At 35.9% G+C, this 72,089-nt stretch overlaps 2 protein-coding genes and 3 long non-coding RNA genes across 5 annotated transcripts; 3 read left to right on the top strand and 2 right to left on the bottom strand.

Moving 5' to 3' along the window:
* The first annotated feature begins 15,195 nt into the window (after positions 1–15,195).
* On the top strand, positions 15,196–15,856 carry LOC145813683 (uncharacterized). Its single transcript, XR_014356903.1, has 2 exons — positions 15,196–15,448; positions 15,552–15,856. It is a non-coding gene; the product is annotated as an uncharacterized LOC145813683 (long non-coding RNA).
* An 8,979-nt stretch (positions 15,857–24,835) lies between these two features.
* Positions 24,836–26,623, top strand: LOC145812796 (uncharacterized). The gene is made up of 7 exons (XM_082908021.1): positions 24,836–25,130; positions 25,230–25,259; positions 25,348–25,598; positions 25,679–25,885; positions 25,961–26,050; positions 26,146–26,232; positions 26,328–26,623. Exons 1-7 carry the CDS (start codon positions 24,836–24,838, stop codon positions 26,535–26,537), a joined length of 1,170 nt encoding a protein of 389 aa, XP_082764147.1. The 3' UTR covers positions 26,538–26,623.
* A 157-nt stretch (positions 26,624–26,780) lies between these two features.
* LOC145813464 (uncharacterized) lies at positions 26,781–31,864 on the top strand. Its single transcript, XR_014356552.1, has 2 exons — positions 26,781–26,850; positions 31,583–31,864. It is a non-coding gene; the product is annotated as an uncharacterized LOC145813464 (long non-coding RNA).
* A 16,462-nt stretch (positions 31,865–48,326) lies between these two features.
* Positions 48,327–51,188, bottom strand: LOC114307189 (Subtilase family protein). Its single transcript, XM_028252587.2, has one exon. It carries the CDS (start codon positions 50,828–50,830, stop codon positions 48,509–48,511), a length of 2,322 nt encoding a protein of 773 aa, XP_028108388.1. The 5' UTR covers positions 50,831–51,188; the 3' UTR covers positions 48,327–48,508.
* Positions 51,189–53,793: 2,605 nt separating this feature from the next.
* LOC145813682 (uncharacterized) lies at positions 53,794–55,256 on the bottom strand. The gene is made up of 2 exons (XR_014356902.1): positions 55,212–55,256; positions 53,794–54,489 (listed from the first exon to the last, which is right to left on the bottom strand). It is a non-coding gene; the product is annotated as an uncharacterized LOC145813682 (long non-coding RNA).
* Positions 55,257–72,089: the final 16,833 nt, after the last annotated feature.

The following is a 72,089-nucleotide window of genomic DNA, read 5'->3' as shown; positions in this document are numbered from 1 at the left end:
TTATAGTTGATAGACTGACTAAATCTGCACATTTTTTGCCTGTCAAAACTACATTTACTACTTATAGATTGGCTACTATTTATGTTGATGAAATTGTCCGTTTACACCGAGTTCCGGTATCTATTGTGTCGGATAGAGATCCAAAATTTGTATCTAGATTGTGGAAGAGTTTGCAGGAAGCTATGGGAACAGAACTAAGGTTCAGTACTGCATTCCACCCACAGACAGATGGGCAGTCAGAACGAACGATACAGACATTGGAAGATATGCTTCACATGTGTGCTTTGGATTTTCAGGGGAGTTGGGAAGATTATTTGCCACTTGCAGAATTTGCTTATAATAACAGCTTCCACTCCAGCATCGGTATGGCACCATACGAGGCTTTGTATGGTAGGAGGTGTAGATCACCTATTTGTTGGACAGAGGTCGGGGATAGAGCTTTGCTTGGGCCAGAAATTGTACAAGACACTTCTGAGAAAATCAAGACTATTCGTCAAAGGCTTAAAACAGCTCAAGACCGACAAAAGAATCATGCAGACGTTCGGAGAAGACCTCTTGAGTATGAGGTTGGTGACCATGTGTTCATCCATGTTTCTCCGATGAAAGGCCAAGTCAGATTTGGGAAAAAGGGCAAATTGTCGCCCCGTTACATTGGGCAGTTCCAGATTTGGGAGAGACTCGGTCCAGTTGCTTATAGGGTTGTTTTGCCACCGGGATTCGAGCAAATCCATAATGTGTTTCACGTGTCAATGTTGAGGGGTTACCTCCGAGACCCATTACATGTGATTGATTATCACCGAGTTGCTATTGATGAAAATATGGAATATGTTGAATGGCCGGAAAGAATTGTTGATCGACAAGTGAAAAAATTGAGAAACAAATCCATCCCAATGGTGAAAGTGGAATGGAAGGAACACTATGGGACAGATGCTACATGGAAAAAAGAGGAGGAAATGCGTCTACGCTATCCACATTTGTTTCCCGACGAAGGTAAATTAAGTTTGGAGGACCAAACTTCCTAAAGGGGGGAAGACTGTGATACCCCTGTTTCGTAGTATGCTAATTGGTCCATAATTTGAGTATGATTATGTGTTTAGCATGATTTTATGTGCCATTATATGAATATATGTGATTTTGAAGTTTTATCTATTCACCGTAGGATTATCTGTTTGAATAATCTGCTTTGGAAATTAAATTGAGGGCCTTGTCGGCCACAGAACCCGAAATTGATTACGCCATTGTGATTAGCGTAATTTTTAGAGCCTACGGTGAAATTTAATTGAAAATTTATTTGGGTTAGATTAAACTAATTAAATTGATGAATTAGAACCCAACTACTTTATTACTATTATATTGACCTTAGTGGGTTTTGTTATAAAGGCTTTATATACTCAAACTCCCTCTTAATTCTCACTTTGGCTGAGATACATTCTAAGAAGAGGAGAGGGCCGGCCATTAGAGTGAGAGAAGGGAGAAAAAATCTGTGTTTGATCTTGAAGGCTTGGAATTTGAAGTCCAACTCTAAATTGGACCATAGATTGAAGGAATTGGGCTTCTAGGTAAGCCATTGACTCTTGAATTCATAAATTGAACTTGTAATCTTGTAAGCTCAAAGTTTAATTGTGATTAAGAGCGTGATTTAAATTGGTTTTGGTAAGAGGTGGTCATGCATGCATAGAATTGCTTCTAAATTGCCATAAGTTGCATAATCTAGCATGTATCATGTCAATTAAGCAAGATTTGAAGTTTGATCATGCATGCAAACTTGGTTTTGTTGAGCGTTATGAGAATAGGCACTACTTGCATCTTTTGAAATGGGATTGAAGCTAAAAGATTGAATGCATGTTTGATTAATGAACTTATATGAGATTTGAAAGCTTGAACCATGAGTTTGCAAGAATGTTGATCTATTTTGAAGAAATGTGACCATGATTTTGAGTATTTGGCGTCCTAATACTTGTATACTCATGGTATGTAATATGTTTGCATGTTTGGAAACCAAGATTTTGAGTTTGGAACCTTTGGAGGCCGTTTGGAACTCAAGAGCACGATTTTGGGTTTTCCAGAATTTTCAGGTTCGCTCGAGCGGGATAACCTCCGCTCGAGCGTAATTTTCGTGCTCCCAGCACTTTTTGTAGAGTTGGATTTCCGCTCGAACGGGATATTTCACGCTCGAGCGGGGAGCTTTTGTAGACAGGCCTTCCGCTCGAGCTCCCTAATTCACGTTCGAGCATAATTTTGAGGTAACCAGTACTTTTGCAGGCCTCTTGGGTCCGCTTGAGCGGGGAAGTCCATGCTCAAGCGGGGACCCTGTTTTCTGAAATTTTGTTCATGCATTCTGTGTTCCGTTTTCCGTTCTCTTTCACTCGTAAGCACTCTTAGGCATATGCTAAGTATTGTATGTGAGTTAATGAGATAAGAATAAATCCTAAAGAGGAATATGTGAATTAAGGGACGGATTGAATTATTAATGACCCTTTTGTGTTCATGGAATGTGTAGGGTCAAGCTCCAGGGCGAATCCACAAGTCGATCACTGTGAGTAATTTCAATATTTGAAAGCTTGTCAATGTCCAATTGTTTATTTCCCTTATAAACTTTATGAGTTGCTAATTGGGATTGTGGACAAAAGTTTGACATGATAGAAATGAATGGATCGAAGGTCGTTTTGACATGAATAAGTGGGCCGAAGGTCGTTTTGACATAAGTGAATGGACCTAAGGTCGTTTGGATATGAATGTATGGGCCGAAGGCCGTTCTGACGTAAATGAATGGGCCGAAGGCCGTTCTGATGTAAATGAATGGGCCGAAGGCCGTTCTGACGTAAATGAATGGGCCGAAGGCCGTTCTGATGTAAATGAATGGGCCGAAGGCCATTTTGACAAAAATGAATGGGCCGAAGGCCGTTCTGACATAAATGAATGGGCCGAAGGCCGTTTTGACATGAATGGGAATCTGATTGGACCAAAGGCCAGTATGTTTTGAACTACAGTCATTTGATCTGAATTTTGTATAAGTATATATATGTTAAGCAGAAATATGCATTGGGCCCAAGGCCGTTCGGAGCATGTTGTTCTTCATATTGCTTATGTAACTTATGTATTCGATATTATTCACTAGGCTATTACTCATGCTCATTCATGTGTTTGTAGGTGAGCCGAGAGAAGTCCAAACCCAGCCTCAGTGAAGCCTACCAAGAACAACATGAGTTTTGGAGAGTCAACCTTGTGTCTCACGTACGAGACCCATCCTTGCCATTTTGTTATGTAATTATATTTTGTCTTGTTGGCAAGGACTTTGTGTACATCTGTATATAGTTTTGATATGGGTTGACTAAGTTTGGATGATCCTGTCTGTAAAGGATTTTGTGATACTGTACTTGTTGTGGGTTATTAACGTATATGTGCATGGTTTGTTTTGAGTGCATATAAGTACGGCTCTATGGACAAAGTTTTAAATTTTTGCTTCCGTTTGGCCCCTTTACTCTGATGAGTTATGTCTGTTAAGGTTTGAGGCCGTAGGTAATCTCAGGATTACTGGTCGGTTATGTCCTTAACCCATAGGGGCGGGTTCGGGTCCTGACACTTGTCTTCTCAGACCTAATCATCTAGGCTGAGATCTTGTCTTCTAGGATCTGGGATCCGGGATTTGCTCGCTTCGGCTGAGCTCTTGTCTTCTCGGACCTAATCATCTAGGACGAGATCTTGTCTTCTAGGCTCTAGGATCCGAGATCTGGAATCCGAGATCTGCTCACTTAGGCTGAGCTCTTGTCTTCTCGGACCTAATCATTTAGGTCGAGATCTTGCCTTCTAGGATGTAGGATCCAGGACCCAAGATCTACTTACTTAGGCTGAGCTCTTGTCTTCTCGGACCAAATCATCTAAGCCGAGATCTTGTCTTCTAGGCTCTGGGATCCGAGATCTGGAATCCAAGATCTGCTCACTTAGGCTGAGCTCTTGTCTTCTTGGACCTGACATCTAGGCCGAGATCTTGTCTTCTAGTCTCTGGGATCCCGGATCTAGAATCTAGGATCTGCTCACTTAGGCTGAGCTCTTCTCTTCTCGAACCTAATCATCTAGGCCAAGATCTTGTCTTCTAGGATCTGGGATCTGGGATCTGCTCACTTAGGCTGAGCTCTTGTCTTCTCAGACCCAATCATTTAGGCCGAGTTCTTGTCTTTTAGGATCTGAGATCCGAGACCCAGGATTTGCTCACTTAGGTTGAGCTCTTGTCTTCTCGGGCCTAATCATCTAGGTCGAGATCTTGTCTTCTAGGCTCTAGGATCCACGATCTGGAATCCAAGATCTACTCACTTAGGCTGAGCACTTGTCTTCTAAGATCTAATCATCTAGGCCGAGATCTTGTCTTCTAGGATCTGGGGTCCGAGATCTGCTCACTTAGGCTGAGCTCTTGTCTCCTCAGACCTAATCATCTAGGCCGAGATCTTGTCTATTTGAAGGTCGTCTTCATCTCCTCGGGAGCGCTCATGCCCCCTTATCTTTGCATTCATCTCTTTTGGAAGGGCCTTCATTCCGTCAATATTGACGCGTTCTCCATCTTCGTTGAACTTGTTGTTGTCGAAACGTTGATCTTGCACGATGATGGCCATCTATTCTAACTAAGTTCCCACAGACGGCGCCAAATTGTAAGTGTTTATTTTTGACCACATAACCAAACAGGGAACTCAGTTAGAGAGTACTGGCAGAATAGATTAAACCCAACACCTGCCAACAAGAAGATGAGAATACCGCAGTGGTTCGTCCACCCGGGGGCACTCTGACGATCAAGTCAGTAATCTCTCAAAGATATCAAATCAAGTATTCAACTCACAAGTCAAAGCATAAAAAGCATACCTTAAAACCACCAGGGGTGCCTTACTTTTATAATGATCAGTGTCCAATTTTCCCTAGAAGTCTTATTTCATGGGACTCTATCCTTTACAAGGATAACATCTATCACAACTCACACTATTCACATTAAGATAAACCTCCTCAAGAGTCTCATCTCTATCCAAATAGGTAGTTCAATGTCATGTAGGACTCTAGTCCTCTATCCAAATATCTCGAATTCCGGTATTATCGCACCATATGTCAACACCATTGTCCGCCTACGTGACACCTCAATTAACAACCTTAGCCACGTGGACTACCCAAAAATATGTCCCCACTGTGCCCAAAGGTCTTAATGTATATAATTCTTAGGTTCCTTTGTTGGGATATTTATATTCTGATAACTACGTAGGCACCAACCACATAATTGTGGATCTAATTTCGAATAGAAAAATAGTTGAGGGCCACAATTTTTGTGGCTCAAATGGCTCGAAATTGCCAAAACGAAAACGACGTCGTTTTGGCAATTTCGAGCCATTTGAGCCACAAAAATTGTGGCCCTCAACTATTGCTGTTTCGAATATAGGTATTTTAATAGTACATTGTTAATTGAAATGTTGGATTTAAATTGTTTAAATTAAAGGTACAGAAACTAAAGTAGCACTTTGCTTAAACTATGAGAACTATCAGTGTTATTTATCTAATTTTTTATTTAGTGATAAAAATAAAAATAAAAATTGGTTTAGGGGGTTTAGAGTAATGTAGCATGCTTAAACACTTAACAACCTTCTATAAGTTCTGTTACTAGTGATTATAAAAATTTTGTTACAACTGGTTGAAAAGTGGATAGTAAGTTATTTTTTATAAAAAAAAAAAATAAAATAATAATAATAATAATAATAATAATAATTAAAAATTAAAAATTAAAATTAAAATTGGAAGAAGAAGGAAGGAGGTGGACAGTGAGTTAGTTAAGCCGTAAAAGATGGCATCTAAAATAGCATGGTCATATCATCATATTCTTCCAAGTTATACACATGATTTAAAAATGGAATAAAATTCTCAGCACATAAGGTATAATTTTTTGCTCACCTCAAAAAATAAAAGATAAATTACGCTCAAATTCTAAGATTTTTGTTTAATATAGATTCTCCTCTCATATATAAAAAATTATATTTATTATCCATATCATATTAAAATGACATATTTGTCCCTTAGCCTCTATACATATAAAATAATACAAATATTTTGTTCATGCCATTTCAAGGAAAAACAGTAATCTTTTTTGGTTTAACTCACACAAAAAAAATTGAGTTTTTTTATTTTTGTGTTTTTTTTTATTTTTACTAATTTTTTTAATATTTCAAGTACTTTTTTTATTTTTTAGATACACCTAATCTAGATATACTTAAAAGCATAATATTTTGTGATTTTTATTTTTAAATTTACCAAGTACAAAAAAAATATATAAAAATACAAAAATTTAATACATTATCTTGTACAAATTTTATATTTTTTTAAATAAGTCTAGATTAAATGATCTAACATAGATATAATGGTGTAAATAAAAATGAAAATTATATTCATATATCAAAATTTATACAAAAAAATATAATAAAAATATTGTGATAGTGATATTGTTGTAAATATAAATCATGTTTATGAGTTTTTATTTTAAAGTAAAATGTCACCATTAAGTTATATCATTGCATTTGAAAATTCTATATAAAATTTATGTTTGTGTATCATCTCTCAATAAAAATGTCCAGATAGGATTTAATGATGGGAAATTGTAGAATGTAAAAGGTCACCATTAAGTTATATCATTGTATTTAAAAATTCTATATAAAATTTATGTTTGTATATTATCACTCAATAAAAATATGTTCAGGTAAGATTTAATGGTAGAAAGTTGTAGAATATAGTTATGATAATCGGAAGAAGAAATTGTAGAAAAAATGACAAGATGTTCAATAATCTAAAGAGATAATTTGTAATGAGATTATAAATTTTAGAAAGAATATTGTAATTTTTTAAATGTAATAGAAGATTTATATTAAGCAAAAATTTTAAGAGGTGCCCTTGTAATTTACTCAAAAATAAAAATAATCATAACATAACCATCCACAGTTGCAGCTGAGAATTTTCATACGGTGTTCCTTTCATAACTACGCCAAAATAATTTGTCACTTTTACTATAAAAATTCATAATTTTCTTATGATAAGTAATGTGTACAATAACATTTAAGGGTCATTATTTAATGGGGGAATCTATTGATAAGTTTTATACATAAAATTCAAAATTCATTTAATTCCAAAATAAAACACTTGCACTAATTAATCTTATATATTTTTAATTGTTATCAAAAAAATTTATTTAAAAAAAACCAAAATTTAAAGACGCCGTTACATCCCACCACCGCCGAACTTCCGTCACACGGTCATCGGAGAGGAATGTTCACTATCATCAAGAAGTCGTCGGAATATCACCGAAAATTCGCCGAAGTATCACTGAAATATTCTGAACGTCAACGGAAGTTGTCGAAGTGTCTAGAATATTCATTGGACGTTAAAAATATCATCAAAGACTCACCAGAATATTCAGAATATTGCCTGAAAAAAAGAAAAAGAATAAACTGAAAAATTAAAGCAAAAAAATATAGCAAAATGTGCTAAATATTAATAAATTGAAATAAGAAAAAAAAAACCTAAGAACAACAAACAATAACAATGAAAAAAAAAACTTATATTATTTTCAACTTTTATAGGGTTTAAGCAAATAATTTCTAATATTGATCAAACTGAAAAACATGTTTTGAAACTATAAAATATTATAGTTTCAAAGTATGATTCTATTAAGCATTTATCCTTATTAATCAAATTAAAAAACATGTTATGAAACTGCGAAAGTTTATAGTTCTAAAGAAAGTTATGAAATTGTAAAATTTTACAGTTCTAAAGAATGAATCATTTCTGTAACAACCCTAATCTGTAATTAGTCCATGATCCTTGATTAAGACTACTAATACGTAATCAAGATGAAAATTCTACGTTAATTGCATGTTTTATAAGTTGTTTGCATTTATATATGTTTGTCGTAGAAAGATCTGTCAGTGTTTCTGTTTCTTTATGCGAATTGAAAGCCTTATCGACAACCGATCACGAAATTGACTCAATATATGTGTTATTTAGAATTTTTCAAAAATTATGGTAGATTTAATTGAAATTTGATTTAAAACGAATTAATTAGAATAAAATAATGCCAATTGATTAACTTTAACTAAGTTTAATTAAGTCCCTTAATTAGCCTATATAAGGCTTGTATATGCCTTCTACACTTCATTTTCCTCACTCTTGGACGCACACAAACGTGAGAAAGGGAGAGTGAGTAAGAATTGAGATCAAAAGCTTGGAGAAGAAGGAATTGAAAGGAGAGTGGTAGAAGACTTGGAGATTTAAGCTTGAGTCCATTGAGTTCACACCTTAGATATGAACTCCTCCTTTAATTCTTGGAAATAAAGTACATAGGAGGTGAATTTATGAGTCATGTAGGAGTAATTGCATGAAAGTGAAGAGACCAAGTTAGAATCATGACAATTATGGAAGAAATGAGCTAATGACATACATGCATGCATATATCACATCATTTTGAAGTTATTTCCAAGGAATTCTTACATGCATGTTCATGTTTTGGTTCTGTTTGAAGAATTCAACATGTTTTTGTACTAAACATCTCATTTTACCAAGATTTGGAAAGTTTGAACTCAAGAAAATACATGCATGTTATGTTTTCTAAGTTTCAAACTTGAGCTTGTACAATTGGCAAAGCTTTTGGGCTTGATTTTTGCGAAATGGTTTGTAATTCATCATGTGCTATGAGTTTCTCAAAGTTTTACTAAGTTTTGGCTCAAAAGGATGTGTTTTGATGCTTTGAAAATGGATTTTAACTTGTATCAACAATCTGAAAATTTCAGAATTTGCACCCTCCGCTCGAATGGTGGAGTCTGCGCACAAGCGAAGAATGCGAGCTCCCAGTACTTTTGCAGAGTTCGGGGGTTAGCTTGAGCTGCAGAACCTGTGCTCGAGCGACCACCCTTATTTCTGACCCTCCGCTCGAGCGTAGAATGAGAGCTCCCAAAAGTTTTACAGACTTCGCAAACCACTCGAGCGTAAAATGTTGTGCTTGAGAGGAGATCCTATTTACTCAGTCTTTGGCTCAAGCGACCGTCGAGCATCCATCGAGCAGGAAAATCATGCAACTAGTACTTTTGTAGACTTTGCAGACCACTCGAGCGACCGACGTTGCGCTCGAGCGGACTGTCCTGTTTTTGAAAATTTAACTAAGTGTTTCAACCCATATTTTGGCATCCTCATTGTATCTTGGGCATTCCTAAGCCTTAATTAAGACACAATAATGAGGATAAAGATTAGAAACGCATCAAGATAGAAAATAAATGAGTTAAGTATTTTCTGAGCGTGTGTTTCAATGTGTATCTGTTATATGTTTGTATAGGTCACGCGCCATAGATCGTTGATCCAACTGTTTTGACTCTTCTACTATTAGAGCTATTTAGGAGTAACAACTCTGTAAAGTTATGTTTGATTATAAGTATTTTTTGACTGAAATGATATGATCTGTTTTTCTGAAATGCTATTTTGTGAATCATAAATGAATGTCCATTTTTCTGAAGTGTATTTGTGGCATCCTTAGTTCACGTGGTCCTCGCCTGAGGGTAACAATACCATGGCTTATGTTCGTGTGGCCCTTGCCCGGGGGTAACAATACTGAGACCTATGTTCACGTGGCCCTTGTCTGGGGGTAACAATACCATGGCTAATTGTACACAAAGATGTTGACCTTTATGGTCGTTGATACCGACTATGCATGTAGGTCTTATGACCAATCTAATCTGATAGCACTACAAGAAAATGGGGCTTAAAAGACGGAACTATTTGCGACGGTACACTTACCGTCTCAAAAAATCAGAGTATTTGCGACGGTAAAAAATACCGTCTCAAAAAACAGAGTATTTGCGACGAATACTCTGTTTTTTGAGACGGTATTTTTTACCGTCGCAAATACTCTGATTTTTTGAGACGGTATTTTTTACCGTCGCAAAAAGTCACTTTTGTGGTTTTTTTTTTAATTGAATATTTTTAAATTTTTAAATATTTTTTTTAGATGCACTTTACTTAAATGTATCTAAAAAAAAAATTATGAAAAAATATTTTTAAAAATTAATAAATACATACAAATATAAAAAAAAATGTATTGAATTATTGTATTTCTTTTGTATTTTTGGTATTTAGTGAATTTTTAAAAGATTTTTTTACTTTTTAGGTGTATTTATGTTAGGTGTGTCTAAAAATTAAAAAAATTAAATATTAAAAAAATTCAGTAAAAATAATATAACACGGAAAACAAGAAAGTATAATTTTCTCAAACGAGTTTTTGGAAAACTCTAACCTAACATAGTGATTGTGGTTTTGAGACAGCTTCATATATATACAGTCACAAAATAGTTTGAATAAATTCAATGGTATTTTTCTGTCACAAAAAAAATAAAAAAAACGATGTCGTCTTACTCTTTTAATATAACATCTCTTTTCATTCATTTTTTCATCTTCCTGTCTCTCTGTATTTATCTCTCTCTGTTCTCTTTATCTCTTTCACTCATCACTCTTCTTTCTCTGTCTGTCTGTGTATCTCTCTCATTTTCTCTCTGTGTCTCTCGCATATCTTTCTTCTCTCTATCTCTTATGTCTTCTCTCTTTATCTCTCTCGCTCATCTTTCTTCTCTCTATCTCTCTCATTTATTTTTATTTTTTTTCTCTCTCTCTTATTTATATCTCTCTCTATCTCTCTCGCCCATCTCTCTTTTTCTGTGTCTCTCTCTCGCTCATCTCTTTTCGCTCTATTTCTCTCTTTTTGTCTATCTTTCGCTCATCTCTTGTTTCTCTCTCTTTTTCTATCTCTCATTCTCTCTCTCTCTCTCTCTCTGTCTCTTTTTCTGTTTATCTCTCTCTCTCTGTCTCTCTCTCACTCTCACTCTCACTCTCACTCTCTCTCATTCATCACTCATCTCTCTCTCTGTCGCTCATTTCTCTTCTCTCTGTGTCTCTCTCTTTTTCTGTGTCTCTCTCTCTCGCTCATCTCTTTTCGTTCTATTTCTCTCTTTTTTTTGTCTATCTCTCGTTCATCTCTTGTTTCTCTCTTTTTTTCTATCTCTCCCTCTCTCCATCTCTCTCCCTATCTCTTTTTCTGTCTATCTCTATCTTTCACTGTCTCTCTCTCACTCATCACTCTTCTCTTTCTCTCTCTCTCTGTCTACTTGTCTATTTGTCTATCTCTCCCTCACTATGTTCGCCTTACTCACTTTATTACTCTCATCTTCTCTATTTATCGAGCTCCTTCTCGATTTATCGATCCACTACAAACGATGTCGTCTTACTCTTTTGAACATTTCTCTTTTCACCCATTTTTTCATCTTCCTATCTCTCTGTCTCTCTTCTCTTTCTCTCTCTTATTCATCATTATTCTCTGTTTGTCTCTCTCTCCCTTTCTCTATGTGTCTCTGTCTCTTTTCTCTCTCTCTCTCTCATCACTCTTCTCTTTCTGTCCATCTCTCTCTTTCTCTCTGTTTCTGTCTCTCTTCTTTTTCTCACTCTGACTCATCACTATTCTCTATCTGTCTGTCTATCTCTCTCTTTTTCTCTATGTCTCTCGTCTATCTCTCTTCTCTCTATCTCTTTCATATATCTTCTCTCTCTGTCTCTCTTCTCTCTCTCTTATTTTTTTCTCTCTCGCTCTCTCGCTCATCTCTTTCTGTCTCTCTCTCTCTCTTATTTATCTATTTTCGCTCTTTTTTTTCTCTCTCTCTCTGTCTCTCTCTTTGTCTATATCTTTTACCCATTTTTTCATCTTCTTCTCTCTCTTTTCTTTCTCTCTCTTATTCATCACTCTTCTCTCTCTCTCTGTCTATTTGACTCTCTCTCTCTCTGTCTCTCATTCATTTATCTCTTCTCTCATCTATCTTCTCTTTTTTTCATTGACCACAAAAATTAACTTTATTTTAATGGAAAATATTATTCCTATTTTTACCAAATAAAAAAATAATAATTATTTTTTATTCATTAAAATAAATATAAAATAAATATAAAACAAATAAATTTTTAACTTTACTAAATGAAAAAAAAAATTCATCAACTATAAAAATTATTTTAATAATTTTTTATTTTAATAAAAAAATTCATTAACTATAACATTTGTGGGTGTGTGGGTGTGTGTAGGGTTTTGGTTGATAACACACACAACACACAACACACAACACAAACACAAACACAACCCAAACACAACAGAGCCGTCCCTCTCCTCCTGCTCGCTCTCTCTCTCTCTCTCTCTCCATCTAGGGTTTCGCCTTCCTCTCTCTCTCTTTCACACAACGACGGCGCCGATCATCCGTCACCGCCGATCCTCCCTCACTCCCGATACTCCCTCACCGTCGCTCGTACCTCACTGTCGATCCTCTTCCCTTACCGCCGCTGCTGCCTCCCTCACTTTCTCTCTCTCTCTCTCTCTCTCTCTCTACTCTACTCTTTAATTCAATCAGTTATGACCGTTGAGGAAGTCCTCCAAGGCGGCGGCGGCAGCGGCGGTGGCGATATGTGCAAAACCATCAAAGTCGCCGTCGTAGAACCACCACAACTCAACCCTCTCACGAAGCTCTCGCCGCCGAGCCTGGACGACTTCGACCCCACCGACGACGACGGGTTTTATATTCCTCCTCTGAACTTCGCGATGGTCGACAATGGCATTTTCAGGTCCGGTTTCCCTGACACCGCCAACTTCCCCTTCCTCCAATTCCTAGGCCTCTGTTCCATCATGTAAGTAAAAAAAAAAAAAAAAAAAATTCAACCTCATTGATTATATGGCAGTGATGTGTTGGAAAATTATGTGTCAGTGAATGATTTGAATTTGCTGATTATATACAGATTTGATGATTATAGGGCTTTGGTTTTGCAGATGCCTTTGTCCAGAACCGTACCCGGAGGCAAATGCCGAGTTTGTCAAGTCAAATGGGATTCAATTATTTCAATTCAGGATCGAAGGTTGCAAGGTAAGTCTTGTAATTTTTGTTTATTTATTTATTTTTTGTGTTACTTTTTTACTTATTAGCAGTGGGTGCAAACTCGATTTGTTTGTAATTTTACATTTTTGATGATGGAGGGGCCATTTGATGAATAAAGAAATCATTTAGCAGAACAGTAATTGAAATTGACCGATACAGGAAAGGCATTATTGGAAAAATAAAAAGCTAATAGTATAGATACTATAGTATAGATTATCAATTTTATTTTTTTATTTTTTTTGATTTGGTATGGTAATTTGAGTGTGACATGGAATGCTTGTTCTTTGTGATGTGGAGGAACAGGGGATTGTAATAATGCAGTTCATTATGTGAAGTGGATTGAGTTCACTGTTTAAGACTGAACAACCATGTGAAATCTTTGAATTTTAGGTATATGAGTTTATTGTTGAAATGAGATGACAATGTTTGGACTATATGGACATATGGGGTGTTTATCTATTCTTTGTTTGACCTTGCAACAACTTTATCTATTACAAGTTTTAGTATAGTTGTTAATCTTAAAATATTAGTATGTATTCCTATTAAAGAAACCTTATTGTTTATTTATTTTGGTGTTTTGTTGAATTTTATTATTAGGAGGATCATTCTCTATCCAAAAGCATATCTAAGCGGATCCGGTCCATCTGCCATAGTTCACGCAATACAACAGTACATCCCAATATAGAATTAGAGGTTATAGAAGATTGAATTCTTGCATAGTGCTAACATATATTAATGTTTTCCATCTAAAGTAATCATTTTTTTTTTTCTTACTATAAACACTCATTTCTATGGTCAAGTGCTCTTTTCCATAATTATCAAAGCATTGTTCAAATCAATTTATATCAATTTATCTTGAATATCCTTGATCACTGAATTGGATTATGCAAAGAGGAACTCTGAAATGGGTAAATAGGTGGAAATTCTTATAATGACTATCCACTTTTGTGTGTGTGTGTGTGTGTGTGTGTGTGTGTGTGTGTGTGTGTAAGGTTCTTTTCGGTTTACTATTCTTGATCACGCTTGTTGCTTTACTTCCCTATGTTTGGTCAGGACATCAATTTCTTGTCTAACATTTGGGTGATTCCCCATTACCAACTTTTTTCCCCTTGAAAGCATAAAATGTGGTCTTATCCTAGCTTTGCACTCCATCAATTTGTCTAAGAAAGGAGATTCTTATAATGACTATACACTTTGTGATATATATTTAGAGGGAGAAAGGTTCTTTTTGGATTACCATTCTTGATCACGCTTGTTGCTTTACCCCACTATGTATTCCTCATGATTCATGATGTCAATTTCTTGTCTAAAATCTAGGTGATTCCCCACTACCAACTCTTTTCCCTTTGAAAGCATAAACTATGGTTTGAGAAAGGAATTTTTTTCTTAAATTCTAGAAACATAAATTTTCCTACAGTTATCCCTCAACAGGCAGAGAAAATGGGCTTGAGGAAAATTAGTCAAAGAAGTTGGGCCATACCATGCTTCATTTAAAAATGTTGGAGTGGACTAACATACATTTGTCACTTACAGATTCTTTCTTCTAATATGTATAGGTTGGTAAGGTACTATGCATACAAAAAGCTTCAAGGAATGGATCTTCTATATACTTATCTGATAGTGAGCATGGTTATTCAGCTCTAACCATGGATGAGTGTCGTCTATGGAAACAAACTAAAGATCTTGTATCAGCCCCAACAAGGGAAATAGCAAAGCAACTATACGTGAAGCATGTAATCTGCCCACTGTTAGGTCCTGAATATGTTGATGCTGGGGTACGTTGCCATAGCATTGTAGGTTTTACCAAAATTTACTTTATTTGTATTTCTAATTTTGTTGAGTTTTGATGAGAAGTTAAAAAGCACAGACACTTCTAAGAGGGGAGAGTGTTGTGTCCAACACCGTGTCCGATACGACACTCATCGGACACTTCCCAACAATTAGACAAATACGAAACACATTATAAGTTTGAATAAAATAACTTATAATCCAATGATGAAATAAAAACAATGTGAATTATGCATATTCTCCTCCTTTAGAGTTTAAAAATCATTAATTTTGACTTACATATTCATATATATGACATACAATATATAAAATTATATATTTTACACCCTGTTTTTTTTATTTTTTTGTAAAAATTTTTTCGTTACACCTGATTAACTACCATATATGGAGTTAATTGTAATCACATATTACTATTCTTCTCACAATTCTTTATGATGGACGGACCCTCTGCATGTGAGTTCCTACAAAATAAATTTGTGTATTCTACAATCCAAGACAGGTAGGAACCCTTTAAGTCCAACCCTTCCCACTCCCATCAGACATGAAAAAATTTCCCAGATATATTACAATAAGAGTTTTACACTATTTTGGACTACATTGAATTCCATTATTATTATTATTATTATTATTATTATTATTTTTTGTGAGCAGGGAAAGCTTTGGTTTCTCCAATTGAGAGATATGCAGTTGTTCCTGATGACAACGTAAGTGTTCTTTCCACAGTCTTCATTGTCTTCATTACTGGTGTTTAAATAGTTGGTTTCTCCAAAAGATTATAATTTGCAACTGTTATCTATTTATTTGTAGGTCAAAAGGATAAATTTTGCCGAGGGGAAGATCTGATTCTAGAAGTAAGGAATTTGGAGCTTGATTTTTGAAATAGGCTCAAAATTGAGATCTTGTTGGAAATTTTTTAATTTTTGTAAGAGCATTTAAATATCCAATGTGCTGATTGGTGAATTTTAGATTTTATTTTATTATTTTATTTTTTTTTAGGATTTGGGTGAATTTTATAATTTAAATATGCTTTTATGAACATGTACAGTTTAATTGTTCTTTGTAAAATATTGAATTTGATGGTTTGATCAATTTAAATTTTTATTTTTATTTTCTGTTATGATGTTTTTGTGAATAGAATGTAAATAATCAGCTCTTAGAGAGAGAGACGGCACCACCGTCGGAAAAAATATAAAATTTTAATATTTTTATTAATTTTGTTACAGGTTTTACTTTTTGCGACGACATTATACTGTCGCAAAAAATAGAAATTTTATTATTTAAAATAGAAATTTTATTATTTTTTAATATTTTTTGCGACGGCATTACATTGTCGCAAAAAATAGAAAATTTCATATTTTTTATATTTTCTGCGACGGCATCACACCGTCGCAAAAAGTAGTGTTTTTTTTTAAAAAAAGACTATTGGCGACGGTATTTTTTACCGTCTCAAATAACATTTTTAGCGACGGTAAAATAGGGCCGTCACAAAAAAGTCAAGACATTTCAAACGTTATTAGCGACTGCACGGTGCCGTCGCAAAAAGGCAAAAAATGCCGTCACAAAACATTAGCGACGGCACTTACCGTCGCAAAAACTCTTTTGCAACCCCTGCAGTTGCGACCCCCCTCTTGCCGTCGCAAAAAGTCATTTTGTCGTCGCAAAAAGTATTAGCGACGGCATTAGGAGTATTAGCGACGGTATTTTACCGTCGCAAAAAGTCAATTTTTTTGTAGTGTAGCTAACGGATGTATCACATATAACTGCTTATGAAATATGTATAAGTATGTGAATCTGAATTTGTTTCTGATATGAACTCTGATTTCTGAATCTGAATTGGACATCATTCAAAACCCTTTACTCTGTTGTTATTCACTAGGCTCCAGCTCATTGTATTATTTATGTATGTAGGTGATCAGGCACGGGACCAGGCTTAGTGAGGTTCTCCTGGAGATCTGTTTGTGTCAGCCAACCGGTGTGCCTTTCGAGGAGGTTCCGAAATATTTTATGATTGAGTTTGTGAACATGACGCAAGTTTAAGTTATTTTCTTTTGTTTGTTTGGTCAGTTTCTTTGGGTTTATCTATATTTATAGTGATGTAAGACTGGCATTCTGATGACATCACATATGTTTGTAAATATAAGTTTTAAATTTTCTGTCTCATGTATGTCCACACAGCTCTATGGACATTGTATATTTTTATTTGTTTCCGTTAGTCCGCGTATTTTGTTTAATTTGTTCAAAGGCCTTTGGTAATCCTAGGATTACTGTCCGGTTACAACACTAAACCTATAAGGACGGGTTTGGGTCGTAATAATTTTAGCACCAAAAAAAACTAAAACTGTAAAATTTTATAGTTTTCACCACTTGTAATTAAAACTCGAAAACAACTTGTTCAGAACTTGAAAATTTTCTCTATTATAACAGGAAAATAGGAATATGCAGTACAGAAAAAGTATTAAAACTAATAGATCGAAGGAAAGAGACAAATATAGAGAGAGATGTTTGTACTCTGGTAATTATTTTTTTGTTTAGATCTAGCCGAATCTAATAGATCTACTCATCTTGTTCGTCGAAAATTCATCTCTTTCACCGTCGATGAGAGCAAAGTAAGAAGTTGGTACTCGGTGGTTGCCCATGAACCCCAATCAATAGTAGTCACAAGTCGCCGATGACTGGAGATTAAAAAGAGAAAGAAAATAAGGAAAGTGTGGTTGTCGTCAGCATCGCTGATATCAGAGAAAGAGAAATAAAGAGAAGAAGTAAGGTGAAGGAAAAGATGAGAAGATAAATGGGTATCGGACTTTTAGGTCTATTTAAAAAAAAAAAATTGAGATTAAATAGAATATACACTTTTCAAAAAAGGCTTGTGAGTAATTTGTCCTTATTTGAAAGCCCACCACCCACCTAAGCTTGGAGGGCTTTTACTCTGTCTAAGCTTGTAAACCATGCAAACTAGCCTTACTTGGATGAAACTTTAGTTGGATTGAGGCCTAGGTTTGAAGCTCCATTCACGGACTGAACTATCGTCCCATTAGAAGTGGCCTACCGGCCCGGTTGTTGGCCCACCCATGCAACCCAATTAGTTGGCCAATGAGAGGCATACCCTCGGATTCAACACACGAGTCCGACAAAAAATATTAAGGAAAAAAAAAAAAAGGAATCTTTGGGTTACAAATAAGTTCACTTATGTAGATAAGTGCGCTTATTTGGATTACATCACTTATCTATTTTTATATATATTTTTCATAAAAAAATCAAAAATTATATTTATTTAGATCATTCCAAACAATTCTCTCTTTGAATCTCAGCCTATTAAGCTATGGCCGTTGGCCCATGATACGCTATCTGTAAACCTTACCACAAGCCCATTTGAATCAAACCCACTATGTAGACTTTTGGCCTGAAAATGCACACCAATTTTTGTTTGAACTCATATATTTTTAACGATTTTTTAAACATTTTAGCTTTTTTTTAAAAAAAAGACACTTCATGATTTGGTACATCTAAAAAGTACAAAGATTTTTATTAAAATATATAAAAAAAAATTCACTACAAATAAACGAAAATAAAATATAAGATAAAAATGAAAGTAAAAGTGAAAAATACAATTCAGTGTAAAAAAAAAAATAAAAATTAAAAATTACACTTCAATAGTAAAACTTATATACATTAATAATTAAAATTCTAAATTTTTTCATATATTTGTCAATATTTTTTGAAAACTAAACTATAATTCCCCCAAAATGAAACCCTTTGATTTGGATTTTTTCTTTACTAAACCAAAGGACATTTTGTTTCGAATAATTTATGTATATATGTATATATATTGATAAGTTTTTATGAATACAGTCTCAGATATTTATAATTTATTTTACACTTTTTTATAACAATGTTGAAAACGCCGAATGGGTCATATAATATTTTACAAAATGCATAATGAAAAATTGATATTAAACCCACCCATCAAATGGCTCACAGTTGAAAACCTTTGCCCAGCTCGGCCTAACCCATCCAACTTGTGACCCAACCTAGCCTGCCTTAGTGCCCAGTGCATTCCAATCCGCACGGGTGTTTTACAGCTCGGCCAATGGGTCAAAGCCCAAGCTATACGCCGAACCCCATCCCAATGATTAGAGCCTAACAACTCTTTTAAGTACAAAAAAAAAACATGTAATGTAAGCCCAACAACTTTTTGAACCCTTTTTAAAATAAAAAATTTAGCCAAAATCCCCTATACTCAACATATTACTGTGTAAGGACAGTTCAAAATATTTCACTTCCTAAATCCCTTAAGCAACAAGTGTTTAACACCCATTGTTCATCTCAAGGAAATCAAGAACCAAAGAAATCAAAATCTAATTCCAAAAATTTATAAACCAAAACGAAAAAGAAGAAGAAGAGTTCTGAGAGGAAAAGGCTTTTATGTCAATCGTTACAGTGAAGGTAAGCTTGGATTTGGATCTTAGTTGGGTTTTGATGAAAGTCATGGTGGGTGTAGAAACCCAGTGTTATTAAGGAGAGTTTGGTTGAAGGATTGGGCTTATTGAACTAAAATTTGGTAGGTTTGGAAGGAATTTATTGATTAATTTGTTAAGTTTGTTAATTGTTGTTTGTACAATTTTCCTCAGGTATGTTAAATTATTGTTGATTTGCTTGTGAACTCGTAGTGAAAAGAACTTGTAGAGGTTCCTTTCTTACCTTCCATTTTTTTTTTTTTTTTTTGGTTACTGATACTCTATTTAAGAAAATAAAAAAAAACAAAAAATAAAAAAGTGCTACCACTACAAGAAAAGATGGCAAAAAAGACGGAATTATTAGCGACGGCGCGATCCCCGTCGCCAAAAATGGTATTTTGCGACGGCAAAATAAACCGTCGCAAAAAAGTAGTTTTAGCGACGGCGTTTAACCGTCGGTAATAAACTGCACGGGCGAGTATTAAAATCAGGAACTATTAGCGACGGCAAGTGTTGAACCGTCGGGAAAAAAAAAATATTTGAGACGGCAAAAGTTTGCTGTCGCAAATACTCGGCCATTTGCGACGGCAAATGTCCGTCGCAAAAAATGATTATTAAAACGGCGTCGTTTATTAATCGTTTTGTATAATTTGCGACGGTGTAAACCGTACCGTCGCAAAAAGGAAAAAACAATTTTCCCCCCTCTTCCCTCTCATCTTGCCGCTCGGTTCCATCGCAAAATCCCTAAAATTGATTTGAAGCACAAAATCCCTAAAATCCCTAGCGGTGTCCGATAGAAATCCCTCTCATCTTGCCGCTCAATTTTCCCTCAAAATCCCCAAACCAGCGACGGGCGACTGGCGACGAACGGCGAAGGGCTAGCGGTGGTGCGATGGTGCGGCGACGACGAACGGCGAAGGGCTAGCGGCGGTGCTTCGACGACGACAGCAACTCAGGTATGCTCTCTCTCTCTCTCTCTCTATCTCTTTCTCTCTCTCTCTCTGTATATATATATATATATGTATGTATTACCTGTTGCATATATATATATGTATGTATGTATTATAATAAAATAATTTTGTTGTATTTATTTTTTTTGTTGCATATATATGTATTACCTGTTGCATATATATGTATTTTTTTTTTTTTGCATATATATATGTATTTATTTATTTTGTTGCATATATATGTATTACCTGTTGCATATATATATGTATGTATGTATGTATTATATATATATATATATATATGTATGTATGTATTTTTTTTGTTGCATATATATATGTATCTGATAATTATAATAAAATAATTTTGTTGTATTTATTTTTTTAATAATGAACAATTTATTTTCAAAATAATATTCTTTTTTAAAACATAAATACGATGAAATTATATTGTTATAATTATCAAACTAATCTAATTTTTATTATAAATGATCTACACACCTATACCTTCAAAAAGATCGAGTCATTAAAACACATTGGGCCTTATTAATGTAGAAATCAAAATAAATTCATGAGACCAGATTGGACTGATTCATTCTGTACCATGAACCAGACCCCCAACGAATTTACTATGGAGAATTCGTTTGATCCGCCTCATGAGTTGCCTAGTCATGTCTTCTCGTCTAGAACAATTAAAGGCAAATTACAGTGTTTCTTTTAGTTTGAGCAAAATTTCATTTTAATTTTCATAATTTTAATTTGAATAATTTAAACATACTCTATCAATTTTATTGCAATGTGGTCATTATGTTACTTTATTGTTAGAATTTTGAAACAAAAAAAAAGATCACGTGTGAAACTAAAGGAACTAAAAATAAATAAATAAATAAATAAAAACTACAAGGATCACTGCCATAAAAATAAATTACAGTCGGTTTCTATAATTGCTTTTGAATTCTACCTTAATTCCTCTAATTTTGCACTTAATTTTTTTCCATCCAAAATGTTAACCACGCATAACAAACGAACAACATTTATGAGATTCAAATTGTTCAAACTAAGAGGATTAATGGTGTAATTTACCCAATAATTAACATATATAAGCCAACAAATTAACTTATGAGAGAGTTTCATAATGAGAAAGAAATAAACAACACAATAAAAAATGTACAATATTATTATATCACAATATGTAACATTATCATTTAATAATTGACATAATAAATCTCTTGATGTAATGATTTATTATTACAAAGAGATATTAGGCGTCAATTATAATGTTATATCATTCTTTTAAATTTTTATATGATTATAATATACACATTCATGTTAAACATGTAATATGACATACATGATATATGTCCATAATTAAGTTTTGAACAAATAGATAAATAAAATAATGCACCATCAGTAAAGTCCCCTTTCCTCGTTATCCTTTTACTCAATTTACTTTTCTTTTGGAGCTTTGGAATGGATAGCTATATTCATTTCTATGGAATGGAAGTGTACTACTTGTTTTGATAGATGAGGGTGTAATACGTAGGTATTATATTTAGAGTTACTTTGATGAGATATTTTTGTGGATGTGTACAGATGATGGATAAGAGTTGGATTGATTTGCCAAATAGGATGTCGAGCGAATACATTAATGGGATTGATGAATTCCTTGTGTTTGCCTACACCAATAGGGTTGAAGGTTCGATGATCAGTTGTCCGTGTAGGAAGTGTGAGAATCGATACTATTTTGTACGAGAGGGTGTACGGGAGCATTTGATTTTGAATGGTTTTTTTAAAAAATACAAACATTGGATTAATCATGGGGAATCTTACGTATCTGTACATGGAAATCGAGAGAATGAAACATTAGCTAATTTAGACATTGGGGATGATATGATTGGAATGATACAAGGGGCTATGGGAAATCCACATGCCGGTACAAGTGTTGAGGGTGATGACCCACAGGGAAAGATTTTGACCGTCGAAATATTGACTTTAGTAATGATTGCCGAAGTGTAAGGCTTGGCTTAGCATCTGATGGTTTTAACCCATTCAGGACGATGAATATAGTTCATAGCACTTGGCCTGTTGTGCTCATTCCATACAACTTGCCGCCATGGATGTGCATGAAGCAACCATTTCTAATTTTATCCGTGCTTATTGACGGCCCGAAAGGACCTGGTGACAAGATTGATGTGTATATGCAACCGTTGATTGAGGAGTTGAACGAACTATGGAATGAGGGTGTGTCAACATTTGATGCATCAACAAATCAAATGTTTCAAATGCATGCAGCTTTACTGTGGACAATTAGTGATTTTCCTGTATACGCAAACTTGTCAGGATGGAGCACTAAAGGCGAATATGCATGTCCTTGTTGTAATACGGAAACTACATCGTGTTGGTTGAAGCATAGTAGGAAACAATCATACTTGGGTCATCGCAGATTTTTACCTACTGGCCATAAATTCCGGAAGGATAAAGTATCATTTGATGGTAGTCGGGAAGTCAGACTCAAACCAAAATTGTTGTCTGGAACTGAGATGTTGCTACAATTAGAATCTGAGGGTATTTTAACCCAATACAAGAGGGATGACCTTAAGGAGAGGCATAGGAGACAGGTAGAGAAGGAGAAAGTTGGACATCGCACCCATAGTTGGAAGAAAAAGAGTATCTTTTATGAATTGCCATATTGGGAGCACAATCTAATAAGACACAACCTCGATGTGATGCATATAGAGAAGAATGTTTGTGATAATGTGTTGTGGACAATATTAGGGGTTGCAGGAAAATCGAAGGATGGTGTTAATGCTCGGCGTGATTTACAAGATATGAATATTAGAAAACCCCTACATTTGCAGTTAAGAGGGTCGAATAAAGCCTATTTACCACCAGCACAATTCACGATGACCAAGGATGAAAAAGATTTGTTCTTGAAAGTGTTGAAGGAAGTAAGAGTTCCCGACGGGTATTCATCCAATATATCACGTCGTGTGCGCTCACATGATAGAAGTATTGGGGGTCTTAAGAGCCACGATAGTCATATTCTGATGCAACAACTTATTCTATTGGCTATTCGAAGATCGTTACCAAAGAATGTAATTGAACCCTTGATTGAATTGAGCAATTTCTTTAGACAATTGTGTTCGAAAGTGAATCGTGCGACGGATTTGCAATATATTCAAGATCGTATCGCTCTAACACTTTGTCATCTAGAGAAAATATTTCCTCCGAGTTTTTTTTATATAATGGAGCACTTGCCTATACATCTAGCTGATGAAGCCTTATTGGGTGGAGCGATTCAGTTTCGATGGATGTATCCAATTGAGAGGTATCTTCTTACTTTGAAGCAATACGTGCGTAATAGAGCTCATCCTGAAGGATCAATTGCTAAAGGATATCTTATGGAAGAATGCATGAATTTTTGTGCACAATATCTTAATGATGTGGAAACCAAATCTAGTCGACCCGTGAGAAACTATAGTGGTGCTGATAATTTGGGTCATGCTATTAGTGAAAACACAAGCTTTTATCTTGATAATACTTCTTGGGTACAAGCTCATCGGTACATCTTATTCAATACAAGCGCGGTTCAACCATTCATAAAGTAGGTTAAGTCACTCACTCAATATGTTATTATGTTTTATTGAATTTTCAACAAAATTTTTTGTATTGCTAAAATCTCAATCTACACAGCAAACACCTTGAAGTACTTCAGCTCAAAATGACTCGTGTCGACGATCATCAGCTTCGGCGTGAACATTTTGAAACTTTTCACATTTGGTTCAAGGAACATGTATGTATTTAACTCTATAGATTCTAGTTACTTAAGTCGAACTACATTTAAATTTTACATTTTCGTGTTAAATAGGTCCAAACTTTGCGAAGGACTACTGATGTCATATTTTCTGAAGAGATTATTCTATTGGCAAATGGTCCTCATAACCTGGCAAGGAGGTTCAACGGGTATATACTGAATGGGTTTCGGTATCGAGTAAAGGCCATGGATGATCGTCGAGCCACACAAAATTGTGGTGTAGCTTTGAAGGCAGATACCATAAGTTATGCTAGTCGAAAAGACAAGAATCCTCGTGTGGGGTCTGTGTACTATTATGGACAATTGACAGATATTGTTGAGCTTCGATATTCCAATGAGAAGAAACATGTGTTGTTTAAGTGTGATTGGATTGACAATATTCACGGAAAAAAAGAAGATGTCTTCAATTTCACGTTGGTAAACTTCAATCATTTGTTGTACCGAGATGATCGAATTACCAATGAACCTTTCATCTTGGCGTCCCAAGCAAAGCAAGTTTGGTACGTTGCAGACCCGTTACAACCAGACTGGCAAGTCGTGGTGAAGATGTCTCAAAGAGGTTTATTTGACATGAGTTCGACTGATCCACAAATCGAGCCATACATAAGCCAACAATTGGAAGAAAATATAATGCTTCGTGATGAAGAAGTTGGTTGGGTGAGGGAAACCGCAGAAGGGGAAACAGCTGATGTTCAAATAGGCTGATATTTAATCAACATTAGTAATTCAATTAAGGCAAAGGTTGTAGTTAATCATCAATTTCTTAATTTACTTTGTCTTTGTAATTGTATTAGTTCAATTAATGTCATATTATAGTTGATGACAACCCATTGTCTATGTTTCTAATGTCAATTAATGTTATATTGCTTGTAGATTATTATGGGAAGGAAGAGGAAGCCTGATCATCCCCGGCGCATGATGTCTGATGTGCTACATAACAGGACATCAGTAGCACCACCATTAGAGGACGCATCACATCGGCCACCATCGGAGGGGCCATTAGTGCCACCACCATCTGAGGGGCCATTAGTACCACCGCATCGACCACCATCAGTGGCACCACAGCAGCTACCATGTACTCAGCCTCCACGCCTACCATCGGTGCGTCCACCATCAGTGGCACCACAGCAGCTAGCATCCCGACTAGAGTCATCAGCTTATGAGCTATCCGCAGGTATATAAATTTGCCATTTTTTTTGTATGAAAATTATTTAAACATACATTTATTTATGCTCATTATATATAACTTGTTTATTCTCATTGAATTTTGCAGACCCTTCGTCTTCTTCACAGCCTACATCAGGTATAAGAATTCGATTTGTATTCACATAATTTAAATTTGCATTTGTTTATTACCGTTGCATATTGTTTATTGTTTTTGTATCTCGCAGGTCATGTTAGTTCTTCATCAATCTCGACTAGGCGTGGTAGAGGATGTGCCAAGGGCATTAAAGAGTGGGGTACTGGTAAAAAGCTGGACATACAATTTGATGAAAATTACTGCCCAATAGGGGATAACGTCGCTAAGTTAACTACTCAACTTGGCATCATTGTGCGGAATGGTAACATTGTTCCTCTTACTTTTCTTGACTGGAACAATGTGCCTGATGATATTGTTGATGCTATCTGGAAGGATGTGAAGGTAAAAGTATATTTTTGACCACAAATTCGAATTCCAAAATTGTGTTATTATTATTTACACTTTGAAATTGTGTTTTATAGGACAATTTGAATATATGTCCAGAGGAGTACAAGCCAATCTGCATGAAAAACTGCAACAGCATATGGAAGGATCACAAGAACAAGATTAAGGTTAAGTATTTCAAGCCTAGAAGTTCTGATCCTAATCTGAAGGATGATGTTCCTTTGCACATTGTGCCAAGCCAGTGGGAAGAACTTGTGGAGTATTGGCGTACTTCTGATGCTGAGGTATACAAATAAGTTATATTTATGTCATATTTACAAATCATATTTACATACTTACATTTGTTGAACCTATTATAGAAAATTGCAAGTAGGAATGCTAAAAATCGGCGAGCTCACGGCATAGCTCATACCACAGGGCGTACTAGTTTCTCTCAGATACGACATGAGGTTTACATTTTATTGTTTTATTTTTGTATATAAATAAACATTTAATATTTGCAAATTATTTGGATTCTAATTTTCATATTTCTAAAAAAATGTAGATGACCAATAAGGGGGAGTCTACTGATAAGATGAATGTTTGGCTTATGACACGTAGAGCAGATGACCCAGAGGTTATCCAGACCTTGGTAGTTTCCAAACACCTTTGATTGTATTTGAAGTTTATTTTATGTGTGTCAACCATCTTAATTTGGCATATACTTGTATGTCTTATTCAATACAGGATGAGTTTAATCGTCAACTCTCTATGCTACCTGAGGATGGTCAGACTTTGGAGGCTAGGAATGCCATTTTCCATGAGTTGATAGGTCATGAAGGACATGGATATTGTCGCACATACGGGAGAATTGTGCCTCGGAGAGCGGTGTATAAAGATGGTGTTGGGCCATCACAGTCAACACCCCAACCATCGACTATTGAGCAGATCACGTAGCAGGTTCGTGCAGAGCTAAGGGATGAGTTGAAGGAGGAGCTGCGAGCAGAGTTCTCTACACATTTACAGCAGATGAGAGCTGAGATGATGGCGTTTGTGTCACAGGGGGCGAGTGTGGATCCCAACAGACAGGTTCGATATAAATTAAATTGTTTGATAGTTCAATTTTCACACAAGATTATGTATAAAATTCGAATATGATTAACACATTATGCATTGACTATCATAGGTTCCTGATGCATCGAGTGGCCACCGGGAATTTAGGGAATCTGCAGAAGATGAGAATCCATATACACCACCACCAGAAGATCAGGTATAAAATGTATCTTTGCATTCTAAGCTAAAATGTATCTTTGCATTCTTTACATTGTAAGTTAAGAGACTTGTGGGAAAAGATGAGACGGTTTGGCACGAAACTTGGCACACGCGAATCGGGTTCCCGGTTTGGGAGTTAGAGCCGGATTTCACTTTAGGCAAACTAGTTTCTTAAGAAACTTGAACTCGAGGTGTTAACGCCCCAAAATCACCAAACGGCGTCGGTTTGGCACGAAACTTGGCACACACGACCGCCTAGGCACGAGAGACTTGTGGGAGAAGACGGGGCTGGAATCGGGTTCCCGGTTTTGGAGTTAGAGCCGGATTTCACTTTAGGCAAACTAGTTTCTTAAGAAACTTGAACTCGAGGTGTTAACGCCCCAAAATCACCAAACGGCGTCGGTTTGGCACGAAACTTAGCACACACGACCGCCTAGGCACGAGAGACTTGTGGGAGAAGACGGGGCTCGAATCGGGTTCCCGGTTTTTGAGTTAGAGCCGGATTTCACTTTGGGCAAACTAGTTTCTTGAGAAACTTGAACTCGAGGTGTTAACGCCCCAAAATCACCAAACGGCGTCGGTTTGGCACGAAACTTGGCACACACGACCGCCTAGGCACGAGACACTTGTGGGAGAAGACGGGGCTGGAATCGGGTTCCCGGTTTTGGAGTTAGAGCCGGATTTCACTTTAGGCAAACTAGTTTCTTAAGAAACTTGAACTCGACGTGTTAACGCCCCAAAATCACCAAACGACGTCGGTTTGGCACGAAACTTGGCACACACGACCGCCTAGGCACGAGAGACTTGTGGGAGAAGACGGGGCTGGAATCGGGTTCCCGGTTTTGGAGTTAGAGCCGGATTTCACTTTAGGCAAACTAGTTTCTTAAGAAACTTGATCTCGAGGTGTTAACGCCCCAAAATCACCAAACGGCGTCGGTTTGGCACGAAACTTGGCACACACGACCGCCTACGCACGAGAGACTTCTGGGCGAAGACGGGGCTCGAATCGGGTTCCCGATTTTGGAGTTAGAGCCGGATTTCACTTTAGACAAACTAGTTTCTTAAGAAACTTGAACTCGAGGTGTTAACGCCCCAAAATCACCAAACGGCGTCGGTTTGGCATGAAACTTGGCACACACGACCGCCTAGGCACGAGACACTTGTGGGAGAAGACGGGGCTCGAATCGGGTTCCCGGTTTTTGAGTTAGAGCCGGATTTCACTTTAGGCAAACTAGTTTCTTAAGAAACTTGAACTCGAGGTGTTAACGCCCCAAAATCACCAAACGGCGTCGGTTTGGCACGAAACTTGGCACACACGACCGCCTAGGCACGAGAGACTTGTGGGAGAAGACGGGGCTCGAATCGGGTTCCCGGTTTTGGAGTTAGAGCCGGATTTCACTTTAGGCAAACTAGTTTCTTAAGAAACTTGAACTCGAGGTGTTAACGCCCCAAAATCACCAAACGGCGTCGGTTTGGCACGAAACATAGCACACACGACCGCCTAGGCACGAGAGACTTGTGGGAGAAGACGGGGCTCGAATCGGGTTCCCGGTTTTGGAGTTAGAGCCGGATTTCACTTTAGGCAAACTAGTTTCTTGAGAAACTTGAACTCGAGGTGTTAACGCCCCAAAATCACCAAACGGCGTCGGTTTGGCACGAAATTTGGCACACACGACCGCCTAGGCACGAGAGACTTGTGGGAGAAGACGGGGCTGGAATCGGGTTCCCGGTTTTGGAGTTAGAGCCGGATTTCACTTTAGGCAAACTAGTTTCTTAAGAAACTTGAACACGAGGTGTTAACGCCCCAAAATCACCAAACGACGTCGGTTTGGCACGAAACTTGGCACACACGACCGCCTAGGCACGAGAGACTTGTGGGAGAAGACGGGGCTGGAATCGGGTTCCCGGTTTTGGAGTTAGAGCCGGATTTCACTTTAGGCAAACTAGTTTCTTAAGAAACTTGATCTCGAGGTGTTAACGCCCCAAAATCACCAAACGGCGTCGGTTTGGCACGAAACTTGGCACACACGACCGCCTACGCACGAGAGACTTCTGGGCGAAGACGGGGCTCGAATCGGGTTCCCGATTTTGGAGTTAGAGCCGGATTTCACTTTAGACAAACTAGTTTCTTAAGAAACTTGAACTCGAGGTGTTAACGCCCCAAAATCACCAAACGGCGTCGGTTTGGCATGAAACTTGGCACACACGACCGCCTAGGCACGAGAGACTTGTGGGAGAAGACGGGGCTCGAATCGGGTTCCCGGTTTTGGAGTTAGAGCCGGATTTCACTTTAGGCAAACTAGTTTCTTAAGAAACTTGAACTCGAGGTGTTAACGCCCCAAAATCACAAAACGGCGTCGGTTTGGCACGAAACTTGGCACGCACGACCGCCTAGGCACGAGAGACTTGTGGGAGAAGACGGGGCTCGAATCGGGTTCCCGGGTTTGGAGTTAGAGCCGGATTTCACTTTCGGCAAACTAGTTTCTTAAGAAACTTGAACTCGAGGTGTTAACGCCCCAAAATCACCAAACGGCGTCGGTTTGGCACGAAACGTGGCACACACGACCGCCTAGGCACGAGAGACTTGTGGGAGAAGACGGGGCTCGAATCGGGTTGCCGGTTTTGGAGTTAGAGCCGGATTTCACTTTAGGCAAACTAGTTTCTTAAGAAACTTGAACTCGAGGTGTTAACGCCCCAAAATCACCAAACGGCGTCGGTTTGGCACGAAACTTGGCACACACGACCGCCTGGGCACGAGAGACTTGTGGGAGAAGACGGGGCTGGAATCGGGTTCCCGGTTTTGGAGTTAGAGCCGGATTTCACTTTAGGCAAACGTGTTTTTTAAGAAACTTGAACTCGAGGTGTTAACGCCCCAAAATCACCAAACGGCGTCGGTTTGGCACGAAACTTGGCACGCACGACCGCCTAGGCACGAGAGACTTGTGGGAGAAGACGGGGCTCGAATCGGGTTCCCGGATTTGGAGTTAGAGCCGGATTTCACTTTAGGCAAACTAGTTTCTTAAGAAACTTGAACTCGAGGTGTTAACGCCCCAAAATCACCAAACGGCGTCGGTTTGGCACGAAACTTGGCACACACGACCGCCTAGGCACGAGAGACTTGTGGGAGAAGACAGGGCTAGAATCGGGTTCCCGGTTTTGGAGTTAGAGCCGGATTTCACTTTAGACAAACTAGTTTCTTAAGAAACTTGAACTCGAGGTGTTAACGCCCCAAAATCACCAAACGGCGTTGGTTTGGCACGAAACTTGGCACAAACGACCGCCTAGGCATGAGAGACTTGTGGGAGAAGACGGGGCTCGAATCGGGTTCCCGGTTTTGGAGTTAGAGCCGGATTTCACTTTAGGCAAACTAGTTTCTTAAGAAACTTGAACTCGAGGTGTTAATGCCCCAAAATCACCAAACGGCGTCGGTTTGGCACGAAACTTGGCACACACGACCGCCTAGGCACGAGAGACTTGTGGGAGAAGACGGGGCTCGAATCGGGTTCCCGATTTTGGAGTTAGAGCCGGATTTCACTTTAGGCAAACTAGTTTCTTAAGAAACTTGAACTCGAGGTGTTAACGCCCCAAAATCACCAAACGGCGTCGGTTTGGCACGAAACTTGGCACACACGACCGCCTAGGCACGAGAGACTTGTGGGAGAAGACGGGGCTCGAATCGGGTTCCCGATTTTGGAGTTAGAGCCGGATTTCACTTTAGACAAACTAGTTTCTTAAGAAACTTGAACTCGAGGTGTTAACGCCCCAAAATCACCAAACGGCGTCGGTTTGGCACGAAACTTGGCACACACGACCGCCTAGGCACGAGAGACTTGTGGGAGAAGACGGGGCTCGAATCGGGTTCCCGGTTTTGGAGTTAGAGTCGGATTTCACTTTGGGCAAACTAGTTTCTTAAGAAACTTGAACTCGAGGTGTTAACGCCTCAAAATCACAAAACGGCGTCGGTTTGGCACGAAACTTGGCACACACGACCGCCTAGGCACGAGAGACTTGTGGGAGAAGACGGGGCTCGAATCGGGTTCCCGGTTTTGGAGTTATAGCCGGATTTCACTTTAGGCAAACTAGTTTCTTAAGAAACTTGAAATCGAGGTGTTAACGCCCCAAAATCACCAAACGGCGTCGGTTTGGCACGAAACTTGGCACACACGACCGCCTAGGCACGAGAGACTTGTGGGAGAAGACGGGGCTCGAATCGGGTTCCCGGTTTTGGAGTTAGAGCCGGATTTCACTTTAGGCAAACTAGTTTCTTAAGAAACTTGAACTCGAGGTGTTAACGCCCCAAAATCACCAAACGACGTCGGTTTGGCACGAAACTTGGCACACACGACCGCCTAGGCACGAGAGACTTGTGGGAGAAGACGGGGCTCGAATCGGGTTCCCGGTTTTGGAGTTAGAGCAGGATTTCACTTTAGGCAAACTAGTTTCTTAAGAAACTTGAACTCGAGGTGTTAACGCCCCAAAATCACCAAACGGCGTCGGTTTGGCACGAAACTTGGCACACACGACCGCCTAGGCACGAGAGACTTGTGGGAGAAGACGGCGCTCGAATCGGGTTCCCGGTTTGGGAGTTAGAGTCGGATTTCTGTCTAGTGAAAATTATTTACTAAACTATCTTTGTAATTATATAGTAGTTAATTTTTTTATATTTTTCTGTAATTAAAATATTAACACCATTATATTGTTATTAATTATTTTTATTTTGTTTTTTTCAGATATTTCCTTAGTTGCAGTTTGCTTCTTGTGGAATGCGGGCGTATAAAGATTATAACCAGCTTTTATTTTTTGAACCCACGAAGGAAGCAAGACGAAAACTTTTGGTTTTGATTTTGATTTTGATTTATGTTATTTAAATTTGTGAACAATATTATGTATGTATTATGCGACATTATGTAGTGGTATAATTTTTATTTCTGTATTGTTATTAATGGAACAACATTATGAATGTTCATCATGTGCCATCTTTTGTTTATGTATGTATTTATATTATTATGTAATTTTTAGATTTTTTTTAGTTATTTTTCATTTAATACAGGTTTTTTTTATATTTTTAATTATTTTTGTACAGGGATTTTTTTTTTAAAATTTTTTTTTGAGACAGCGGAGCTCCCCCGTCGCAAAAGAAAATGGTATCAACCTTTTTGCGACGGCTCAAATACTGTCGCAAAAGGTAGGTATTAAATTGAGAATAAGACCTTTAGCGACGGCGTAGGTTGCGAGCCGTCGCCAATGGTCATTAGCGACGATACTTTTACCGACGGGATTAGGCAGTCGACAAAACTCCTTTAGCGACGGCAAGTCTCTACCGTCGCAAAAAAACAGATTTTCGTAGTTTTTTGGCGACAGAATTTTGCCGTCGCAAAAAATGTTTTTTTACCGTCGCAAAAACAATTGCGACGGCTCTTGCCATCGCTAAATCCCTTTTGCAACCTCCTCTCTTGCGACCCCCCACCTGCCGTTGCAAAAAACTGATCCCCGTCGCAAAAAACTATTAGCGACGGCGTTTGGAGTATTTGCGACGGCGTTTTGCCGTCGCAAAAAACAATTTTTTTTGTAGTGTACTATAGTAATTACAAACATAATATTTTGAAATAAAGTAACATATTACTGTTTATGTCAATTTCGACAATATTTTTTATCTTTTTTGTTACGAATTTTATAGCCAACATGGATCTTATTTGGTAGATTATGATGAGATGATTCTAAAAATATTCAGTGTGTTTGGTTTCAGTTTTCTGAATTCAGTTTTTTGCAAATTGAGAGTTTTGTTTTTCGTATTTTTTTTTTGTTTTTAGTGAATATTTTTAAAATTTTAAGTAATTTTTTTTACTTTTTTAGATGTACCTTACTTAGATATATCTAAATAGTAAATTATTTATGAAAAAATATTTAAAAAATTAATAAATATAAAAAAATATAAAATATATATTGAATTTTTAAAAAATATATATTTTTGTCATTTATTGAATTTTTTAAAGATTTTTTTCACAAATATTATATTTTCTAAGTGTATTTATGTTAGGTGTGTCTAAAAATTAAAAAAATTACTTAAAATATTAAAAAAATTCAGTGAAAACAAAAAAAAAAATTCAAAAAACAAAAAAGAAAATTTTTTTGAAAAGTAAATTCTGAAAACCGAAAACAAACAGAGTGATTAATTTTATTAAAAACTGATATTTAAATCAAAAGTTATATTAGTTTAAAATATTAAATTACTCACTAAGGATATTTTGGTAATAATGCTATGCCCTGGACTTTTCAAGAAAAGCTTTTTGTACTTGTCCTTAATGCATTAGAGTTTTATTATGAGGGAATTTTGACCAAATCCCTCTTTTTAAATTGGAAAATGTTTAAAACTCACCAAAAAAAAAGTCTCACAATTGTATCCATAGTGATGTGATATTATATGTGTCAACTTTTGATTTATTACCCTCCTGCCACATCATTGTGAGTAGATTATGGGTTAAAAGTATGAGTCTTTAACATTATTCTTTTAGGGGTGTTTATTTGGAGGGATTAGAGTATTGGATAGGACTCCATGTCCATTGCATGTAATAGTCCGACGTTTTATTCAAAAAATATAAGTTTGACTAATAGTCCAATCGAATTATCAATCCCTTATTTGTGGGATTATTGTGTCCTGGGAGGGTGTGGGATAAAAAGGATAGGATAACTCCTCCTCCGGATTGGAAGGTTAAAATGACATTTTTGGCCCTCATATTTGGCCCTCAATTTTTTATTTATATTATTTTTAATTATACTTAGTAAAGTAAAATAAAATTTAAAAATCTCAACTAAAAATTAAATTAAATTAATAGTCCAATGCATTATAATCTCCCTTTAAAAGTTCAATTTATTTAATTAAAAATAAAATTAAAAGTTCAAATTAAAATAAAATTAAAAAATCTCAACTAAAAATTAAAATAAATTTAAATAATTTTTATTGATATTCTATTTATTTAATTTTTTAAAAAGTTTTAGTAAAAAAATACACATCAGATTCAATAGAATAGTCCAATCCAAACATTTAATTCCATGACTAAAAGAAAATAGGATTCAATAGAATAATCAGATATCTAATTCCATGATTAAACAAATATACAATATCAATCCAGTCCAATCAAAGAGTCCGAAGACCGTGTATCTCATAAATTGTCCAGTGAATTATAATCTCCCTTTATTCAGTCCGCCTAAACAACCACCCCCTTAAATTTTTAGAACTAATAGATAATACAAGAAGTAAAACTTGAAAAAAAATGACTAAAAGGTCTCATTAAAAAGATGGGTGCACTAATAAATTCTCTTGACTTTTGGGCACACTAATATGTTCTGTTGACTTTTAATTGTTACAACAAAATCCTAAGTTTTTTATTTTTTTATTTTTTTAGCAGTGTTTTTATAAAAAGTGTCACCAATTGTTAATTTTTAATGATAATTTTAAAAAATTATCAAAAAAAAAATCACTAATTGTTAACTTTTAACATAAAAGTCACTAATTATTAATTTTTAAATTTTTTTTTATCTATACAAATGCTTATAAAGCTTAATGATACACAAGTCCTAATAAGATAACCTCTGAGCAATTAATTAACCCATAAAAGTTCGACATCACTAGTCATATACTTGTAATGTTTGGCAACTTAGGTTTTGGGCTTTTTTGATTATTTTAGTCACAAAAGATAAAATTGACTATTTTAGTTACAAAAAATAAAACATCACATCCAACCCATAATCATTACAGTCTTCTCTCACAAAAAAAGTCAAAAAAGCCAAAAAGTCAAAAAACCCTTCCCAAACCAAACTTTTTAGCCCAGGTTAAAATAGCCAAAAAAGTTAAAAAGCCAAAAAGTCAACCCACTTCCCAAACCAAGCCACTATCTTACATGAAGTATTTCATTGTAGAGTGGTACTACATGCATTAATTAGTATACTAACTAGTATACTAATACTAATTATGATATTATTATTGACTCCACTCATTATACAAATTACAAATACTAAAAATATCTTAAATTATGCCATATTATTGTATACTAATTGATACATATAATATTATTCTTTATTGTATTGTTGCATCATCTTCATCCACATATTTGTTCGACACACAAAATTTTCTTTTAGATAATTTTTTTGGATCATAAGAAATTTTTAAACTAAGGCCTCGTTTGGCAAGTGACTATTTTAGTCAAAAAACAAAAAAGTCACTAAAAAAATTAAAAAGCCAACAGCTCATACCAAAAAGTTAAAGATTCTCTTTTTTTTTTTTTACTTTTTGCACATCTTTTCGTAAAAAGTCAAAAAGTCATCCCAAATATACTAGTTTTTTTTATATCACATTTTAGGCAAAAAATTACTAAAAAAACCTGTTCCCAAACGAGACCTAAGACGGGCATAAACTAACTAAAAATAAAATATCAAACTAATGGTCTTAAAGCCAAAGTCAAAAAAAAAAAAAAAAAAAAAAAAAAAACATGAACTAATGAAACTGTAAATGCCAAAAAATTAATTTAATAGTCTTATGTTGTGTTTGGTTAATAAATTTAAGAAGAGATTTAGAAATGAAAAAGAAAAAGGTGTGTGAAACTAAGTGAAATATAAATATATTTTATTCACATTTCACCTACTTTTTTCAAATCTTTTTCTAAATCTCTTCCTAAATCTTCCAACTAAATATAGGATTAAAGTCTAACCTAAATTGATTTTAATCTATAAAATCGTGTTTAGTTCATGAATTTGGATAAAAAAAAAATTTAAAAGGAAAGGAAAAATTGTGTTAAGTGTTTGAGCCTAAACGTATTTGACTAGCCTATCTTATTATCCGTGAGAAGCGACCCACCAACCTGACCCAACGGGGACTCGACCCCCCAACCCCGATTAGAATTGATTTTCCCTGAAAATTACCTCCCATAGAGCTGGGGATGGTATTAAAAATTAAATCACCGATGATTTTCGGGCCGGGAACGGTGATAGGTCCCCAGCCTCAGCCCCACCCCGAATAGTCCCCGAACAGTCCCATATATATATATTTATATATGTTTAGCCTAATATCTATCTCAAGTTCTTAACTCTCTCTCTCTCTCTCTCTCTCTCTCCTTCTCCTTCTACTCTCTGTGAGAGAAATGAATGAGCACCTTCCAGATCTGAGTCGCGATGAACATTTTTTAGCACCACCATCAGCTGCTGATCGCACTATCGTCACCAATACCACCACCACGCTCTCTCTCTTTCTTACACCTCTATTTGTTGTCTCGTCTCCAGATCTGACACTGTTCTTCTCTTACAGGTCGCCCTCTAGCCCTCTCTCACGGTACTTCCAATCTGAGGTAATATATATATATATATACACTGGTTCTCAAGATCTTCACTATATCAACATCATTAATATAGTTATAGATATACATTTTGTTGTTGTTAATGTTGATGATGATTTTGTAGACTGTAATTGTTGTTGTCGATGTTGATGATGATGATGAGATAGCTGCTGTTTTTTTTTTTTTTTTAGCCAGGGAATTTTCAAGGTCAGGGAAACTCGATCCCCGTTAGGGGGTGGGGCCGGGCATGGTGATAGGTTCCCCGTTAGGGATCGGGGCCGGGGCCGGGGGAATTTTCACCATCGAGGATCGCGAACGGGGAGTGTGATCCCTGGCCTCGCCCTACCCCGTTGCCATTCTTACTACCAATGCAGCCCAATTGATTAGCTAGTGAAAGACATACCATCAGCGTGACCAATGAGTCTAATTAAAATATGAAAAACCAAAAGGAAAAATTTTAAAATGTACGCTTGATAATTATTATGATTTTTTTTTAAAAAATATAATTTTGAATCTCGACCCATTAAGCTATGTCTCTGGCCCTCCCATTGGCGCACGAGAGACTATCTGTCAACCTTATCACAAGCTTGTCTAAACCAAACTTGTTGGATAGACTTTTGGTCTATGATTTTGGCCAGCAAATCGACTCATAAAAAAAAAAAAAAAAAAAAGATTTTGTATCAGCCGGTCTCAATAATTAAATCTATTACCCATTAAGTCCTAAGTTTTTATCTCATGTGCCAGAAAGTCCTGTTATATTTTTTTTATCCCGATTTTGCCCCTGCTGTTATACTGCCAGAGTTATTGATGAATTCGTTGGTGTTGGTGTTGGTGTTCGTGTTGCTGAACATGAGAACTGCTTCTGTGGCCCTTGAATTTGTGAGAGATGGTGTTAGATCTGAGAGAGATCAAGAAGATCGACATGAATGGAAATGGGGTGTGTCGACATTGACAAGTTCCAAAGCCATTGATGAATTCGTTGGTATTGGTGAACATGAGAACTGTCTATGTAGCCCTTAGATTTGAGAAAGATGATGTTAGATCTAAGAGAGATCAAGAAAATCGACATGAATTAAGACGGGTGTGTCGACATTGATGAGTTTAGAGTTCTATATTGTTTAAACTAATGATAAATTTGTTTGAATCGGTGATAAATATGTTAAAACCAGTGATAAATCAGTGATAATTTTGTTTAAACTAGTGATAAATTTATCACTGATGAATTTGTTAAAAATTTTACAAATAGTAGACTTGATTTGAGAGAGAGAAAGGGTATCACAACAAATTTATCACTAAATTAAGTAACAAATTAAGTAACAAATGTATCATTCATAAATTAAGTAACAAATTTATAACTGAATTAAGTAACAAATTTATCAGATTAGTTACACGTCTGTAAAAGATCAACAACACATTTCAATGCACTGATTGGACACTTTGCATCCCAAACCGGTAATAGAGAAAGACAGTGGGAACGATGATGTCGAAGATGGTAGATTGGTGGTGGAGAAAGATAGTAGATTGATGATGGAGAATTATGATGTTGAAGTTAGCAGATGAATGATGGGGGAGGAGCAACGGTGATGGCAACGAAGGAGAATGAGATGATGTTTGGTGATGAAGAAAAAGGAGGAAATGGTGTGCCAATAACGAAAATAAGAGAGAGAGAGAGAGAGAGAGAGAGAGAGGATGTGTTTGGATTTAGGGTAAAATCACTCAACTGAATGTAAGAGATAAAAATAGAAGATAAGCTAAATTATTTTGGGTCAGGACTTCTTAGGAATTAAGTATGGTCCAAAGGACCAGCCCGTAACTCCCCCTAAAAAAATTTACCTAACATTCTTGGACATCATTTTTGTGGTTAGCCAAGCCCAATACCTCTAATAAAGAGAAGAAAAAAAAAAAGTAGACGAAGCTCATAAATTTGAATAGGAATAGAGGTGGTCACGGATCGGTTCTGTGCAGTTCAGATGACGAGTTAGACCTGCCCGATAGGATGCGGGTTAGGAAAAAATGGAACCATGTCCGCCCACAATGCGGGTTGCAAATTGAATGGGTGGATCATACGATTGTGCGGGCAGTTGTGGGCGGTTTATGAATTAGACCTTTTTTTTTTTTTTGAAATTTTATTTTTGGGCTTTTACGTTGGGGCTGTAAAAGGGTCAAAAATTAAACTCCAAATTAAGTATAGGCCTGAGTGCTGAAATCGCTCCTTTTAGGCGACCATGAATGTCTATAGGAGCATGGGATAAAGCCCAAGAGAAGTGGGCCAACAAGTGGGCCAAAGCAGGTCCGACCCACCAAGGATCCAAACAGACTCCATGAAGAAAGTGTCTAAGTCAAGTTGCAGAGGTACTACTTGCAGTCATCAAAGTTGCTGAAGGAAACAGAAAACCGAAGTGACTAAATTGTGGAGGCAACACTTGCAACTTACAAGTTGCAAAGGTACTTTGTCGGCGCCGCCATCCTTAATATTGTTGGGGTAGCCATTTGGATTTGCAACGAGAAATGGCTACCGTAATAACTACAGCCGCCGCAATTAACTTGCGAAGGGAGGCACCCTACTATGGTGATAGAAGCCTTTGGAAGAGGTTTCTCCCTCGTAAGTAAAGGCTGATAGTAGGCCTAGGACTGATAGCAAGTTCCATATCTCACTGGTTGGAGCTGATAGCAGGCCCAAAGGAAAAATATATTGTGACAACCCCATGAAAATAGGAACAGGGTAGCCCGAGTATAAGGGACTCCCTTTCCATTACCCAGGTCATGGACCTACCTTAGTCACATAGGTAGGACTTAAGGAAGCCTCCTTGGGCTTGGTACTAAGGCACAACATGGCTGATAGCAGGCTTGGCTGTGGCCTTTACCCTGGGAAGCTAGGGAGTTTGTGGTTAAGTGGCTAAGGGTGGATGTTTCGCAAAGGAGAACACAAAACATGGCCGATAGTAGGCTATGAAGTCCTAAGAATGCATGTATTGGCCAAACTGAGCTGAAAAGGTAAGTATAGCGGCAAGATTTTACCACCACGAGTGCACTTGTCGAGGCTCACGCTGAGAAGGCAAGTTGTAGCAACAAACACTCCCGTCTCAAGTGCACTAGCTGAGATGTCTGTATGATTCATGCTAAGAAAGCAAGTCGCAGTGGCAAACACTATCGCCGCAAGTGCACTCGCTGAGGCAGTTGTACCAAACAGATAATACATAGTACATGCAAAGGGACGTGTGTCACTTCCAACCTGGTAGCTCAAGGCAGAATATTCCATATGATCCTCTAGGACACATGTCTTCTCTCTATTTCGCCATTTGGTGTCCTCTTGGTACCAAGGAAAATCCTATAAATATGACCTATTTTTCAATCCAAAAAAAGATGATTTTTGGGGGATTTTGAGGAGATACTATCCATTTGTGCACTGCCATTGTCTTCTTCTTGAACTACTTGCTTCACCCTCACCTAGCTGTTCACTCTTCGACCTCCCAAACAATTGTTGCTGCTGATTCTCCAGTCATTCCATCATTCTTGGACTATTAACATAGTTTTATCTCTCTAATCATCTTCTTAATCTCGAAACTTCCTACAAGGCCCTTTTCCATTTTTCTGAAGCTATAAAAAAACAAACATAACTGTTTTTATTTTTATTTTTATTTTTTGCACTTTGAATATGTATATAACAAATAAAGACCCAAAAAAAACCAAGACAAATAATTTTTTGTTTATTATTATTCAACCTAGCTGGCTTTATCACATACCAGTTACAAGAACCCATTTCTTCCCATATATTGCTTACCTCTTTGCATCCAAGTATCAAACCATCCATACCCCTCCCATTCTCTCTCTTCCATCGCTTTCCAACTTACAAGTTTACAACAATGAAAACATTTTGTTTTATTAAATAAACAAAACAAAAGTTACAAACAAAAGTCTGCAAACCCACAACACAACTAGCAAAGCAAACCATAAATACATGAAGAAAGAGGATTCTAGATCTGGGTACTTTCTTGCAAAGAAAACTTTTTTTTTTTTTTTTGCAGTAGATCTTCCAAATCTGGCATCTCTAGATCTGGTAGGCGACCTATAAATATGACCTATTTTCCAGTCCAAAAAAAAAATATTTTTGGGGGATTTTGAGGAGATCCTATCCATTTGTGCACTGCCATTGTCTTCTTCTTGAACTACTTGTTTCACCCTCACCAAGCTGCTCACTCTTCAACCTCCCAGACAGTTGTTGATGCTCATTCTCCAGTCATTCCATCATTATTGGACTATTAACATAGTTTTATCTCTCTAATCATCTTTTTAATCTCGAACCTTCCTACAAGGGCCTTTCCCATTTTCTGAAGTCATAAAAAAACAAACATAACTATTTTTATTTTTATTTTTTGCACTTTGAATATGTATATAACAAATAAAGACCCAAAAAAAACCAAGACAAATAATTTTTTGTTTATTATTATTCAACCTAGCTAGCTTTATCACATACCAGTTACAAGAACCCATTTCTTCCCATATACTGCTTATCTCTTTGCATCCAAGTATCAAACCATCCATACCCCTCCCATTCTCTCTCTTCCATCGCTTTCCAACTTACAAGTTTACAACAATGAAAACATTTTGTTTTATTAAATAAACAAAACAAAAGTTACAAACAAAAGTCTGCAAACCCACAACATAACCAGCAAAGCAAACCATAAATAAATGAAGAAAAAGGATTCTAGATCTGGGTACTTTCTTGCAAAGAAACCTTTTTTTTTTTTTTTTTTGCAGTAGATCTTCCAAATATGGCATCTCTAGATCTGGTAGGTGACGGCGACAAAGAGAAGATGAGGGGACAACGGCAAGCAACCAACGACATGGTTGGTCGTGATGAAGCGTTGATGGAGTAGGGGTTGATCTGCAAGAGACGACGGCAATGGTAGAGGAGAGGAAAGAGATGGCGACGGGAAGGAGATGAAACAGACGGCGAGCAAGAAGCGAGAGATGGTGCTAGTAACGGCAACGGCGAGGAAAGTAGAGAGAGGTAGGCGAGATAAGAGAGGGAGATAGAGAAAGAAAGACAGGGGCCAGATGAGAGAAAGAGAGAGAAAGAGCTGGGTAGAGAAAGAAAAGAGAACCAAAAAAATGAATTCAACATGTGATGTGGGAGTGAGTTTTTTTTTTACTTTAAACATAATTTGCGAGCAGGTCATGTGGTTACGTAGGTAGGGTCGGATCTTACCTGAACTCGAATTTGCATGGAAAATAGACTCGCACCCACCCTATTTATGCATGCGGGTAGGGTTGGTTTGGGCAGTTGGGCGGGTAGGATAAACCGTTGCCCACCCCTAAGTAGGAATTTAAAAAATTAAAGAAAAAATATGTGTAAAAAGTATATAAAATATAATTACATTTTATTTACCGCTTCATTTATTACGACGAAAACGTTTTTTAGAAAATATTTTTCACATTTTTTGGTGTTTGGTATGATGGAAAACAAATCTATTGGGACATAAAATAGTTTTTACTTTTAAAAAGTAAAAGTGTTTTTCAAATTAAATTTTTATCAATGTCACCACATTGCCGCTGCCGCCACCACTACCACTGCAATTGCTGCTACCACTTCCACTACCACCTTCTCCTCCAACCTACTGCTGCCACTACTACTACCACTAATGCAATTATTAGTGCATTAATTTCAAGAATGCAACCAAACATAAGAAAACGTTTTTTATAGAAAATATTTTTTATTGAAAAATCTTTTCTGTCAAAATAAACGGAGCATACATTTCATTTATTTTTTTCCTTTTTATTTTTAAATACCTTACTAAATTTATAAATCAAACACAATCTTAATAGGTTGTACAAAGGAGACAGAAATGAAACCCGTGGATTTGGATTGGCCAAAGACCCTTGCCATTCGTTTTGTTGGGGATATATTTTATACAGTAGTTGAATATATAATTTAATATACGTCACAATTTCATTGTAAAGCCGGCCCAGCCATAAGCAGGTGAGGCAGTTGCCTAACGCGCCAACATTGTGAAAGGCCTTAAATTCGAGTAAAATTTCAGTTTAGTGATATCGTTATGATCAAAGTGATCTTTGGTCTTTGCTTAGTGCGGATCTTGGTCTCCGTATACTTGGGTGGAAGATATTCGGATCTTCACTAGTCATATTGTCTTGTTAGATGTAGAATATGTTTCAACGTAATTTTTTGACTTTGGCTTTATTCAATTTAAATAAATAAATAAATAAAATGATTATGGGCGGAAGTTTGTAGGGGTTGGGATAGGGGTGAGCATGGTTCGGATTGGACCGGATTGGGGTAAAATCAAGACCAATCCGTTATTTACGGTTCCTGAAAAATTGGAACCAATTCAATCCGTTTAAATCATGGAACCAATTCGAACCAATCCATTTAAATACGGATTGGATCGGTTTAGGACCACAGATTCACATAATTAAATAACAAAAAAATATATATAACACTTTAATTTCATAAACATAGCGCTATATTAGTTCCACAATAGCAACATCTATTTCTATAATAGCGACATACTATGATAGAATTTAAACAACCATAAGAAAACTGGTTTCATCATAAGTATTTAGACTATTACAAATTAAAACTAAAAATTAACAAACAAAATTAATAAAAGAAGATATTATACGGTTTTAGGTTTGAGTTTAGATTTTATATAGAATAAGAAAAGATACTATAGGGGAGGATGTATAATAAAAATATATATCATTTGTATACGGTCCGAATCGGTTCCAATCCGGAACCGTGGTGTTCAATCCGGAACCAATCCGTGTACTACGGATTTTTAATTTTTCAATCCGGAACCGAACTACGGATTCAAAAAACCAATCCAAATCGGATTAGACTGGACTGGATCGGATTACGGATTTCACGGATTCCTTGCTCAGCCCTAGGTTGGGAGAGCCCCAACCCTCTCCGTTTTTTAATAATTTGTTATTAATTTTATATTTCTGAATATTTATAAAATATATAATGGAATGATTCCTTAATTTTATAAAAATTATTTTGTAAACTTCTTATTTTATTAATATTTCACCATGTATAATGGAATGATATCTAATTATTTCACATTTTAAATAATAATATTAATTTTATCAAGTCAATTTTATTAATATAAATGGTAAGAAATTTATTAGAAAATCTTTTTTAAAGTGTTTGTATTCTAATTAATCCATAAGATATTCTTGTATTTCAATAAGTCCTATTATTTGAACATTTGATTTACCAAATCCTAATTCTCATTTTTAAAGTTTTTATAGACATTTCTACCCTTATAAATATTTTTTTGAATAGTTAGTAATTTTATGATGTTAACATTCATATTTTACAATGTGAATATTCACATTGATGTGTGAATGTTTACATGAATAGTATGAATATTCACATTGACAGTGCGAATATTCACATCACGGAATATTCACGCTGTAAATGTGAATATTATTAGAGATATTTTAGTAACTATGTTATTCATAGGACTTACTGAAATATAAAAAAATAATGTGAATTAAATGGAACATAAGTTAGTGAAAAGAGATTTATGAAAAAATACCCCATAAATAGCACGTCACTTATTATTTTAATTTTAAAAATCAAATAGTATATATACATTTTTATAAATAATGGTAGTGCTTAAAATTTCATTTCTAAATTAATTTATCCATGATGACATGGCAGATATTGAGTATTAATTGATTGATTTTTAAATACGGTGCAGCTTTCCTCACATCTTTAATCAGATTAGGCGTTGTTGTTAAGTCAGCGGGGGCCTACCACGGGTCTTGTTTTGATAATTTGAACCGTTCAATATGTAGAACTCATCGAATATTATATTTCTATTAAAAATCACGTCGATCAGATATCGATAACTATGTGATCAAATCAGTTTTGTATTAAAAAAAAGACTGTAAACAAATTAACAGTTGAACAAAAATTGATAAGATGAGATAGCTATCGATATCCGATCAACGTGATTTTTTACAAGCATATAACACTTGACGAGTTCTACATATTGAACGGTTCGGATTATTAAAACGGGACTCCTGGTGGCCCCCATGGGCCGAACAACACCGTCTAATCCGATTAAAGACCGGAAGCAAGTTGTTCCCTTTTAAATAATCAATTGACATATAAAGATGTTTTAGGGGTCTTAATCTCACTTTTAATTTAGATTATATTAATTAATAAAATAGCTTAAAACAATAGTTTAACTAATTGTATATCGTGGGATCTATTCAATAGTTCAGAACTTTTAAAAAAATGAAAAAACTATTTGTTAGACTTATTTAATTTTTTCGTGAAATACTTCTTTCATCATGTCATTATTAGAAATTATATTCAATTAATAATGTATTAAAACTAACTCAGTATTTTTTATATATGAATGCACGTTGGCTCCTTTCCGGACCAAATTTTTAGTTCCACTCCTAATTATTATTCATTATAATATCTTTTATTATGACTGAAAATAGGTTGATTATATAAACAAGTGGTATTACCATCACAAAATAGTAATCCAAAAAATAACTGGCATCATAAAATTTCTTAAGAATAAACATGGTGTGCTACAATACAAAGAAAAAATTGTGAACTTCAACTAATTGTGTTATTATATAATAGTACCTAAGAAAATGCTAGAGGTCCCAAATTTTCTACCAAATAAATGACTAAATCTCTCACATAGGTTTGGGGTCCACAAAATTATAGATCCCACACCCATATGAGACATTTGATCATTTATTTGATAGAAAATTTTGTCTCCCTAATATTATCCTAGAACCTAATAAGTCAAAAGAATTCAAGATCTTCTGTAACGTTGGGGCTAAGGCAAGGCGACCGCCTCACGTATATGGCGAGAGCCGGCACTAGTACCAAAAGTGACAAAAAAGAGTTTGTGATGTATATGTTTTCCTCACTCTTTTATTATTATTATTATTTTGTCTACACCAAAGAGTTTATAAAAAAAAATATAATAATAACAATTGCCAGCTTTTTTACAGGGTGGAGAAAGAAACAAAAGAAAAAGAAATTGGAAAAATAAGTGTGATCAAAGAATGAAAAAATTTTATACAAAATATGACGCGGTTAAAAAAAAATTAATTTTTCTTTTCTTAAATACTAAAAACCAATGGGGAAATGGCATTTCAATATAGAAGCCCAAAAATATTTCACAATAAAAGATTGAAGACTCATGATTTAAAACTCACAATTTTACCAATGTTTTGTCTTAATTTTTATTTTTTTACAAACTCAGACAATGTGGTGTTTTAAAAAATTGATTTTTTTATTTTTTGACTTTTTTAATAATTTTTTAGACAAAAAATTAAGTTATTTTGAGTAAAAATTTTGATTTTTTTAATTAAAAAAAATTAAAAAATCAAAAAATTAACTTTTTTGGTGTTGTCAAAAGACTCCAATTTAAAGCCTAGCTCTTTGCCAATAGATAGGGTGCGAGTTTCCAAAAAGATATTTCAACCCATTTGTAAATTCTACTAATTTTCAATAACATTTCTCCAAAAATAATTAAAATATGTAAAATAATAAATGCACTGATCATTTTCATAGGATCTTTTCTTTTTTGGAGGATAAAAATATTTTTTAGTTTTTTTATTTTATTTTTAAATTAGGAACCGTTTTCACTTTAAAGGAATAAATTATATAAAATGCTACTATCTTACGGGTTCTTTAAAAGAAACATATTAATTATTATAGTTAATTTCATTATTTTTTACTCTCTAGCTACTATAATGACTATTTTAACAAAACTTTTCATGACTAAGCTTTTTAACAAAAAGTTTTTCATGACTAGTTATATTTAGAGAATCTTTAGAGCATTTTTAAACTAATTTATAACAGATAAATATGTAAAATAAAAAATAATGTTGATGAAAAGTTAGTTAAATAAAATAAAAATATATTTTTTTTATTATTTAATTAGTAAAAAATGAAGAATAACATTAAAATTGATCATATTTTTCTTTTGACTTTTGATTAGAGTAAACACCAAGGTTACCTATAGGCTATACATATATGGAACAAATCATTGAAATCCTTTGCAATAGTGTGAGTGGGAAATGAGGGAGTTGGAGATAGGCAGCCATGAAGCACTTTTGAGGGTCTCTCTTACAATTCCCAAGAAAAGGAAAAGAAAGACCAATAAGCAGAGTTGTGAGTACTGTCATCAGAACCAGAAACGGTTAGTTTTTTTTTTTTTTTCTCTCTCTCTCATGTTTTCCTTCATACTATCGGCAGTTTATCAGAATTATTCAATAGTCCCAGAATACTATATGACAAGTAAAAAATTTCACAAATGCGTCATGCTGACTCATCTTTGTCAACTAATTAAGAGACAAATGATAACTCACTAAGTATGTGTTGTGCTTTTTTATTGAATTTTTATTTGTTATAATTAAAATGAGAAAATTTCAGGTTGAAAGTTGCTAAATTTGGTTTTGGTATTATATTGACTAACACAATTTAATGTTCAAATTTATTTATTTTTTTGATGATTATAGTTATGCAAGTGAGAAAGGATCCATTTCATGTGATGTTGTGTATGCATTTCTGATACCAAATCTGGTTGCCCTCCTCCAACTCCATTACCAAAACAAAGGCATGTCTCCTTTCGAAACACACCCCACAAAAATGCGAGCATTCTTCACAACTTTGGGTCTCTATTGCTCCACATTAGCAGCTGAAAAGGTTCTCCAAACCTATCATCATCACAACAAGAAAATCTTGGGCTTTCTCAGTCTGATTTTCGGAGCTCTTTCTTCGCTATCGCTTATGTCTCTGTGTTTGCCTAAATCAATTGTCGTGCAGCCCTGCCCCACTTAGACTCGAGAAATTGAATTAACGCTAGAGGTGGATAAAGAGGAAGATGTCTTTGCTCAATCAGAATGATTATAGTAATCTGCTCTGTTGTATCGTTGATGGTGACACGTTGGTTTTTAAGGTGTTTATGCCATTGGATTTACCAAAAGAGTGTGAATGCTGTTTTACAATTGATCAACATGTTTGGAATAATGTTCCTGGGACGCAGATTGATGCAGCAACGAAACTAATACCTTGTATGATTCTCCTTCTCATTTGAGCAGTACTCGGTATTAAAGAGCATATTGAGATCACACATAAAGACTAATATATACCAAATGTAGTAATAAATAAATAAATAAATAAATAAAGTTAAAAAAAAAAAAAGAGTGATAAATGTGTCATTGCTCATGTACAAATTGTGTGTAGAAGTGCATGTATCAAGTTGGATATAGGGTCTACTTGAGTGTGTAAAATACAAATAATAAAATGTATAAAATTATTTCTTTTATTTTTATTTTTATTTTTTAATGAAGTACAAGTGGGACTCTCTCTCTCTCTCTCTCTCTAACAAACTCCTCTTATCCTTGATTACTAGGGAATTTGTGCAGCTGATGAGAAATATCTTGTATTTCGAAAGATTATGCTGAGATGTATTTAATCAATAATAGAAAGTTAAAATATTTCCATAGTTTGAAAAATAAGAAACATAGCGGACAAATCACAAAATATTATTGGATAGGCACATAATCATAGATGTTAAACCAAATTTTCATTTAAATTTGATATATATATGTAAAATAAAAAATAAATAAAAAAAGAGTTGAAGATGATGTTATCTACTTTATTATGGTTCTTTGAATAGTAAAACAAAAAAGTAGGCTCTCAAAAGAAGAATATATTCGTTTGGGAAGTGGTTATTTTAGTAGGCTATTTTAATTTTTAACTATTTTAAGTAGGTTAAAAGTTTTGTGTTTGAGAAGATGATTGAATTTTTTTGTAGTTGGATGTGATGGTTGTGAGAGAAAAAGTGAAATGATTATGGATTTGATGTGATATTTTGTCTTATTAGCTATTTTAGCCTATTTTGTCTTTTTGTGATTTTTAGCCTAAATTTGGCTATTTTTTTTCTTCCCAAATATATATAAGACATCCAAAAATGAGTAATAAATTCTGTTTTTTTTTTTTTTTTTTTTTTTTTTTCTCCTTCAGAGAGATAAAATTTAACAATTTTGATTTAATCTCCATGAAAAACTCAGAATTTGAAATAGAATTTTTGTAACTGACGATTAAAAAAATATAAAAATACAGAGTTTGCAATTAGAATTTCTTTGGGAAAATTTATTTGGCATTCAATTTCACAGGGACATATATTCATGATTTGTACAACAGGTTTGCTTGGTTTACACAGGACAAAGCAAAATGCGAAATCTTCACATTCGATAACATATGAGCATGGATGGCCCAAGTCTTCAAGCCCAAGCTTCCTTAGCCCAGTGGACAACATCTCACATCGATGACGAGCCCTGACGCCACATGACAGCTATTGGGCTCCTCACTCGATGGGCCCCATCGGTCCACTGAATGGACCCAAATCCTTGTGAAGCCGCGGCAACATAAATCTTATCCAACGCCACACTACTGGTGAATGTGATCTCATAGGGCAAGCTCTGATTCTCTACATCGAACACAAGCTTGCTCGGTGAAACACTGATCTCAACCAACGGTGGAGCATTCACTTTCACTTCATAAATAGCATCCACATCACCCCCAACATTTTTCACCACTCTTTTGTGCTTAATTACACTTTTCATCGAATCAAACGCGATTGAGAAAGATGGATAGTTCAGATCACCAGGACTAGAAAAACTCTGTGCTCCGCAATCCACCGGATCATTCACAAAAATTGATATTTTCTTCGAATCGTATCCAATGGCGCAGAGGAACGCCACGTAATCGGTACCATCAATGTCATAGATTAAACCAGGATGTAGGGCTCTGTTGGGGTCCACGTGTCCAGCACCATGTATGAACGGTGTTGATTCGTCTCCAGTGGCAAGGTCCGTAATATTACGGCCATTGTTGTCCAAATTGTAAGCCGTGGTCATAAGGGCCGACTTGATTGCGGCTGGGCTCCATTCCGGGTAGGCTTTCCGGAGCAAAGCCGCCAACCCGCTTGCATGCGGGCACGACATGGATGTACCCGAGATGATATTAAAGTCCACTCTTCTCGGGTCGATATCCAAATCTGTGGGGCTTGTATACCCGGTCCAACCCGCCAAGATGTTGACTCCAGGAGCTATGACGTCGGGTTTGAGAATCTCTTGCGTGAGACGGTTCGGACCGCGGCTCGAGAACGCCGCAACCCTAGGTGCTGGCGGAGAAGTTCCGATCACCGTCCCTTTGAAGACTATCGCCGCCGTAGGCGACGGATCAGATTTGACGTAGTCTCTGATCTTATCGCCGGCGATCTGCCCAACCATAGTCGCCGGGACGAGATGCGAATCGGCGATGAGCTCTTCGCCGCTCTCTTCCGTGTTCGCCATTATCATTCCGACACCGCCGGCGAGTTTCACGGCACTTCCTTTCGCAACTCTTGCGTTGCCGCCGCGATCGCAGACAACAATCTTCCCGGCGACTTCTGTAGAATTGAGCTTTCCTGAGTAACAGTATCGATTTCCACAATCGGCAGCATAAACCAAAGGAAGCTTCGAATCTCCGAGTGAATCGCCGGAGTAGAGTGATACGCCGCCGTAGATCCTACCATCGCCGAGAATCACATCCGCCGGAAACTCCCTATCGATCGTCGAAGCTCCGACGGTGAGAATCCATGGAGCGATGTTGACGGCGGTGTAGGGATCGGGACCGGAATTCCCTGCGGAGCAAGACACGAGAATTCCGTGTTGAGCAGCTCCGAACGCACCAATCGCGATGGAGTCACGATAATACTCCGGCGCTCTACCGTTAGCTCCGACGGAGAGAGAGATTACATGAACGCCATCGAAGATCGCTTGATCCATCGCTGCGAGTATATCCGATTCGTAACAACCTACGCTCCAACAGATCTTGTAAGCAGCGATTCTCGCTTTCACCGCCATGCCTCGAGCTTCACCTCTCGCGTATTCAAAGAATCCAGCGTTCGCAACCACCGATCCGGCAGCTGTAGAAGCTGTATGAGTCCCATGCCCTTCTGTATCTCTCGGCGACTTCGATTCTGCAGATTCATCCATTGGTTTCCCAATCGAAGCTTCGTATCCTCTGAAATAAGCTCTCGCACCAATAATTTTCCGATTACATGACGATGCAGGGAAGTCCGATGCCGTGTTACATTTCCCTTTCCAAGTGGAGGGAACCGGAGACAGTCCCTCGTCGGAGAAACTCTCCCGCTCCGGCCAAATTCCGGTATCGAGAACCCCGATGATAACGTCGTCGGCGTAATCGGAGTTAGGCCAGAGGCCGAAGGAGTCGGTGAGGCCGAGGAAGCGAGGGGTGTGAGTGGTGTGGATGTGGTGGAGACGGTCAGGGAGGACGGAGAGGATGCCGGGGACGCGGCGGAGGTCGGCGGCTTGGGAGGCGTTGAGACGGGCGGAGAAGCCATTGATGGCGCGGTCGTAGGTGTAGAGGATGTGGGAAGAGGATGCAGATACGGAATCGAGGATTGAGGAGTACCAGCGTCGATGGGAGATGAAGGAGGTGGGTTTGTGAGATTTGGAGACGTGGATGATGAAGGAGTTTGGAAGATCAATCGATTCAGAGGGAACTGAGGAAGTTGCAGAGGTTAGAGAGACAAACAACAAGTAGGAGACCAATATGGGTATGGACATGCCCATGGTTTCTTCTTCTTCTTCTTCTTCTTCTTCTTCCACAAATCGGAGAGTGGAAGAAGATATAGAGAGTAATTGGGTATTGGAAGAGAATGACACCACGTTGAGATGAGTGATTGGGTATTGGAAGAGAGACGAAGCAACGGACTAACCATACTGGTGGTGCCCACTTGTTTTATGTCACGCTCGTACACATAATTTAGGATCAGAAAGGGATCGTTGATTTTGTTTTTTTGTTTTATTTTTATGGTTTTCGGTACAGAGAAGTTGGATCTGGACATGCATTATGTTACACGAGGCTGTAACATTATTGGAAAGTAATAGGAAAGTAATGGATTTGACTTTTTCTTTTATGTAAATAAATATTGGAAAATGTCTCGTAGCTCAAATTTGGTGGCTCAAAAGTGGCTCAAATGGCTAAAACGACGTTGTTTTGGCCATTTTTATGTTGTTCTGTACTCAAAACGACGTCGTTTTGGCCATTTGAGCCACTTTTGAGCCATAAAATTTGAGTTACGTAGCATTGTCGATAAATATTTGAGGATTGCTATGTATTTTTATTTTATTTTATTTGGATCTTATTCTATATTGCTTTGGGTTTTCATGGAGGATGTTTCTTTCTCTCTTCACCCGTTGGTGCTATATGATATTGTATAGTCTTCTGTGTTTTCATCAGGCTTTCTCCATCCAAAAAAAATTATTCATTAAGTTTCGTTTGTTTGGAAATAGATTTTTTTAGTAATTTTTTAATTTTTTGATTAAAATATGATATAAAAAAATTTAGTATATTTAGGATGACTTTTTGATTTTTTACTAAAAGATGTGCAAAAAGTAAAGAAAAAATGAAAATTTTGATTTTTAGTATAAGTTATTGACTTTTTGATTTTTTTAGTGACTTTTTAAATTTTTGACTAAAATAGTCACTTGTCAAACAAGACTTAAATATCAAATTTTATTGTACTTAAAAAATCATGATAAGTTTTTATTTTTTACTTTTTAAATATGGGTAGGTGTTTGTGTGTATATTGCATGTCATTTTGTTGAAAAAATGAATAAAATTCTGGTGATGTATATTATTTTTTTAATTATATATAAATTTTTTAGGATATATTATTTATGCAAATATCACTGGGTGTAACAAATTAATTATATTATATGGTTGTGGGTTAAATTGCGAGGGCTTTAAAATATGGATTTTTACCTATTTTTTTAAGATAGTTCCGTTCTCAAATATTTCTTGCAGCATATTTTCAAAAACAATTTACTTTTGAACGGCTAGGCTCCATTTGGATTGGGAGGTGAGAAAAGAGAAAAAAATAATAATGGTGTATCATTCGGTCAAAAAAGAAATGAAATAATTATATTTTCACATATGAACCAATTAACAAGAAAAAAATAATTTTTGGTTTTAATTCATTTTAAATCATATCACTTCTCACTTTTTTTTACACATAATAAGACAAAAAAGTCCAAAAAGTCCAAAAAAAAAAAAAAGGATTTTAACCAACTTCCCATATCACCCCATAGAGATATAAGTGAGATTTCTTTTTCATTCACTTTTATTTTAAAGGACTGTTATGATATTATAAATATTTTTCAATCATATTTATTTCTCACCAAATTTTACCACTTTTAATGAAAAATAAATGGACTTAGTAAAAGCATCTCCAACGGTATATCATTTTTTTCATCAAATTTGAGGAAAAGTTTTCTTTGATATCACTTGCTTTAACGGAGGATTTTTGCTTCTCATCAAACTATCGATCGACCAACCAATATAAAATTTTCACAATAGGACAAGGAGCAACATCAGTGACCAAAATGATAATCTTCTATTCAATTAGGAGGCTTCACAGCCATCAGAGCATATGTTAGACAAGAGTATGTCTAACATTAAATGGTGGTGTTATTGAGATGTAAAGGTTAGGATATGTTCTCTCTCAATTAAAATGATACCCAGGGGCGACTTTCTTTATTATTTATGCTATTATCAGGTGAAATGTTCAATACTTTCAGAGAGCGGTGGTAGTTTTGGCAGTAGTTAAAGTATATTTTTACTTGTGTTTTTATAAACCTTTGGAAGTTAAATATTTGTTGTTGTCTATTTTTTATTGTTATTTATTTCACAAACCCTTAAGGTTGCAGTTAAATTTTTTTTTGTGCGCGCATTATATAGAAAATTAATTCCTAAAACCATTTTGATTCGGTATATTTTGCATTATCTCCAATTTATTGATTCCTTAATGCCATTATTGAACCCTGTTCAAGTAGTAGAGTGCTTTTAATTAGACATTTGCAAATAACCTATAAGTTTTGGCGTCAAGACTTATTTGCCTAACCGCTGCAACTACTACTATGACTCCGATTGAGGGGTCATCCGGGAGGTCGACCGGCCAGTGTAAAATTTTCATAAAATTTTGCCTTGAGGTGATCATTCGGGGGACATCCGATGGTAAAAATACAATGGTAATGAACAGTAATTTAATGAAAGGCACAAAGCATACTCAGTTTGGTGAAACATTTTTGATATTCTCAATTTGAAATATGTTTAATGAAATTATTGAAGTAGAAAAAAATGATACTTTTTACCAAAATTGAATTTGGTGATAAATTTGATACACAGAGATGACCTAAGAAAATTATCTTTCTCAATATTTCTCACTTGGCTTATAAACTAAATATGATAAAAGAACGTTTTTTTATCATTTCTTATTAATTATCACCAAATCACCCCATCCAAATGGAGTGATAGAGTTGAATTTCAAACTCAACCCATTTCAATTTTCAAATTATTTAAAGGCTCTATGCTATGTTTGATAGAGGAGAAAATAAAAAGGCTTGAGAAAAAAAAGTAAACGAGTTTCTTTTCCTCTGTTTGTTCACACGAGAAAGTTAAAGGGGATTTTTTTTTTTTTTTTTCTTTGTTCTTCCTTTCATGCGTTACATGTCACAATCCAAAAGTTTCTTTCCTAATAAAGATTTTTCGAGAGGTGGAAAATTGCTCAAAGTTTCTTTCTTAAATTATTTTATTTTCTTTCCGACAAACACAACCAAACCAAAACAACAAAAGAAGAGAATTTTCCCATCTTTTTCCTTCCTGCCAAACATAGAATTAATATTGAAGCCAATGCGATAATTCCCAACTACATGGATCTAGCCAACTCCATTAACCTCCATGGCTTTGCTCCCTTGATAATCTTTTCATGTCTGTGCTTGAAAAGCCGATGAAGTACAAGCAAAAATGAAGCCTATTGTCCTTTTGTTCATCAAATCAATAGCTAAAATTTGATGTTCCAAGATCTAGGAATCAGAATATATTTGGGATTAGGCTACTAATTACGGGATCAAACTATGTTGAGAAGATCACAGATTGACAAGTGGGTGAACAATTCTAATAATACAGATTACAAGGATCACAACAACAGGCTTTGGTGCATTTGGAACAAAGTTTCACCTTTATACACCGAGGAAAGCACGAGTGGAATCCACCGCAATTGCAGCGTGGACATGAAAGATCCAGACAGTTGCAACATTTTCGACAAGAGCAGCAGTTGCTGCTACCCCTGGGAGAGTTATCTGGCGAAGAGCAAGCACAGCAGATTGGTGTTTGTAGATGAATACAACGCCCATGAAAGCTGCAAATCCATTTTAAATCAAACTTTCCCCTGCTCACAATAAGATTAATATCCCATTAAATTCTTCATTCAAACACCATTTCAAAAATAGTAGGACATATTTCAACGTGTGTTTGACAAGTGTTGGGAAGTATTTGACAAGTATTGTATCATGTCTATGATGGACATGACACACCACTTCTTAGTCGTGTGTGTGTTTCTTAGCCGCTCTGAGAAGCCAATTGTCAAGGTAAATTGAGACAAATGTGAGAGAAGGTACATGTCAATTACACTAATTGAGCTTCTCATTTTCCTTTCCATATGGTCTATCAATTGCTTTCTATCAGTAGACAAATGCATTAATTAGAAAATGAAATGATTATGATGTCCTACTGAATGCTTTATGCAAATTCTCTTACAAATATGAAAGAGAAAAAAGGAAAAACAGACCTATTGAGAAGGTTGGTAACACGTAACTTAACATCATCCATAAAGTAGGTTTCTTAATTTTCATCACAGAAGACACTAGTGACTCATGATAACAAGAACAGGGAAGTGAAAGAGGCAACCCAAAAATCAAACCATAAAGCAAGCTGTTAGTGCTACAAACACAGAAGATTTTCACAAAATATTTGGGACCCACCCTTTGTCTCACATCTATGTGAAAATCCTCTATGCAGTTTATATCTAAAACAAGGGTAGGTAATAAATAATAATGACCGAAGGCAATATAACATGGTTACAAATAAAAAGATCATATTATAGCCCAATACCAGAATCTCTTCCAGAAGTAATGTGATCTAGAAGTCTTCTGATCTCTGCTTGAAGAAAAAAGAAACAATTTTGTATTTTTAATTTGGTTAATATAAAATCAGAAAATAAAATAAAACAAAGGTTTGTGTTATAGAATCATACGTAGCTAGAAGTGGATCAGCCCTTGCGTCTATAAAGTCATCAAGCCTGCCACGATTCGTTCAGGATCAGAATAATTCAATTACAATGGAACTTGCAAATAAACTAGATCGAGATATCGTGTTGACTATGTGGGCCATAAGGAGATAAGAGGAGCTTAACATACTCTTTGCAGCACCTTGAAGCAAGTTGCACACCTTCAAGCGATTTTAACTCTTCCTGTTTGCATCATAATCTTCCATAAGTACTTGTAATTTTTTGTGAAGAAAAAAACACAAAAAATTACCTAAAAGTGAGTATTGTACATGCATCGTGCTATTTTACACATCTCTTTGTGCAAGTGCTTGTGAAAACGGAAAATAGAAAGTGACTACTATGTAGCTTTAGGGTTGGTTTGGAAAGAGTTGATTTTTTGGCTTTTTGGTTTTTTTGGCTATTTTAGCCTAGGCTAAAAAGCTTGGTTTGGGAAGGACTTTTTGATTTTTTGGTTTTTTTGATTTTTTTTTGTGAGAGAAGAGTGTAATGATTATAGGTTGATGCGATGTTTTGTTTTTTATGGCTAGAATAGCCTATTTTGTCTTTTGTGGTTAAAATAACCAAAAAAACCCAATCTAGCTCTTTCCAAACATCATTAAGGAAAATGTAGTACAGTGTGTTTTCAACAATATCAAGGTTCATTGAGCTCAAATAAGAGAGTATTACATATGCATTGTGCTATTTGAGCTTAATGAATGTTGTTGACATACTCAAAGGGACAAATGAGGATTCGGGAATTCATTTTGCATCAGAATAATCCGAAATTGGAAAGGTCATAACAAATTTGCCTACAAAAAAGTGAAATTTCACAATATTCTTAGACTGCAAAACTATTGTCATCATAACAAGAGAACGATTATACCAGTATTCTGAAAAAATTTCATTTAGGCTTCGTTTGGCAAGAGGCTATTTTAGCCAATTAGTCAAAAAGTTACTAAATTAGTCAAAAAGTCAACAACCCATACCAAAAAGTCAAAAATTCTCTTTTCTCTCTACTTTTTGCACATCTTTTCGTAATTAGCCAAAAAGTCATCCCAAACATAAAAGTTTTTTTTACCCACCTTTTTAGCCAAATAGTCAAAAAGTTACTAAATTAGTCTGTTCCCAAACGAGGCCTTAATCGCTGAATTCGGCACAAAGCACAGATTTGTATGACTAAAAATTATTAAAACCATAACTTTTCCTTGGTCGATTCAAGACTCGTAAATAATACAAGCATTTTAGCGAACAAATTGTGAACATTTTCCTTTTTCTCTCCAATCGGTGTAAAACTTTTTGTTAGTTGTGTTAGTAGGTGGTAGGTGGCTATAACAAAAAATAATTTTTTCAAAAATATTTTCACCCCAGCTCTTTCAACATATTTTTCAAAAGTAAAAAGGTGCCTCTTCATTGGTTTCTACCCAACGCATATAATAAAAAATTATGTTTCAAAATGTCAATCAAACATGGAAAAATAGAGAATACAAATCAATTTACATAAAAAATAATTTCGAGTATAAATTATATGTCGAAACAAACGGACCAATAACAGTCCATTTGTTTTGGCAAAAATGTTATCTAGAGATTATTATTATTATTATTATTGTTTGATATTTTGTACAATAGAAAAAGACAGCCTTGCAAAACATTTTTCATGATCGTAAAAACAAAATCATTTAGAGAAAAAAATATTTTTTAACTTTTAAAAAGGAAAAAAGTTAAATTCTTCATCATTAATATAACCACTAACATATTAATTTCAAGATCTCAACTAAATATATAGGTTGTATTTGATTTATGAATTAGGGAAGCGATTTGGATAGAGAAGGGAAAAATGATGCGAAATGTAGGTAAAATACAGTTATATTCCATTCACATTTTATCTATCCTTTTACTTTCAATTTTCAAATCTCTATCTAACAAATAATGTTTTACGATAGAAAAATGTTAGAAATTAACAGAAGATAAAATCACAAATAACAATAAGAAAAACATGTTGCGACCTTAAAACATTTCTACTTGATATGTTAAATTTAATATGACAGTCCAATAATTTTATTTTGACATACCAAATAAATTCCATAAGGCATGTCAAAAGCTGACATGACTTTTGATATCATCATTTTATGTCAATTTTGATATGAAGATTGCTTCATACCTTTTCTTTTTTCTTCAAATAAAAGAGTTCAAATTTAAAAAATAATAAATTTGACATATCGAGTGACGAGTTTGAATGCCAAATTGACATAGGCTAATCTGTCGCCGAAACCTTCTAAAAAACTTGACGTACCCAATTTCATCAATTCTATAATTATTCACAAATGTATGTAAGTATTTCATGATCCAAACAGTCTAAGAAATAAATTGGGAAGCTGACCTCGAGCATAGCAATCTCTCTCTCCAGGAACTGAACCTTAGCCATCTGCCGACGCTTCCCATACAAGTCCGGACACGACGGCGGCGACTTCGGACTCAGTGGCGGCAGCGGCAATGGCTCCGAATTGCAAGACAAAGACGAAGCCATCAAATTCATTGCCAACACCAACCCAAGCAAAGCACACACAAACACTAATAAGCAAAATGCACTGCAATTTTGATGGTCCTTTCAAAAGGAAACTAGCTTTGAGACCACATTGCTGCTTCAATGAAAGGGGCAAAAGTAAGTCCATGAAACGTCATGATGAAAAGAATTTGTACTTGAAAATGAATGTTGTTGTTGGTGGTGATAGTGATTTTTAAAATTTTGAAATTAATGACGGGTTAATTGTGGGGAGTACAGTACATCCACAGTTAGCCTCAGCTTTTGCTGTTTCTGTTTTTTTTTTTTTGGTTTTGCGGAGCAACAATGATTCATCTCACTAAAAACATCACCACTAATAGCACTAATGTATTAAAAAAGTAAAAAAAAAAATACAACTCCAAGACCAAAACATCACATCATTAATGACGGGACCACTGCCACCTAATTAGTGGGAGCACTAATTAGTGCTCCCAAGCATTTTTCTTTGCACAGAGTGAGTGGATGTTGGGGTGCTAACAAAAAGGGAGCAGCTTGCCTTCCGCTGTGAGATTGGACAGGATGGTACTGTTTATGAAAATTTATTCTAAGTCTTTTTTTAATAATTTGAATTATTACATATGTAAAATTTATTGAGAACTTTATGTTTATAAAAAATCACTTTGATCGGATATCGATAGCTGTATGATCAAATTAGTTTTGTATAAAAAATAGATAACGAACAAATTAATAGTTTAAAAAAAACTAATCCGATGAGATACCTATTGATATTCGATCAATATGATTTTTTACAAGTACATAGTACTCGACGAGTTCTACACATTGAACGGTTCGAATTATCAAAACGAGACCCGCGATGCACCCTCACGGACCGACCGTCCAATCTAATTTCAGACTGGAGGCAAGCTGCTTCCTAACAAAAATCAATAAAACCTGTTAATCCGTTTAATTTGGTCTAAATTATCAGTTTGATTTGATTTATACTAATAGTTTTGGTTCTGATTTAATTCCGAAAATTATGAAATCTTTCAAATTGATCTGATTTGGTTACGATTTTGAACTAAACTATATCATGATATATTTGTTTATTATTATTATTTTATTTTTATATGTAAAAATAAAATATAAAAAGTCTCTTACGAATGTCTTCATTGTGAAATTAATAAACTCTAACCAATTTACATAAAATATATATCATATTGTTATATCAATTGTCTAGAATCATAAAATCGAATCGAACCGAACCGATTTCTTATGGCTCGGTTATGGTCCAATTATACAGTTTGACGGTTCGGTTACGATTTTAATTTGTTAGAATCAATTCCTACTGTTTGGTTTCTAGTTTATTTTACAGTCGGACCAATCCGATCCGTATATACCCCTAGTGGATGCATGGGAGTTTGATTTTGTTTGCATATCCTGGGTTTGAATTGATTTATTTAATTAATTTTTTGATTTTTTATAATAAAAAATTAAGAAAATGATATGATAACTGATAATTTTTTTTGACTTTTTGATTATTTTTTTTCTCTTTCCAAATGAAGCTTAAAATAAGATTTTCAACAATACACATTATAATTTATCTAAAACAATGAAATTCAAATTCTTAAATGAAGTTAATACATTTTTAAATATGGAGCATTATTTTAAATCAATTATAATTTGTATAAATTTATTAAAGAGTCATGCTAGGGAGCTCGAATCTGAACTCCCCGAATCCCAGAAACGATGTCGTTTTTGCTTTTTTTTTTTTTTTTTTTTTTTTCTGGTTCAATCAGAAACGAAAAAGATGAAGAAGGAAGAAGGAGAAGAGAAGGAAGGAGGAGGAGGACTGGAGGGGGCCCTAATTTCAGGGGGAGGAGGAGGCGGAGGCGAGGCAGAGGCGGGGGCTGCCGGAGATGACGATCGAGCAGAGGCGAGGGCTGCCGGAGACGACGATCGGGAGAGGCGACGTTGGGTGACGCTGCGATGAGCTGCTACGAGGACGCCGGGCGACAATCGGGCGGCGACTGCGAGCCCTCTTCCCCTCTCTTCTCTCTCTCTCTCCCTCCTGAATTTCGAGGGATTCGGGAGAGGGATTTCGAGCTCCCAAACTTTATTCTTTATTAAAATTGTATTTAAATTATTATTTTTTTAAATTCAAACATATTTGATTTGAGGGACGGCAAGGTGTGCAGGGCACACGTGAAGGTCTCATCCTAAGGTGTATAAATGTAATATAAACTGACACGTCAAACCTTTTTTTGATAATGCCAACGATTGACTGTGAAAAATTATCAACCAACGTAGATAGGGATTGATTGGTAAATATGTTGGGTTAAATAATTACAAAGGATAAAAATAGTTAAAAAATTACAAAAAGTCTAAAATCACAAAAATATAAAAATATAAAAAAAATAAAAATTTATTATTTCAAAGTTAAAAAATTAAAAAAGCTAATCAAAAATACCAAACGAATAAAAAAGTCTCACGTTAAAAAATTTAAAAAAATCAAAAAGTCAATTAAAAAAATCATTATTAAAAGAAGGCCGAGTAATCTTAGGTATATTAAAATTTTTATTAAATATTTTATATAAGGTGAGTCTTATATAAGTGTGAAGTTCATATTTATACAACCATGCTAAATACCCCCACTGGGGGTCGACTTCCAGTGAGGTGGCGGGCCATGATTCGCTGAAAATCAAAAAAAAAAAAAAAAAAACAGTTTTTTTTTTTTTGGCCAATGGGAGGGCAACACACACGACCCCCAGTGACCCCCACTGGGGTCTGAGGCATTTTTTATATTTATATAAAACATTTAGGTTCCGTTTGGCAAGGGTTTTGTGACTATTTTAGCCACAAAAGACAAAAGTGGCTATTTTAGTCATAACAAACAAAACATCACATCCAACCTATAATCATTACATTCTTCTCTTACAAAAAAAGTCAAAAAATTCTTCTCAAATTAAACATTTTAATTCAGATTAAAATAGTCAAAAAAGATAAAAAGTTAACCCATTTTCCAAACGGAAACTTAATAAAGTATTCGATAAAAATTTTAAGAGTTCTAACATTTTCCAACTAGACACGTTTTTTTTGTGAGATATCTATAACTTATTTTTAAAAGTTGGTTGAAAAGTAATTTTTTTAAAAAATAAAGAAATAATATGGCTTAAAAATATTAAAATTACATTTTAATTTGGGTAAATTACACTTACACCTTTTGAGGTTTAGGTCTAATATATATCATCTCTAACGTTTGGAAAATTACACTAACTCCCTTGTCATTGTAATTATTTAGACGGAATGAAGATATTGAACTCATGCACTCTCTTTTTTTGTTTTGTTTTGGTTTTTTTTTTCATTTTTTTCCCTTTCCTTTATTTTTTTTAAAATATAACTTTTCCTATTTTTTTATTATGAGTTGTTACCTTTTATATAAACAGAAAGTTTGTGAAATAAGACTATTAATTAGAGGGGTAAAAATATAATTTTAAAAATATCAAAATGGATAATAATTGGACCAAAGCGGGGTGTCAACGTGATTTACCCTTTTCACTTTTAACCTAGTGCCAAAATAGGCCGGCCTATGTATGTGTTTTTTAAGGAAAATGTTAGAGGTCCTAAATTTTCTACCAAATAAATAATCAAATGTCTCACATGGGTGTGGGGCCCACAAAATTGCGGACCCCACACCCATGTGAGACATTTAATCATTTGTTTGATAAAAAATTTAGTATCCCTAACATTACCCGTTTTCTAATTGTTGTTTTGGAAGAACAGAAAAATGACGAAATTAAGGAGAGAACACTCTGTTCTGTTCCTCGAGATCATAAAAAGAAAACAGAGAGGTGGTGACAAGACATATCAATAAAACATTAATTACGGATTGTTTTTGAAATTGTTAAATAAGTTCAACTTCTTTTCGTTTTCATTTTTTTATAACGAAATGAATGGTAAATAATGAAAAGGTGATGTGATTTAAGTCTTGTTTAGAAATTCAAATATTTTAATTAAAGAATCAGTAGTGATTGGGGGCCCGAAAACGGGACCCCCGAATGCCCCGAAATTTTTTTTTTTTTTTTTTTTCAGCAGACGAAGAAGAGAAGGAGGGGAGGGGAGGAAATTTTTTTTTTTTTTTTTTTTTTTCAGCAGACGAAGAAGAGAAGGAGGGGAGGGGAGGGGAGGGGGAGGGGGAGGGGGGAGGAGGAGGGGGAGGAAGGACTGGAGGGGGCCTAAAAAATGGAAGAAGAAGACGGAGGAAGAAGAGGTGGCGATCGGCTACAGAGGCGGAGGCGCGGCGACGAGCAGAGGCGGCGATCGGCGACGGAGGCGCGGCTACGCGATCGGCGACCGGCGACCTGTCTTCCCTCTCTCTCTCTTTCTCTCTTCTCTTTCTCTCCCTCTCCCTCTCTGTCTCTGCGAAGAAGAAGAAGAAGAAGAAAATGGCGGAAGGGAAGAAAAGAAAAAAAAAAAAAAAAAAAAAAATCAAAACCCAAAACGACGTCGTTTTGGGTTTTGAGCCAAATTCGAGCCACCATTTTCGGGCCCTCAAACATTACTCTTAAAGAATTATTATAAATTATTACATTATTTTTTTATTTTTTATATATATTTTTTTTAAAAATTAAAAAATATTAAAATAATTTATTTCTAAAATAAATTAAAAAAGTAAAAGATCACATCACCTTTAGCTTTTTAATTAAAATATTTAAAAAGCTTTTTAAATATGGTAAGTAATTTAACTTTTTAATTTTTTAATTTTTTTTTGGCTATTTTAAGATTGTTTGAGAAGTGTTAAATTAGTATGTTCTTTTACTTTTTACGAAAAATGTTGAAATATGGGTTGGGTTTTGTTGGCATTAAAATTTATCTTCTCTGTCGAATAAACATGGCAAATATAGAGGGTTGATCTAAAAGATGCAAGGAGTGAAAACCATAAATTTACAGTGGGGAATGGACTCCAGAATTTAGAGCAAGAGGCAGTTGAAGCCATTTAAGGAGCAGATGTGGCAGATGCAATTTCTTCCATTGATTCCTCTGATAATGCAGTGGGACGTAGCCAAACATGGCTCAGGTGCCAAGTCATAGAGTTAGGCATACAAGTGAGAGAGGACACGTGGTTTGTGTGCAAAGAAGTGCGTAAAGGAAAAAATGCTACAACAAAGAAGCAACTACCAGCGGTTATGAAGATCATAGGCAACTGTAGGAAGTAGAGGAAATTTGCCCTATGATGAGACACGTAGCAGCAGAGAAGTAGCAAAGCCAGCAGCATAAAGGTTGAAAATTTGAAGTAAAGAGGACCATCAATCAAATTCACAACCCATGTGGAATTAGAAGTAATTTAAATTAGTTAGCAATAGCTTCTGTACTTAGGAGTAGTCTGTTTACTATTTCAGCTTCTGTGGCCAAATTTTGCTCTGTTGATTGTCATGCACATTGAACTTGTAATTTAATTTTTGTAGTTAAGTGACAAGTTTACTTATTCTTCAATCAATTTTCAGTTTATTCACACTTTGTTTCTTCGCATTATAATCTCCAAAGAAGTCCTTGAATCTGTCAAGACATAGGACATTTAAACCACAATTGCTTGATCTATTTGTTGTTTGTGAAAACTTTGGTTTCTCTGTCGAATCTCCTCTGTCGATTTGGCCTAAACCAGATTTTTGCTAACATATTTTGGCACGCCTGGTAGGACCTATCTAATTTGGAGTGATGGCAAGGAAGAAACAACTTGAAGTTTTTGAAGACCTTGAGAAAAGGGTTGAAGATGGAGAAGAGCTGGAAGATGGGCTTGAAGGAGTGCAAGACAACTTAGCTGATGGCCATTTAGTGGCCAGGCAGGAAATAGGCCAAAGAAATTGCCAAAAATGGCCAATCTAGTTGCCCTCCTGTTAATCCAAGAAGGGCTCTTCTGTTGCACACTCAGCAAACAATTGGTTCCATGTCTGCGTATGAGAACCAAGTGATGATAGATGACTTGCTGGCTTTGTTTGAGAAAGCCAGCATCAAGCCCAACCAATCAAGAAGGATTAGAGATTAGACTCAGGTAAATAAAGCACAATTTATACCACCTATAACCTCTCAACAGCATGAAAATGCAAATGAACCTGTGTCATTTTATAGACCTCCCACACTTCAAGAAAGATATGAGGAGGGAATGACCATAAATCTTGTATTTAAGAGAGAATACCCCACAAACTCAGTGTTTAATCATAACTTAAATAATATGGGAATGAGACCTGGGGGACAACTAAGGCCACAAGTGTATGGTACTCCTGCATATGGCATTTCTACATTTGATGGACCTGGTTATCAAGAACAGAGAAATAGGCCATTGAATCAAATAAGGCCTCAGGATGCATAGGAACATGTCATATAACAACCATATTATGAACCTAACATAATGCATCCAAGGCCTAGAGGGCCTGGTCCTCCTTTTCCTTACTTCTAACCAGAAGTTCAAGGAGGGAGACAACAACAACAATATTTAAACCCTCAGGTTAATAATAGGCAACAAATAATGAACATCATACAAGAAATGTATGGTCTAGGCTTGAGAAGGCCAGATAGACCAATGTTTAGGAGTCCTTACCCTCTATGGGTGAAAACAACTCCCATTCCAAGAAACTATAGGATTCTTGAGTTTACTTTGTTTACAGGGGAAGAGAGGCAGTTAACTATAGAATATGTAGGCAGGTTCATTCTCCAGTGTGGAGAACCTGATTATGATGATAATTTAAAACTAAAACTCTTTTCTTATTCTTTGTTGAAAGTGGCATTTACATAGTTTATTAACTTGTCAGAAAATTCTGTCCATACTTGGCAAGAGATGAAGAGTCAGTTTCATGCTCAGTTTTTTAGAATTGAGGCTGAAGTGACAATGGTGGATTTGTCAAATTTTAAATAAAGGCAAGGAGAAAGTGCAAAACAGTACATCGATAGGTTTAAACAAGCAAAAAATTGATGTCATATGTACATGCCTAAAATAGAAGATATAAGGTTAGCCCGGAATGGTTTAGACTTTGAACTTAGGAAAAAGTTTGAAGGCATGATGTTTAGAGACCTGTTTGAGTCATCTTCAAGGGCAACTAGTTATGAGGCCATTCTCAGAGAAGAGCAGCAGAGAAATGCAGCCTCATTAGGAACTTATTACCAAGAGGTTGAATTTGATATTGATATCAACATAAATATTGCTCAAGTAATAGGTAAAAAACCTGTGGTTTGTGAAACATTAACAAAAGCTAACAAACCCGTAAGTATGCCAGCAACACAGCCAGCCAAAAAGAATGTGGCTGTGTCACATAGGCAGTATTCTTTTGATTTGTCAAAAGCAGATGCACTATTTGATGAATTATTAGAAAATAAATTTTTAACTTTGACTCTAGGCCACAACATTCCTAAAGAAAGGGATAAGGTTGGCAAGGAGTATTGTAAGTGGCATAATTCTTTTAGGCATTCCACTAATAACTGTGTTACATTTCGCAATTGTATGCAGGATTTGATTCAGAAGGGAATGTTGAAGTATGCTGAAAAAGATAAAGGGGTCATCGCAGTTGATGGTGATCCATTTCCCAATATTGTGGAAATCAATATGGTAGCAACTGATTTTCAGTCGAATGATCAAAAGAAAAAAGGAAAAAATCCTAAAGTTCTCTTCGTAGAGTTAGAAAAACTTCACAAGGAGAGAATAGAGAAAATGGCAAAAGAAACAAAAGGGAAAAGTGCTCAGGAAAAACCTAGTGAGAGGTTCATTTGTTTCAGGTGTGGTACTGATAAAGAAAAGGCTAAAGCCATTGTGATTAATGGAATTCAAAAAATTTGATAGGATGTTGGCATGAGGTTTAATACTATAGGCAGTGGTGATTTGCAGATTTTTGATAATGATTGTCTGTTCTATGATGGGACAGACCCAGGAATATTTAGTCCTACAGAGAACTATGGCAAGGATGATGCTCCATTTTTGTTCCAAGGAGCTCCTGTTCATCCATGTTTTGGTGGATCAAGCAATGTAAGGGCTATGCTTAAACAACACAAGGGTGTTAAGCCCTATGGAAGTCCAAGGGTTGTGACTAGGCTATACAGTGGCCAGCAACAACAATCTGGCTTATTATATGGTGGTTATCAACAGGCTGGAAGGCCATACGGAGGGCATCAACAGTTTATAAGACCATTTGGAGGATTTCAACAGCAACATCATGGCCCAAGAATGAGGCAGAAATGCAATAAGTTCAATAAAAAATGGTGAAGCCTCCAGTACCATCTCATTTAGGGTGGCAAGGAGTGTCTCACCCAAAGTTCCCAATGAGTGGTTGGAGACAAGTGAGAGAAACAAGAACTCAAAAAAGGAGAGAACAAAGAAGATTCCATGCTATGATGTCTACAGTTACAGGTGATAGGCCAGCTGGAAGGCAGGATCTAGTATGGACTAGAGATGGATTGGTTCCTATTGCTGGAGGAAAGGAAAAGAAAGCTTCAACTTCTAGAGCCCATCCAGTTCAACCAGTTCAGCTTCTGAAAAGGAAGATGGAGCTAAAAAAGGAAAATGACAGACCTGTTCAGAAGCTCTCTAAGAAGGCTTTGCTGAGGCAGAATCTGAAAGAACTGGAGAAAGATCTAATGTTTGATGAAGATGATAATATTGTGCAAGATATGGCAATGAAGGATGATCAGGATCAGGAAATGGTGACTGATAGCATGAATATTAATGAGGAAATTAAAGAAAATGAAGTCAAAACAGATAGTTCTAATAGTGACTTTGAAGAAAAACTGGCTGTTATTCATTTTGGTTCTTTACCTCAATCTAAGGAGTGCAACATGATTATGGCCATCCTTCAGAGGTTTCAGGCCAAGCCAAACCAACCAGATGAATTGGCAGGAGATGTTAAAGATCTGACTAAACTAGCAGTTCAGATAGTAGTGCTTGAGACACAGACCAAGCCACTGAAGTCAATTGAGGTGGTTAGGTCTATCGATGGAGAGAAGGTTGTGCTGCAAAAATCAGAGGATAAGCTCATCAGGCATTTGAGGCCTTTATATGTCAGAGCTTATTAGAGGGGGTGCCAGTGGAAAGAGTATTGGTTGACAATGGAGCCATTGTCAACATTTTTCCTTCTAGAACACTGAAAGCTATTGGGAAATCTGTTGATGATTTGCTTCCTACTGATGTGAACATAAGTAATTTTGTTGGAGGATCATCTGAGGCTAGAGGAGTGGTGGCTTTATAACTTCAGGTTGGTTCCAGGTCAATGGGAACAACTTTCTTTGTAATAGACTCTACCTCTAACTACAATGTGTTACTAGGTAGAGATTGGATACACCTTAACGGTTGTGTACCCTCTTCTCTACACCAGGCATTGATTTTCTTAACTAGTGGTGGTAAAGAAGGGATGGAAGTTTACTGGGCAGATGCAAATCCCTTTATTGCTGATGTTAATAACATAGAAGTTGTGCTATATGATGAGGATTTGGGTCCAATTATGATTGATGAAGAAGAGATTAAGTCTCAAGGAAAGGGTCTGACAAATGAAGAGTTCAAGGCCTTCATTGAGGAAGGTTTTAAGCAGATAGGCCAGGAATTAGCCAAGCCAAGCCTGATGCAGAAGTAGAAAAGGCTTGTGATAGAGGAGGTTGTTGAGGATGAAGAGTAATACAAGTATAAGTGACAGAAGAAGACAAGCTGGATGAGACAGCTAATGTAATTAGATCTACTTTTTCTAGGCTTTTTTATTTCTTCTTAGAAGGTAAGTTTAGCCCTAAGTGTATGCCCAATTGTTCTTGGGCAAAATGTGTTATCGACAACAGCCCTCTGAGTTATAAAGAGGTGCAACTGGAGCACCTGAAGGCTGCTCCTGCCAAGCTTGATGATCTCAAAGCAGATGTGCAGGATCCTTTAGATGAATATAACTTAGGGAGTAAGGCCAATAAAAGGCCCATCTATGTAAATGCTAATCTGTCTGATGAATATAAGAGCAAACTAGTTGGTTTGCTTTCTAAGTATGTGGATTACTTTGCATGGACTTATGAAGAAATGCCTAGATTAGATAGAACAATGGTAGAGCATAGACTTCCAATTAAAGGAAATTCCTTCCCCATAAACAACCTCCAAGAAGGTTGACTAATGAAGTCACCTTATTGGTTAAGGAGGAAATTAAAAGATTATTCAAAACAGGTTTTATTAGAACAGTCAGGTATGTGGAGTGGCTGTCTAATATTGTCCTTGTAATGAAAAAAATAGCAAGTTAAGAGTGTGCATAGACTTTAGAAATCTAAATCTAGCAACTCCTAAGGATGAATATCCTATGCCAGTGGCTGACTTGTTAGTGGATTCAATAGCCAAAAGTAGGATTTTGTCCTTTATGGATGGTCATGCTGGGTATAATCAAATTTTTATTAACCTAGAAGATACATATAAGACAGCCTTCAGATGTCCTCATGTTTTGGGGACATTTGAATGAGTAGTCATGCATTTTGGATTAAAGAATGCAGAAGTAACACACCAAAGGGCAATGAATTTTATTTTCCATGATTTGATTGGGAAATATTTAGAAGATAACATAGATGATGTAGCCATCAAGTCTGAAAATTTTGATGAGCATTTGGAACAATTGCAGCAGACATTTCAAAGGATGAGAACTTACAAACTCAAAATGAACCCTTTAAAGTGCATATTTGGGGTATCTGCTGGAAGGTTTTTGGGCTTTTTAGTGCACCACAAAGGGATAGAAGTGGATGCCAACAAAGCCAAAGCAATTTTGGAGGCAAAACCCCCAACCAACAAGAAAGAGCTACAAAGTTTTCTTAGAAAAGTCAATTTTTTGAGGAGATTCATAGCCAAATTAGCTAAGAAGACTTTAGCATTTTCCCCTTTGATAAAAATCAAGTCAGACCATGAGTTTAAGTGGGAAGCATGTCATCAAGAAGTTTTAAATTTACTCAAAAAATATTTGACAAACCCTCCAATGCTTATGCCCCCAGTGGCAAGAAAGCCTTTGAAATTGTATAACTCAGCTTCGAATTTGTCGATTGGTTGTTTTTTGGCTAAAGAAAATAGTATGGGGCATGAACAAGCTATTTACTACTTAAGTAGAAGGTTAAATGATGCTGAAATTAGGTATAACTCTGTCGAAAAACTATGTTTAGCACTTTATTTCGCAGCCATTAAATTGAGGCATTATATGTTACCCACAAAAGTGTTTGTGATAGCACAAACAAATGTTATTAAATACATGCTGTATAAACCAATCTTGAGGGAAAAACAGGATAAGTGGATTTTAGCATTAATTGAATATTGTTTCAAGTATGTGCCACAAAAAGCAGTCAAAGGACAAGCTTTGGCTGATTTTCTGACAGAACACCCCTGTACCTCTGTCGATTCAGATTTATATGAAATCAATATGGTGGAGAATGAACCTTGGAGGTTGATGTTTGATGGTTCAAAGACAGATGAAGGAGTAGGATCAGGTATCGTGTTGATTGAACCAAATAAGCAAATGTACCAATTTGCATATCAGTTAGAGGCATAACATATTCAGTCTTATAATCAAGCTGAGTATGAAGCTCTAATAATTGGCCTAAAGTTGGCCATGGAGTTCAAAATAAGCAGTCTTCAAGTTTTGGGGATTCGTAGTTGGTTATTAAGCAAGTCTTGGGAGAATTCAAGTGTGTAAGTGGTGCCCTGGAGGAGTATCTAACTGAGGTCAAATGGTTAACCAGTTTCTTTGACCATGTCACCTTTACACACAGCTATAGATTAGAAAATAATGAGGCCAATGAGATGGCTCAAGCAGCTTTTGGCTTAAAAATACCTAAGGGAGCTCAAGAAAGGGCGATTCGAATTAAGAGAAAAAACTTTGCTGCACTTAAGAGTAGGTGTAGAAATTTCTTGCCTATTTTTACTTTGGATGTGATAGAGGAAGATTAGAGATTCCCCTTAATAAAATACCCGTTGAATCCTAGTGAAAGGAGTAATAGGCAGATAAGATATCAAGCCCTAAATTATGTCATCATGGGAGATGATTTATTTAGAAGGGCTCATGATAGTTTGACTTTACTTTGTATTGGTAAGTTAGACCAGATGAAAGCGATGGCTGAAGCACATGAGGAAATTTGTGGGGCTCATCAAGTTGGTGATAAGATGAGATGGTTGATTAACATGTATGGTTACTTTTGGCCATCTATTAAAAATGATTGCATAATGTATGCAAAAGGATGTCAAAATTGCCAGAAACATGGAAATATTCAAAGAGTTCCCGCCATAAATCTCCATTCAGTAGTAAAACCTTGGCCTTTTAGAGGATGGCTATGGATTTGATAGGGAAAATCTTTGCAGCCTCTTCAAAAGCACATTCTTATTTGCTAGTAGCTACTGATTACTTTACTAAATGGGTAGAAGCAGTGCCTCTGAAAGTGGTGACACAAACTCAAATTATTGAATTCTTAAAAAAGAATGTGATTCATAGGTTTGGTTTACCCCAATCCATAACTGTCGATCAAGGCACAGTGTTCAATGGGGATGAGATTAAAGGGTGTGCCACGGAATATGGCATTCAAATATTAAATTCCTCACCCTATTATACCCAAGCAAATGGGCAAACTGAGGCAACAAACAAGATTGTCAAAAATACTTTAGAAAGGTTGATTGAAGACAATCCTAGGGATTGGCATAATCTCCTATCAGAAGTGCTTTAGGCTTATAGAAATTCAAAAAGAAATAGCATAGGAATAACTCCATATAAGTTGGTGTATGGGCATGATGTTGTGTTACCTCTAGAAGTAACAGTAAGGTCTAATCAACTGGCTAGGCATTTGAATATTCCTATGGATGAATATGCAAAAGCCATGTCGATTGAGTTACAAGAGTTAGAGGAAAAAAGGATTATGGCCTTTAATCATTTGATAGCTCAAAAAAAGAAAGTTGAGAGAAGTTACAACAAAAAAATGAAAAGTAAAGTGTTTTCTGAAGGAGAGTTGGTGTGGAAAACCATATTGCCAATTGGCTTAAAAAGTCCAGAATATGGCAAGTGGTCTCCAAACTAGAAAGGTCCATTTAGAATACATAAGATCCTTACAGGAGGAGCTTATCATCTTGCTTCTTTGGAAGGTGAGCCACACAGGAGGGTCATTAACGACAAGTACCTTAAAAAATATTATCCAACTATGTGAGAATGCATGAATAAGCCATGAAAGCATGGGTATACATAATAAGCCATAAGAAAACATGATAGATTTTCCATTAAGAAATTGTGCCAAAGAGTACAATCCCAAAAAGTACAAATCAATATTTGGTTTAGTCTTTTTGAAAATATAGTGAAATCCTACTCCAGGCTTGAAGGGTGGTTTGATGCCCAATTTTATTCTTTCTAAGTCTGGCTTGAGCTTGTCTTATGGCAGGTGGGCCACCTTCTGCTTGAATAAGAAGTGTTGGAAGTTGTTGAGAAAGACTAGCCTGTTCTTGTTCAGCAGCAGCTCTTTAAGCTCTTACATGGGCCAATTGAGCTTCTAGTTGAACCTCTTCTGCTATGAAAAGAGCAATCTGGGTAGTGAGGGTTTGAGATATGGTAGAAGCCTCAGTCAAGGCATCAATTGATTTTCTCATTTAATCTACTTGGCTTTCAACAGTTTTTGGCTCAGCATGAAATCGATTAATTGCCACTAAATGCTATGGAAGTTCTGAGAGAAAGGTTTGGAAAGCCTACACTTGATCTGGGTAAAAGATTTGAGGCATCAGAGGTGCAATGGCTTCCAGGCAGTCAGTCGAAGTTATGGCTTGAGAAAGAGCCAAACTGTCCAGGGGCTAGCTAAGTATTTTGAAGAATTGGTCTACCAGTTTTTGCTCTTCATCAGATAGTTGTTTTAATCTTTCTTCAACAATTAGATTGGTAGTAGTTTGTTGAACAACAGAGATGCCCAAGAGTAAGTCTTGCAGAAAAGGAACTCTGGGTTGTTGCATTAAAGGGTTTAAGTCAATGATTAATTCAAAACTGTGGAAAATAGACTACTTAAACAAATGTTACCTCTATTGAAGGTGTAATAGAAGTCTCAGTGTTGGGCAAGTTTGGAAGTGGCCACAACTGCTCTTGTTTCAACTTGGTCTGATAAGGGTGCATCTACTGGTAAAGATGGGTGGAATGAAGATACTAGGATAGAGGTGGAAAGGAAATGAACAGGTTGTGTAAGCACCTCATGAGGAGTTCTCATGTCACTTGAGGTTGATTCATTATCTAAT

Source organism: Camellia sinensis, chromosome 15 (assembly GCF_055761805.1).
Source record: "Camellia sinensis isolate YWXY chromosome 15, ASM5576180v1, whole genome shotgun sequence".
Classification (NCBI taxonomy): domain Eukaryota; kingdom Viridiplantae; phylum Streptophyta; class Magnoliopsida; order Ericales; family Theaceae; genus Camellia; species Camellia sinensis.
The sequence above is the reverse complement of the archived record's forward strand: the minus strand, read 5'-3'. Positions and strand labels throughout refer to the sequence as shown.

Coding starts and splice junctions, on each gene's coding strand:
- LOC145812796 (XM_082908021.1), top strand. CDS start 24,836: ATGGGAAGGAAGAGGAAGCCTGATCATCCCCGGCGCATGATGTCTGAT. Junction 25,131..25,229: donor AGCTTATGAGCTATCCGCAG/GTATATAAATTT, acceptor TGAATTTTGCAG/ACCCTTCGTCTTCTTCACAG. Junction 26,233..26,327: donor CAGAGGTTATCCAGACCTTG/GTAGTTTCCAAA, acceptor TATTCAATACAG/GATGAGTTTAATCGTCAACT.
- LOC114307189 (XM_028252587.2), bottom strand. CDS start 50,830: ATGGGCATGTCCATACCCATATTGGTCTCCTACTTGTTGTTTGTCTCT.